The sequence below is a fragment of the Anastrepha obliqua genome, chromosome 6, assembly GCF_027943255.1.
Source record: "Anastrepha obliqua isolate idAnaObli1 chromosome 6, idAnaObli1_1.0, whole genome shotgun sequence".
In the NCBI taxonomy this organism is placed as follows: Eukaryota; Metazoa; Arthropoda; class Insecta; order Diptera; family Tephritidae; genus Anastrepha; species Anastrepha obliqua.
The window spans coordinates 16,660,947-16,726,682 of NC_072897.1; the positions used below are offsets into that span (position 1 = coordinate 16,660,947).

Here is a 65,736-nt window from a genome sequence, read left to right on the forward strand (position 1 = left end):
TTTCAAAATCCTTTTAGGCTTGAATGTATCTTACCTAGAACTAATATTTCCCAAAGTTTCAAAGAAATCGAAAGACCACTTGCAAATCTCATATTTTCTGACGGAGTCTTACCCATATCTTAAGATAGAAAAAAGTCATTTTATTAGTCAATTAAAATTTCAGAAATTAACTTACTATCATTGCATTAATACTGTAATATCCTTTCCTATTATGATAAAGGTGCGAATTGTCTCCAGCAGGTTTCAAAACTTTTATGTGGGTGCCATCTACGCACATAACTATGCCGGGAATTCTTGTTTTTCCAAAAAAAATATCTTTTGGCTTCAAGCTCTTCAGTCTCGGTCATTGCCTAGCTTATCCATCTGGGGCATAGTGTTGCCTCTAAAATATTTAAAACTTCTGACAGTACTATGGACACTGTGGACTGCGCCATGCCAATATTAAAATCTTGCCCAGTACCATTTCGATAACCCCCTTCAGCAAAAAATTTTAGACAGGCTTCTAGTTTGAGCTCTGATGATATCGACCATGTTTTAATAACAGGAGGCATTTCCCTCTTTAATATAATATGTTAAGAACATATTGGAAAGCTATCTTATTAAGGCGGAATTGCTTAACAAATCTACAAGAGGAGTTCACATAAATTTTCGTCAGTTGTCCTTAAAAAATGAACTTACACATCATCAGGCAACTGGAACACGTCAACAGCATTATCCCTTACTTTTTTCGGGTTCGTCTTGCATCATTGCTTGTACTTTCATTAAAATCTATATAAAACGCTATTGAATCCATTTTACACACTTAACAAATATTTATTGGTCTTTTGAAATTTTTGCACAGCTGATTATGCTGATAAAGCAGTTCACGGATTGTAATGCAGTGCATCCGTCGGTAACAATAATGCCATTTTAGTGAAAAAGTGAATGGAGTGCGGATCGAGTTAACTCCCGCCGCATATCATCCGACGTTTATCATAATAGGCATGAATACTAGGATGCGGCGGGAGATTTGCAGTGGAAAAATGTTTATCAGTCCTTATTCATTGCTTATGGTATTTACTAATACTTATCTATTGTTAAGAATGTTTATCAGTCCTTATGCATTGCTTATGTTATTTACTAATACTTATCTATTGCTTGTGGAAAATTCCGTTTCGGTTGCTGCCTGATAAGGTTTGTATCAATAATGCATTCGCTGCATGTTAAAACCAGTTATGCGGCGACGTCAGCAGTGGCGTAGTAAACATTCCTTAACTGCCTCCCTTGTTAAGATAAAGTGTCCTCACTTGTTACTGTTACTGTTGTTGTGTTCTAAGGCGGATCAATTCCGCTTCGTATATTTCGTTAGTGAGTTTTCTCCTTTTTTCTTCCTGCTTTATTTTGTAGCATTGGCATATTTTGACCGACGAGTACACAAGGAGTACTAGTACTAAAAATGCTATACAATGTGAACTTTACCGGATGTTCTGCTATAGGTATAGTGTATTTGTACATTTTTTGTATATTTGTAAATTTGTAATCTGACTCGGAAGTTAGAATTTTTAGGATCTCTAATTGTTCGTTAGTGTGAGAATGGGTTGCGTTTTTTGTTTCTTTTTGATGGTTGAGGAATTTTTTTTCGTCGATGTTTGTGGATATGTTGAATTGGATAAGTTTCGGTCCTTTAATTGTATATCCATTCCACGTATGTTCTCCATCTGTGATGATATTACCGTGATCTAATACTAATATAGGTTTATTGTTTTCTTGAATGATGTTACATTTAGCTTCCTTATTTTCCAAAAGTGGTATAATACAATTACATTTGCCAATTGTTGACGTATATTCATTCCTACATAGTTTCTACATTTAGCTACTCTAGTGTATTTGTTGTTACATTCAGCAATATGTTTGTCAATAATTATTTTTCCATATCTATACATTAGTGGTGTTACACTATACAATTTACATTTGTTTGTTATAAGTGGATATTTATAAATAGTTATTACGGAGTTTTGGTATAGGCAAATATGTACATATATATTATATATTTGCATATTCTAGTATATTTATTATGGGTGTATCAAATTGTTCATTTGTAATTATTTCTTCAATATCATTTAAATTTAAAGTGTTTGAATAAAAATTTCCATTTTTTTCCAAAATTGATTGTATTTGTGATGGCTACAAGTTCTTGATAGACTTCGGTTATTACTATTTTTTCTGTTACTGATTTAAGATCTAAGGTTTCTAAAAATTTTTGAAATTGAGAATTTATCTTTTGTTGTTAGTTGTTGCTTTTAATAAGTTCATTGAGTCCTGTCTTAATTTCTATTAGATCGTCGTTGTCTGGTGTTCCTGTTATAAATTTTAAGATTGAACATAAGAAATTTAACTTCTTAGCTCTATGTGAAGTTGATATACCTAAGTTGCGATTTCAAGGTTTCTATCCTGTTTATTAATAAAGTTCCTTCCTGATTTTCATCTGTTGTGTACCTGTTTCTTATTATTTTTTCGTATGGTGCTAGAATTGTACTCAGGTTAACTATGTGATACAAATATTTTGAATTCTCAAATAAAAAGGATGGATCTGTCTCTGTTAGCACATATTTTTTGTTATTCAAATCAGTTATTTTGTCACTGTCAGCAATTTTTGAAAGTAAGAAAAATATTATTGCGATTCTGCACATTTTGCTTGTTTTCTAATATTGTCTTGGCGCATAACTTTCCCTCTTGCTGTTAAAATTGAGCCCCCAGGATCTTCTTCTACTTTGTATTTATTATATTTCGTTGCTAATTTATTTCTTCAATCGGTTTTTACGTATATAAAACCACCTTTTTTATGTAATTGTGTGTCTGTTTTTGTTATGATATTGCAGGAGTTTATCCTGTTTGCCGACTAAGATGTCCTTTATCTCGGGGTATTTCTCTCTGTTAAAAAACACTTCTTCAGGTGGAATGAATCGTCCTGTCGTAGTTCTTCACGGCGTTAAATAGTTCTTTTCCCGGTGCCGTCTGATTTTCCTGTGCTAGAGCTGTTGATAGTTCAATTAGTGTACTGTGTATGCGTTCAACTTCAGGGTTCGTCGTTGAGTGGTGTACTGGTGTGACTGAGTGTTGTATATGTAGTCTGTCGTATACTGATTTAGTTGTATGTCCATTAAACACATTCTCATTATCTGTCATGGGATAAGGGTTCTGTTTAGTCTAAATAGGATAATATAATATAATATGATATAATATAGGTTGTCAAAAAAGTCTTGCGGTATTTCCGCAAGCTTGTCTTTGCAAGCGCGTAGTTCTAGTTGTATTCGTCGCATCGGTTCACGCTAGAGCTTTTTCGAAAGCTCTTTTCACGTGCTAACACGTGTTTGATTAATTGTTGTTTGCTTTTAGTCATTCGTGAGTTATAGCGTCGCAACCATAGAGCAAAATGAAGAGCAAATACGGCATATTTTACAGTACTACCAGAGAATGTTAATGCAATGAGAAGGAGCAAATGTTAAAAGAGCTTTTTTCGAGTTCTAATTTGTAGATTCATAATAAGGTCATTTCAAATTCAACTTTCCTCACGAGTGGCGAATTGCAGATATTTACCACGCGAGTGACGCGAGTGGAGGGTTTCTATATTTACTTACCACGCTAGGACAGCAATTCAGATTTTTTCTGCGTTTACCAAACTACTGAGGAAGTTCATAAGATTTTTCGGCACACTACTAAGGAAATCGAAGCGAATAAATTTGCGATTAAGAAGGCCGTGCGGCAGTTAGTTTGTAGTGCAGAAGCTAAAGTCGTCGGAGTTATTCGTTTTGTTTTTTGGCACGTATTTAATTCAGGTTCAAGTCCTGAAGTCATATTTTTTTTTCTTGCACATTTTTTTTTACAATTCAAACCAGGAAAGTTTGGTAAAATTTTTGAGTTTATTTTAATTAAAATTTCTTTAAAATACTGTTTTTTTTTTGTATTTCATAAATGGAAATTTCTTTTCGGTATAAAATAGTTCATACTGGATATGATCTGATTTTTATATATAATAAATCAATCAAAACAGAAAGTATGTACATATGTTAATCTCTTTCATCAAATCCAAATTATATTGATGAGAAAATATCATTCTAATATCCGTCCAGAAAGCCAAACGCGCATACACAGATACATATGCATATAATTACGCATACAAACTTTCAACTAACGCAGAATATGTGCATATAAAACTGCGAATCGAATAAATGAGTGATTTAGAAAAGTTCATTAGTAATTATACATTAGCGCAAACGTGAAAGACGTGTCGTATATACAGTATATCGTCCCATATTTGACTCAGGTTCAAGTCCTGTACACAGTTTTTTGTTCGATATTTCTATTTCATTTTTTATATTTGGTTTAATTAGAATTGATTTAAAATAGTGTATTCAGATTTTTCTAATACCTGTTATTTTGAAATTTATTTTCTATATAACATTATTCATACTTCTTAGAATTAATTTATATGTAAAACAGCCATAAAGGCAATCATATGAATATGCATTCCTATATTTAATCTCTTCAGTCAAATCTGAACTACTTACATACACATATTGATGAGAAAATATTCTAATATCCATGGATGCATCCAGAAAGCCAAACGCGCATACACGCATATGTATACAAATATATACAAACCTTCAACGAACGCAAAATGTATGCATATAAAAAACAACAACTGCGACCGTCTTCTTGTCCGGCAGTGAAAAGATGGGATATGTATACCCTATGAGCAAAAAGAACCGGGAAGGTGATGTTGACTGTTTCCTTCGATTGCCAAGGCATAGTCCACCATGAGTACCTTCCATCGGGCCAGACAGTCAATAGAGAATATTATTTATCCGTTTTGAAACCTTAGAGAGATGCTATGTGTTGCAAACCGCCGAAAATGTGAGCAAACAATTCTCAGATTTTGCATGATGATAACGCGCCATCGCACTGATCAAAGAGAATACAAATCGGCCTTCCGGGGGTGTTTGGAGGACTGGGTTAAACGTTGGCACATGTGTGTTGCCATAGACGGGTCTTTTTTGAAGGAGATAATATAAATTTGCCTTAAATTTAACTCTGTTTTGTTTAATTTAAACATTCCCGGTACTTCCTGATCATAAGGTACATATATGCGGCTTTGCGGACAGCAATGTGTGATTCGCTGGAAGTCGCATTAACTCGCGACTGTCGAACAGTTAGAAGACATATTTACATACATATAAGGGTGCATACATACATACGGAGCCGCGGCCACCCGACATGACAAAAATTCAAGATTTATCAAATATTGGCAAATAATTCCACGCGAAATATTCCAATATTGACTATTTTCGAATGGTCGCGAAAATTGGCATATGGGCGGCTCGTTTTATGAATGAAATTGAAATATGAACTCTAACTTATGAATGAACTTTTTGTTTTGTTCTAAATTGTTCAGCGCCGTCGCTGATAGAATCATGGCCGCTGCGACTGCGTCTACGAATGTATTTTGTTTTTGTAGTCGCTAGGCTTAGATTTTAGCTTCGGGTGACATGCGCATGTGAGGTATGTGTTTTTGTTGTGTTCTAGAACATTTTAGAATGTTTGGTGGCAAAGCGGCCATCGCGTTGCGCTTGCTGTTGCTTTTGCGTCTATCAAAGTATTGTGTTTTTGTAAGTATAATATTAGGAATATCGACTGGTGAAGGACAAAAGTACACGGAAGCAAGAAGGGAGCGCATTGCTCGCGCATATACATATGCATGAATGTATGAACGTGAATGGATGTAGTAACATATGAATGCAATTATTTTGTAGGAAGTTTAGAAGGCAAGTAGGTATACTCGTATATGTATGTATATATGCTAGGACATAAAGTGGGTATATATACATACAAAGAGCAGAATTGTTTTTGCACTTGTTAGGAAGAAACTCGTTCACTAGTGCGTATGTGTATTTGATTTCTTGTAAGAATGTGATGTGCTGTGACGTGTGTACATACATAAGTCAAGGTTATTTGGGCATACTTGCATTTGTGATATGATGTTCTTGCGCTTGTGCATTATGGTTTTTCATATACAAATGTACATACATCCATATGTATGTAAATGCTGTCGAATACATAAACTATAAACTGACATACAATATAAAATAAGTGTTGATTTATCTTAAACCATTCTTTTTTCCTGAATGCAAATACCTCCTACTGACATGTACATACATATTATGTACTTATGTATATTATCATATACCATCATTTATTTACATATAAAGTATACGTTCATTTTTGAATGTATGTAATGAAAAACTTCATGAATTACTTTCAGAACTTTATTAAAATTTATTCGCGTCGCGCGCATGCACAAAACCTTTTGTTCACAACGCAGGCGCAGAAATAAACGCTCTGCGTATTTATCCTCCCCACGTGACTCGCCATCAATTCTCGGTGCAAATTTTTTTTTTCGTTTTTAAATTTTTTTTTTAATGTAATCGTAAAAAAATTTGTAATAAATTTTATGTATCCGCTTATCATTTCAAAAGTAACAAAATGGTAAAATAATAAGCAGTCGAAGAAATAAACGCACCGCCTATTTTTCCTCGCCACATGTTAGACTCGAGTTCAATTCCCGGCTCAAACTTTTTTTATAAATTTGTTTTTTTAAATCGTTTTTTTTTTAATGTAATCGTAAAAAAATTTGTAATAAATTTTATGTATCCGCTTATCATTTCAAAAGTAACAAAATGGTAAAAAAAATAAGCAGTCGAAGAAATAAATGCACCGCCTATTTTTCCTCGCCACATGTTAGACTCGAGTTCAATTCCCGGCGCAAACTTTTTTTTATAAATTTTTTTTTTTTTAAATCGTTTTTTTTAATGTAATTGAAAAAAAAAAACAATTATGTTATAAATTTTACGTATTCGCTTATTATTTCAAAAATACGAAAATAGTAAAAATTTAATTGGTTTAATGTCGAGGTGAGAAATGTGTTGTGTGTTGAGGTGAAAGATGTGTGGTGTTTCTAATTTTTGTGTGGGCAAAAGTCAGTGAGGTGTCTATAAACTCGGTGTGCTAAATGACCTTATTACGAATCTTTCAAATCTCAATTGTACTAAAAAAAGCTCACAGTAACATTTGCACCTTCTCATTACATTAACATTCTCTGGTACTACTACGATAAAGGCAAAAATGCATCTTATGCTGCCAATAAAATTTGTGCAGTTTATGGACCCGATACAGTTTCCATTTCCCCCGCACAACGATGGTTTCAACGTTTTCGTTCTGATGCAGAGGTGATCGAAGATGCGCCACGGTCCGGAAGGCCTGTCGTCAAAAATTGCGATAAAATTGCTGAATTGATAGAAAGAGACCGGCATAGTAGCAACCGTAGCATCGGCCAAGAGCTGGGCATGAGTCATCAAACCGTTATAAACCATTTGAAGAAGCTTGGATTCAAAAAGAAGCTCGATGTATGGGTGCCACACGACTTGACGGAAGAAAACATTTTTGCCCGTATGGATGCATGCGAATCGCATTATTATAACCAATTTTATGGACAATTGAAAATTCAATAAAAATACCGCAAGACTTTTTTGACAACCTATAATATAATATAATATAATATAATATAATATAATATAATATAATATAATATAATATAATATAATATAATATAATATAATATAATATAATATAATATAATATAATATAATATAATATAATATAATATAATATAATATAATATAATATAATACAATATAACCTATATAATATAATATAATCTATACTTATATTATAAAGAGGAAAACTTTGTTTGTTTGTTTGTTTGTAACGAATAGGCTCAAAAACTACTGGACCGCTTTTAAAAATTCTTTCACCATTCGAAAACTACATTATCCAAGAGTAACATGGAATACATTTTATTTTGGAAAAAAATAGGGTTCCGTAAGATATTTGGATTTTTCGGACACAAACGGAAAAAAATCTTATATGTATATAAAATAAAGTGAACTTTTTGTGTATGTTCGCCAACCGGCCGTGTCTGCACCGAATTAAACCAAACTTACACACATTGCTAAGAGGGCATTGAAGATGGTTTCCGTATAGTTTGGATACCTATTGGTGGATAGGGTCTCGAGATATAGGTCAAAACGTGGACCCGGGTAACCTTCGGATGTGTATGTACAATATGGGTATCAAATGGAAGCTGTTGGTGAATGCTTTAGTTCAGAGTATTTTTCATGCCGCTCCGTGACTAGGGTCTCGAGATAGAGACCAAACCGTGGACCCTAGAATGTGTATGCACAATATGGGTATCAAATGAAAGCTGTTGATAAGTCCTTTAATACGGGGTAATTTTCATACCTATTGATGACTAGGGTCTCGAAATATAAGCCAAAACGTGGACCCGCCGTGTCTTTGAACCGAATTAAACCAAACTTACACACATTGTTAAGGAGGTATTGAAGATGGTTTCCGTATAGTTTGGATACCTATTGGTAGATAGGGTCTCGAGATATAGGTGAAAACGTGGACCCGGGTAACCTTCGGATGTGTATGTACAATATGGGTATCAAATGGAAGCTGTTGGTGAATGCTTTAGTTCAGACTATTTCCATCCGCTCCGTGACTAGGGTCTCGTGATAGAGACCAAAACGTGGACCCTAGAATGTGTTTTATACAATATGGATAACAAATTGAAGCTGTTGGTGAATGTTTTAGTACAGAGTATTTTTCATGCCGCTCCGTGACTGGGGTCTCGAGATATAGGTCAAAACGTGGACCCGGGTAACCTTTGGTTGTGTATGTACAATATGGGTATCAAATGAAAGCTGTTGATAAGCGCCTTAATACGGGGTAATTTTCATACATATTGATGACTAGGGTCTGGAAATATATGCCAAAACGTGGGCCCGCCGTGTCTTTGCACCGAATTAAACCAAACTTACACACATTGTTAAGGAGGTATTGAAGATGATTTCCGTATAGTTTGGATACCTATTGGTAGATAGGGTGTCGAGATATAGGTCAAAACGTGGACCCGGGTAACCTTCGGATGTGTATGTACAATATGGGTATCAAATGGAAGCTGTTGGTGAATGCTTTAGTTCAGAGTATTTCCATCCGCTCCGTGACTAGGGTCTCGAGATAGAGACCAAAACGTGGACCCTAGAATGTGTTTGTACAATATGGATATCAAATGAAAGCTGTTGATAAGTGCTTTAATACGGGGTAATTTTCATACCTATTGATGACTAGGGTCTCGAAATATATGCCAAAACGTGGACCCGCCGTGTCTTTGAACCGAATTAAACCAAACTTACACACATTGTTAAGGAGGTATTGAAGATGGTTTCCGTATAGTTTGGATACCTATTGGTAGATAGGGTCTCGAGATATAGGTCAAAACGTGGACCCGGCTAACCTTTGGTTGTGTATGTACAATATGGGTATCAAATGAAAGCTGTTGATAAGTCCTTTAATACGGGGTAATTTTCATACCTATTGATGACTAGGGTCTCCAAATATAAGCCAAAACGTGGACCCGCCGTGTCCTTGAACCGAATTAAACCAAACTTACACACGTTGTTAAGGAGGTATTGAAGATGGTTTCCGTATAGTTTGGATACCTATTGGTGGATAGGGTCTCGAGATATAGGTCAAAACGTGGACCCGGGTAACCTTCCGATGTGTATGTACAATATGGGTATCAAATGGAAGCTATTGGTGAATGCTTTAGTTCAGAGTATTTCCATCCGCTCCGTGACTAGGGTCTCGAGATAGAGACCAAAACGTGGACCCTAGAATGTGTTTGTACAATATGGGTATCAAATGAAAGCTGTTGATAAGTGCTTTAATACGGGGTAATTTTCATACCTATTGATGACTAGGGTCTGGAAATATATGCCAAAACGTGGACCCGCCGTGTCTTTGCACCGAATTAAACCAAACTTACACACATTGTTAAGTAGGTATTGAAGATGATTTCCGTATAGTTTGAATACCTATTGGTAGATAGGGTCTCGAGATATAGGTCAAAACGTGGACCCGGGTAACCTTCGGACGTGTATGTACAATATGGGTATCAAATGGAAGCTGTTGGTGAATGCTTTAGTTCAGAGTATTTTTCATGCCGCTCCGTGACTAGGGTCTCGAAATAGAGACCAAAACGTGGAGCCTAGAATGTGTTTGTACAATATGGATATCAAATTGAAGCTGTTGGTGAATGCCTTAGTACAGAGTATTTTTCATGCCGCTCCGTGACTGGGGTCTCGGGATAGAGACCAAAATGTGGACCCGAGTAAACTTTGGTTGTGTATGTACAATATGGGTATCAAATGAAAGCTGTTGATAAGTGCTTTAATACGGGGTAATTTTCATACCTAGTGATGACTAGGGTCTCGAAATATATGCCAAAACGTGGACCCGCCGTGTCTTTGAACCGAATTAAACCAAACTTACACACATTGTTAAGGAGGTATTAAAGATGATTTCCGTATAGTTTGAATACGTATTGGTAGATAGGGTCTCGAGATATAGGTCAAAACGTGGACCCGGGTAACCTTCGGACGTGTATGTACAATATGGGTATCAAATGGAAGCTGTTGGTGAATGCCTTAGTACAGAGTATTTTTCATGCCGCTACGTGACTGGGGTCTCGGGATAGAGACCAAAACGTGGACCCGGGTAAACTTTGGTTGTGTATGTACAATATGGGTATCAAATGAAAGCTGTTGATAAGTGCTTTAATACGGGGTAATTTTCATACCTATTGATGACTAGGGTCTCGAAATATATGCCAAAACGTGGACCCGCCGTGTCTTTGCACCAAATTAAACCAAACTTATGCACATTGTTAAGTAAGTATTGAAAATGGGTTTCGTAAAGTTTGGTTGTAATTCGGAGCAGTGGCAACGGGTACAGCGTTCTTTTGAGCCAGCCATAATGTCGCTTACTTTTTTAACGCTTGGGGCGGAACTGAACTGTCAAATTGACAGTGTGAGTTACAATGTGTCAATATTTCTTTCTGATTTGGATGCCATAAGGAAAAAACGTAAGTGCAACATGTAAAAATTGTTTGTGAATTTTTTTCGAGTGGATTTTGGAACATCGAATAATTTCTTACGAAATTTGAGAATTTAATGTGAAATCCGAATGAAATTATGTGTTCGTGGAAAAAAAAATTTTTTTGTTTTTTTTTTTTTTTGAAAAATATAAATGGATAATGGTTAAAAAAGCTCCAATGCTTAATAAAACATATAAATTGAAACGAAAAATTCATGGATGATCAGGAAAAAAGACGATTGTTTATTCATATGCGTTGATTTGAAATTTAAAAACAATCTTCTTTTTTCCTGATTTTCAATTTATCTACTGTATACTAATATTATAAAGAGGAAAACTTTGTTTGTTTGTTTGTTTGTTTGTTTGTTTGTTTGTAACGAATAGGCTCAAAAACTACTGGACCGATTTTAAAAATTCTTTGACCATTCGAAAACTACATTATCCAAGAGTAACATGGATTACATTTTATTTTGGAAAAAAATAGGGTTGCGTAAGATATTTGGATTTTTCGGACACAAACTGAAAAAAATCTTATATGTATATAAAATAAAGTCAACTTTTTGTGTGTGTTCGCTAACCGGCCGTGTCTGCACCGAATTAAACCAAACTTACACACATTGCTAAGAAGGTATTGAAGATGGTTTCCGTATAGTTTGGATACCTATTGGTGGATAGGGCTCGAGATATAGGTCAAAACGTGGACCCGGGTAATTTTCGGATGTGTATGTACAATATGGGTATCAAATGGAAGCTGTTGGTGAATGCTTTAGGTTAGGTTAGGTTAGCCTGGTTGGCAATAAGCCGCGCATAGACCTTTCGGTCCCTAGCGATACCAGATGGAGACCCACCTCTATGAATACCTGAAGTAGACATCATGTAGGATGTCAGCGCTTTTAGCGAATCTAAGTAGGGCTGGGAACTCCGCTTTAGAGACGTCTTCCAGACCCTCAAACAGTGGGGCTCCCAGGCATTTTAGTCGCGTTTTTAGTAATGCCGGACAAGCGCACAGAAGGTGTTCTAAAGTCTCCTCAATATCCTCTCTGCATTTCCTGCATTTGTCCGTGTTAGCAATCCCTATCTTGTACGCATATGCAGCCAGTAGATTGTGGCCTGTTAGCATACCTATGATAGTTCTGCATTCCTTACGCGAGAGCGTAAGTACGAATGGAGTCAGTTTTTTGTCGTTAGTTCTACACATGACTTTTGCTGTTTTGCATGTGGTCAAGTTAGTCCACCTAGCTTCCACTTGCCTTTTCATGTGGTCGTCCATTTCGTTGTATATTTTGTTTAGCGGTTTTGGTATGTCGTTCTCTTGATCAAATGGTAGCCTCACAGCACTTTTTGCTAGCTCATCTACTATTTCGTTCCCCATAATGCCTTTGTGACCAGGTACCCAGTAGATATGCAGCCTATTGTTTCCGGCTAGCCTTTCTATGGCCTCCCTGCTCCGTCGAACATTTTTGGACTTAATACAATATGAGCTTATTGCTCTTATTGCTGCTTGACTATCCACGTATATATTAATTGTTGAGTTCTTTCTTGTTCTAGAGTAGGCTAGCTCCGCGGCCTTCCCCACAGTAAAAACTTCCGCTTGGAAAATACTGCTGTGGTCTGGCAGCTTGATAGGCTGCCTTATTGCTAGTTTTGAGCAGTAAATACCTGCTCCCACTCCGTCTGGAGTTTTCGAGCCGTCTGTATAGATGTGAAAAGTTCTATGGCCAGGCTTCATGCCTTTGTGCCATCCCTCCTCTTCAATTGTAGTGCGAAACCTTCTCTCCCAATTAAAGTACGGAGTCATGTAGTCCGTGGCACCTGAGCTCCACTTTCCTATTGAGCTGTGACCGAAGGTTCTGCAGGTGAATACCCCCGCAGCCATTAGCCTCCTCGCGGATTTCGCTGCCAGGTTTTCCGCCATGAGGTCAATAGGTGGCATGCTGAGTATCTTCTCCAGTGCCGCCGTTGGAGTGGTCTTCATCGCTCCTGTTATGCACAGAGCAGCGAGGCGTTGAATCCTTTCTAGCGGCATTAAGTATGTCAGTTTTTTTGTCGCAGTCCACCATACTAAGGTTCCATACAGCAATATCGGTCTGACTACTGCTGTATAGCACCAATGCATCAGAGAGGGTGATAGACCCCAAGTAACGCCCAGCATTATTTTACATGCGTACAATGCATTACTGGCCTTCTTCACCCTCTCCTCAACGTTGTGCTTCCACAGCAATTTGCTGTCCAGTGTTACTCCGAGGTACCTCGCATAGTCTTTGAGAAGTAGTTCGTTATTGCCCAGCTTCGGTAGGTTCCACGCCGGAACTTTGTACTTCCTGGTAAAAAGTACCATGTCCGTTTTTCCGGCGTTTATCCCTAGCCCTGCGCGAGATGTCCATTGGTGTATCGTTTTGAGAGTGTTGTTCATCACATTACTGATGGTGTCCAGGTACTTTCCCGTAACTACTATAGCTATGTCATCGGCATAAGCCACTAGTTTAGGTGCCCCTCCGTCAAGTTTCTTAAGAATTTCATTTGCTACAAGTAACCATAATAGCGGTGATAGTACCCCACCTTGCGGAGTACCTCTACATGCATATTTGGTGACGCTCGCATCGTTCCACTCCGCTTTTATCTTTCTGCTAGCTAATAGCTGGCTTATCCATAGATAAACCGCGGGTTGCACATTAAGAGACTCAATGCTGTTTAAAATAGCATCTTTTGTCACGTTGTTAAAGGCTCCTGATATATCTAGAAATACTCCTAGAGCATACTCCTTATATTCTAACGCCTTTTCTATGTTTAGTATAAGTGAGTGAAGTGCAGTTTCAGTGGATCTGCCTTTAGTGTAGGCATGCTGCGCCTTTGATAATTCGTCCGGCGCAATTGTATCTCTAATGTATGTATCTAAAATCTTCTCTAACGTTTTCAGGAGAAATGAGGTCAGACTAATGGGCCTGTACTCCTTTGAGTAAAGAGGGTTGCTTTTTCCCGCTTTTGGAATAAACACAACCCTCGCCTCTCTCCACAATACAGGAACGTAGCTGAACCTCAGGCATCCCCTGAATATCGTTCTTAACCATGGTACCACAAGATGGCTTACCTTTTGGAGCATGGCCGGGAAGATTCCATCCAGTCCTAGCGATTTGTATGGGTCGAAACTTTGTATAGCCCATTCTATTTTGTTGTTTGTAATTGCGTTCGTCGGGATTTCATGCACAATATCTCCTCTAGGTTCGAGATCTGCAGTGTCCGCACACCCTGGAAAGTGTGTACTGACTAGGTCTTCTAGAGAGTCCTCACAGCTGTCAGCCCACTCCCCGTTAGTTTTTCGTATTGTTCTTGGCATAGACGGATTCTTGGATAACAGTTTCCTAAGTCTAGCCACATCGTTAGTGCCTTCCATACTGCTACAGAAGTCCTTCCAAGATTCTCTCTTGGCTTTACGTATCTCTTTCTTGTATACTTTTAGCAGATCCTTATTCTCTTTCCAACAGAACTCATCGTCAGCCACTTTTGCTAACCTATAAAATTCATGTACCCTACGCCTTTGTGCTCCTAATTCCCTGTTCCACCAGGGAGGCTTCACCTTGCGTCTATTATGTGTTGGAGGGCAGGATCTTTTAAAGGCTTTAACAAGCGTAGTTGTAAACAATTCAACCCCTTTCTCAAGCGCGATGTTTGTCTTGTATTTCCGGGGTATTATTGGTGTTTTTGATAGTATATCCCTATACAAGTCCCAGTTCGTATTCTTAGGATTTCTAAAGGATGTAAGCTTGTTTTTTGAGCGAAATATCACCTGAAAGCTTATGTATCTGTGATCAGAGAATGAGGGCCTACTCAATACTTCCCATTCCTGAACCATAACATGCCTGCTTGTGTAGAGTGTTAAATCGAGTACATTCTTCGAGGTTGGTCCCACATATGTTGGTTCCTCACCTCTATTAGCTATTTCTAGACTACTTTGAAGAATGGGGAATGCTTTAGTTCAGAGTATTTTTCATGCCGCTCCGTGACTAGGGTCTCGAGATAGAGACCAAACCGTGGACCCTAGAATGTGCATGTACAATATGGGTATCAAATGAAAGCTGTTGATAAGTCCTTTAATATGGGGTAATTTTCATACCTATTGTTGACTGGGGTCTCGAAATATATGCCAAAACGTGGACCCGCCGTGTCTTTGCAGCGAATTAAGCCAAACTTACACACATTGTTAAGGAGGTATTAAAGATGGTTTCCGTATAGTTTGGATACCTATTGGTAGATAGGGTCTCGAGATATAGGTCAAAACGTGGACCCGGGTAACCTTCGGATGTGTATGTACAATATGGGTATCAAATGGAAGCTGTTGGTGAATGCTTTAGTTCAGAGTATTTCCATCCGCTCCGTGACTAGGGTCTCGAGATAGAGACCAAAACGTGGACCCTAGAATGTGTTTGTACAATATGGATATAAAATGAAAGCTGTTGATAAGTGCTTTAATACGGGGTAATTTTCATACCTATTGATGACTAGGGTCTCGAAATATATGCCAAAACGTGGACCCGCCGTGTCTTTGAACCGAATTAAACCAAACTTACACACATTGTTAAGTAGGTATTGAAGATGATTTCCGTATAGTTTAAATACCTATTGGTAGATAGGGTCTCGAGATATAGGTCAAAACGTGGACCCGGGTAACCTTCGGACGTGTATGTACAATATGGGTATCAAATGGAAGCTGTTGGTGAATGCCTTAGTACAGAGTATTTTTCATGCCGCTACGTGACTGGGGTCTCGGGATAGAGACCAAAACGTGGACCCGAGTAAACTTTGGTTGTGTATGTACAATATGGGTATCAAATGAAAGCTGTTGATAAGTGCTTTAATACGGGGTAATTTTCATACCTAGTGATGACTAGGGTCTCGAAATATATGCCAAAACGTGGACCCGCCGTGTCTTTGCACCAAATTAAACCAAACTTATGCACATTGTTAAGTAAGTATTGAAAATGGGTTTCGTAAAGTTTGGTTGTAATTCGGAGCAGTGGCAACGGGTACAGCGTTATTTTGAGCCAGCCATAATGTCGCTTACTTTTTTAACGCTTGGGGCGGAACTGAACTGTCAAATTGACAGTGTGAGTTACAATGTGTCAATATTTCTTTCTGATGTGGATGCCATAAGGAAAAAACGTAAGTGCAACATGTAAAAATTGTTTGTGAATTTTTTTCGAGTGGATTTTGGAACATCGAATAATTTCTTACGAAATTTGAGAATTTAATGTGAAATCCGAATGAAATTATGTGTTCGTGGAAAAAACAATTTTTTTCGTTTTTTTTTTTTGAAAAATATAAATGGATAATGGTTAAAAAAGCTCCAATGCTTAATAAAACATATAAATTGAAACGAAAAATTCCTGGATGATCAGGAAAAAAGACGATTGTTTATTCATATGCGTTGATTTGAAATTTAAAAACAATCTTCTTTTTTCCTGATTTTCAATTTATATTTTATATTTACTCAAAAACAAATAGAAAAACAAAAAATATTGTTTATGCCAAAGCGCTTGAATAAAGAATAAAGAAATAAATAATATGAAAACCATATATTTTCTGTTCTAAACCATATCTATTCTATTTTAGTGTGCCCAGCGAAGGGGGCCGGGTTTGCTAGTATAATAATAATATAATATAATATAATATAATATGATATAATATAATATAATATAATATAATATAATATAATATAATATAATATAATATAATATAATATAATATAATATAATATAATATAATATAATATAATATAATATAATATAATATAATATAATATAATATAATATAATATAATATAATATAATATAATATAATATAATATAATATAATATAATATAATATAATATAATATAATATAATATAATATAATATAATATAATATAATATAATATAATATAATATAATATAATATAATATAATATAATATAATATAATATAATATAATATAATATAATATAATATAATATAATATAATATAATATAATATAATATAATATAATATAATATAATATAAAAATTCAGCCGTTTTTTCGCGTTGTGATGAACTTTACGGATAATGGCTCAACCGATTTTAACCAAACTTTGCCACATTGAAGAGACACATGTGGAGAAGGTTTGTGTTTTAAAATTTTAAGAATCGGATACCAGGGTCTCGAGAAATAGGCCAAAACGTGGACCCGGGTAACCCTAGGATGTGTTTGTACAATATGGGTAGCAAATGGAAGCTGTTGATGATTCCTATAATATAGAGTATTTTTCATACCGTTCCGTGACTAGGGTCTCGAGATATAGGCCAAAACGTGGACCAGGGTAACCCTAGGATGTGTTGGTACAATATGGGTAGCAAATGGAAGCTGCTGATGATTACTATAGTATAGAGTATTTTTCATACCGTTCGGTGACTAGGGTCTCGAGATATAGGCCAAAACGTGGGCCAGGGTAACCCTAGGATGTGTTTGTACAATATGGGTAGCAAATGGGAGCTGCTGATGATTGCTATAGTATAGAGTATTTTTGATGCCGCTCCATGACTACGGTCACGAGATATCGGCCAAAATGTGGACCCCGAAAACTTAAGGATGTGTTTGTACAATATGGGTAGCAAATGGGAGCTGTTGATGATTGCTATAGTATAGAGTTTTTTAATGCCCCTCCGTAGCTAGGGTCTCGAGATATAGACCAAAACGTGGACCTGGATAACCCTAGGATGTGTTTGAACCACATGAGTATCCATTGTAAGTTGTTGATAAATGCTAATGAAAAAAGGACTTTTCTTTTCGCTGGGTAACTAAGGACTCCAGATATAGACCAATTGGGAACTCGCCTTCAGGTTAAGAGACTGCATGCTTATGTACTACAACCAATTAAAATTGTCCACGAACAGGTAAATAATATTTTCAGTGTGTTGACATTTCATCACATTGTAGAAATTTCTTAAGTCACATTTTCCACTTATTTTCAGGTCTACATGTACAGAAAAAAGTTAGTGCCATGAATTTTTATTCTTATCGATTAATGGTTCGTCCACAAGAACAAAATTATATCTTGAGATGTCGTAAACTATATCATCAGTACATCGTTGATATGTATGCCAAAATAGAAACAGAACGTCTTAATTTTATTCGTTTCAACCAAGCAAAATTAAGATCTGAACAATATATTCATTTGCAATCTATATATATAAAAATTCAGCCGTTTTTCGCGTTGTGATGAACTTTACGGAGATTGGCTCAACCGATTTTAACCAAACTTTGCCACATTGAAGAGACACATGTGGAGAAGGTTTGTAGCTATGTTTGGTTAAAATCTCCTTTACTTCTTCGTGTACAAGTTAGCGCAGCAGTATTTATGTCTCAATTTTCATTCCATTACATACATTTCAATGGAATGCAAACATACATACATATACATCTATTCATACAGCAGTGGCTGCACACCTGCATTCGCATAGAATAGAAACATACAAATTAGCAGGCACAGCTGTAGCTGACCGCCTGCAATAATTAATCGTAACACAATGCTGCTGTGACTAACTTAACACTTTGCTTAAATACTTGTTCTTTACACCCACACTTCAGGATAACCAAAGCAAAACCATTAGCTCAACGAACCTGAACAGGTCGTCGCTAAAAAAGTACTTAAGCAAGGCCGTTTTCTTAGAAGATTACCAAAGGTTATCAGTAATAGTGCATAGTGAAAGTAAGTGTTAAAACTAACAAGAAAGTCTTTTATTTGGTAAAGTGTTCAAGTGAAGCAGTTTCCAGGCATCAACCAAAGAGATAAAAAAAGTGTGTCAGAAATATTTAAGAAAAGAGATTGTTTTCACATTTTTCAACGATATTTTCACGAAAAATTTACAAAATATATATTAATTTTGCAAATGATTGATAACAAGTGAAACAGTGAATAAATGGTGTGAAAAATACACACAACAGAAATCGGCAAAAATAATTAATATTTTAGAAGTTTTTACTTAAGATATTTAAGAAAAGAAATTGTTTTCACACTTTCCGTAGATATTTTCAAGAAAAATTTAAAAAATATATATTATTTTTGCTGATCATTTCCCATTTCTATTCTGTGTAATTTTCATTTCAACGCGTGCTCACAGTTCAATTATATTTTTAAAAGATGGCGCTAACAGTATGTTAATTTGAATTCCAGTTTAAAAACAAGAAAAGTAGCAATCAAGAGCTCAGAGTGACATAAAGAAGACCACTTTGATTCGGTAAAAGAAATGCCAAGAGGTAGAAGACATGCTAACATCGGGCGTAATACACGTCACAATAGAAATGTGCAAAATCACAGACAAAATGAAAGTGAGGAAAATCATGCTGATAGATTAAGTCAACAAAGAGATCATACTAGGTCACGTTCTCAAAATCGGCCAATAAATATCAATTCTGTAAATTTGAATGGTGCAGCATTTCAATATAATCCACAACTTGATTATTCATCTCACAAATACGTTGTCACTGGAAGTATGGATAAAATGTGCGGATTTTGTCAAGCATTGAAATTCAAAACTGAAACACCAGGCATGTGTTGCGCTGCAGGAAAAGTTCGTTTACCAGACACACAATATCCGCCCGAACCATTAGCTACATTATTATCGGGAACATCACCCGATTCCAAACATTTTCTTGAAAAAATTTGCACATATAATTCATGTTTTCAAATGACATCTTTTGGTGCTGGAAAAATTATAACCGATAACTTCATACCAACGTTCAAGGTAATACATAAACTTCAACGTTCAACAACATTCGCTGACACATCTAATGAATCATTAGATTTTATGGACACAAATTATGGCTTATTTCAGATTCAGGGGCAAGCATATTACTTAATAGGTTCATTACTACCACTACCCAATCAAGAGTCAAAATTTTTGCAAATTTATTTCATTAATGACAACGATGATGAACTTGAAGCACGGTGCGCATTTTCCTGAAATATAAACAGAGTCATTATGAGAGAGTTACAAGATTTATTACACGCACACAATGTTTTGGTGCAAAGTTTTAAAACAACAATCGAAAGAATGTCGTCTGATAATCATAAAATTAAAATTGATGCAAATAAAACGCCTGCCGGCGAACATTGTGGACGATACAATCAACCAACTTCAAGCAACTAGGTTGCAATTGTTATATCTGGAGATGAATTTCAACCAAGAGATATTGTTTTGCAAAGAAGAAATGATACACTGCAACGTGTTAATGAAACGCATCGAAAATATGATGCATTACAATATCCTCTTATGTTCTGTCGTGGTGAAGATGGTTATTCGATTGATATAAAACAAATAAATCCAGCAAATGGTCAAGAAACAAATAAAACTGTAAGCGCAATGAATTATTATGCATACAGAATCATGATAAGAGGAAATCAAGAGAATCACATTTTAAAATGTCGTAAATTATTTCATCAGTATATTGTTGACATGTATGCGAAAATAGAAACAGAACGATTGAATTACATTAGATTCAACCAAAGAAAATTACGCTGTGACGAATAAATACATTTACGAGATGCAATAAACAACGATACCAACGTTAATAACATTGGTCAAATGGTAATATTACCTTCATCGTATACAGGCAGGCCAAGGCATGTGCATGAATACGCCCAAGATGCAATGTGTTATGTCAGAAATTATGGTCGACCCGACTTATTCATAACTTTCACATGCAATCCGAAATGGGTTAGGTTAGGTTGTAATGGTTGCCCAGAGGGTAGGGCCCACTTGGACGAAATAGTTTAGTTCGTCCTTTGTGATACCATTGAAGGACAAAGAGGGGGGAGGAAGGGAAGGGATGGGGAGTGGTGAGTGTTTGTAGACTACGAACGGTGACTAGTCCGCGGTTGTGTTAACCTCATTATGCTGCTGATGTAGTTCATCAGATTTTTGTTATCAACACCTGCTATATCAGCAGGCGCAGAAAAGAAGTGAGAACCAAGATATTTGAATCTTAGTCCCGCGAAGGCTGGGCAGCTTAGGAGCAGGTGCTGAGATGATTCCACCTCATCCTCCATACAGCTGACGCAAAAAGGACTCGAAGTAATTCCGAGTCTCACGGCATGTGTACCTCGCGGACAGTGCCCCGTGATGATGCCCACGAAATTTGAGAGATGACATTTTGTCATCCCCAGGATATCCCTCGAGCGCCTCCTATCCAAACGTGGCCAGAAGGACTTCGCGACCCTACACGTTCGTGTACTTGCCCAGCGTTCGCTGAGTTGGTGCATAGCCCATCCTTCCAGGAGTAGAGCGCAGATTGTCAAGGGAATCCCGATCCTCTCCTTTCGCGGACACATTACCTCACAGGTCCCCTGTCTGGCCAGCTCGTCGGCTTCGCAGTTTCCTGCAATGTCACTGTGACCAGGTACCCAAATTATCTTAATATCGAAGAATTCTGATGCAATCGAGAGTGAGACCAGGAATTCCCTGACTGAATCCGAAATGGGATGATATTAAGAATCATTTATATACTGGGCAATGAGTGTTTAGACGAAAGCTACAGTCTCTAATGGATTTCATTGTAAAACATAAAGTTTACGGAGATGTACAATGTTTCATGTATTCTGTGGAATGGAAAAAAAGAGGCTTGCCTCATGCGCATATTTTGATTTGGTTAAAACAAAAACTAACCACAGATAAAATTGATCATATTATATGTGCTGAAATTCCAGATATAAATGAAGATCCAGAATTACATACTACCGTAACCAAAAACATGATTCATGGACCATGTGGTACGTTAAATCAAAATTCTCCATGTATGGTTGATGGAAAATGTGCAAAAAACTACCCTAGGCAATTAATTGGTGAAACAATGACTGGAAATGATGGATATCCATTGTACCGTAGAGGATCACCAGAAGATAATGGAAAAACAGTCACTGTGAAAATAAATAATCAAGATGTGGAGATCGATAACCAATGGATAGTTCCGTATTCCAAATTATTATCGAAAACATTTAACGCACATATAAATGTTGAATATTGTAACTCCCTAAAATCCATCAAATACATATGCAAATATTATATATCAATAAAGGAAGTGACATGGCAGTATTTGGAGTTGTAAATCGAAATGATGAAATTACTAATTACCAAATAGGAAGATACTATACATTAGTAGCAACGAAGCAGTTTGGAGAATATTATCATTTCCGATTCATGATCGCCATCCAGCTGTTAGTCCAGTTGTCAGTCCATTTAGAAAATGAACAAAGTGTTTATTTCACTGAAAATACTACTGGCCGAACGACCACCAGCAACAACACTAACTGCATTTTTCAACTTATGTGAAACAGATTCATTTGCAAGAACATTGCTTTATTCAATTCAATGAAACGGATTCTTCATCAGTGCGGACGTGTTTTTTTCTTACGCTCCAATATCTACGAAATATCTGTGTTTAAAGAAATAATCAAAATACAAAACCAGCGAAATAGACGCTTCAACCAAAATATTGCAGATCGCAATACAGTTTGTGTCAACAAAAACAATCAAACTAAAAGAATAAATAAAACAAAAAACAAATAATAATAAAAACAAAAAATAAGTAAAGCCTATCCTGTTATGCCAGTAGAGCGAACACCACCTACACCGAGTTATGCTCGTGGTGACAACAAACTCCCACCGGATAAAAATAATCTCAGTGCGCTCTCTCAAACGTGTTTGCTCAGTGCGCGCAGTGAAAAAATACCAAATGAGAGGAAAAATGACTCCTCTCTTACCGCCTTAATAGGCAGTCAACAATCAAAAAACGCCGCATCACCTGTGAATCCGGCAGATGCACTCCCTTGGACTGCTCAATGCACTACCCCAATCACTCCACTATGACCAACTGCTTCTCTCTCCAACAAAAATAAGCAAAAGAGTCTTTACACTATAAAAAAATGATAGAACTACTTAAGCAAAAACAAACAAAATACTACACGTTTAGACCAAAAGATGAACGAGGATTTAAAGTAATACTACGTAATATGCACTATTCAACTGACACCGAAGAAATTAAACAAGAACTAGCTGAATTAGGTCACGAAATAACAAACATTCATAACATACAAATAATTAACTCAGAACGCAAAAAACAACCACTTTCACTATTTTCACTTGAATTAAAAACAAAGGATAATAACAAAGAAATATATAGTATAACTAATCTTCTACATTGCAAAATTAGTTTTGAACCACCCCGCCAAAAAAGAATAGTACCACAATGTACAAACTGCCAAAGATACGGCCATACGAAAAATTATTGTCAAGTAGACCCAGCGTGCGTAAAATGTGCAGGCAAACACAAAACAATTATGTGTCCAATTAAAGACAACAATAAAAATAGCATAAAATGCATACATTGCGGCGAAAATCACACAGCAAACTACCGCGGATGTGCGATATATAAAGCACTACAAGTCCAGAGATATCCGGCACTACGCAAAAAAAGTATTCAAAATGAAAAAGAACAAATGAATAATGAGACAATCGAAACAAACACAAATACAACACGAGTGGTGCCAGGCATAACATACGCCCAGGCAACAACAATCAACACAATACCAAAAGAACAGAATCAAACAAAAAATAACATCGAACATGTTCCAAAAAATAACGACGATATGATCGAGCTAAAAGAAATGATGAGACAATTAATAACCCAAATGACAAGTATGATGAACATATTAACACTGCTCGTTACCAAACTCGATGAACGAAAGGAATAAAATTAATTTAGCTATATGGAATGCGAATGGACTTGCTCGCCACGTTCTGGAACTTAAATCATTCTTAATAAATAAATCAATCGATATAATGATGATCTCTGAAACTCATGCCACTGACAAAACTTTTGTTAACATACCGAACTATAATATACATTACACAAATGAACCCGACAACAAAGCGCACGGTGGGACAGCAATTATTATCAAAAGAAATATTAAATACAATGAACTGGAGGTATACAGAGAAAAAAAACATCCAAGCCACCACAATAGCCATAGAAGACACAAAAGGGCAAATAGCAATATCTGCAGTCTACTGTCCCCCCAAATATAACAACACAAAAGAACAATACCTGCATTATCTAAAATCGCTAGGGAATCGATACTTAGCCGGAGGAGACTACAATGCTAAAAATATACTTTGGGGGTCAAGGTTAACAAATAAAAAAGGGAGGCAATTAATTGAAGCCATTAGAAAAAATAATAGTCGGTTTATTAGCACAGGTGAGCCAACCTACTGGCCAACAGATACGAAAAAACAACCGGACTTAATTGACTTTTGCATAATTAAAAATATGCCATATGAAAATCTGACAATAAAATCATGTTTAGAGCTATCTTCAGACCATTCACCACTAATTATGACCTTACTTGGACCTATTGAAATAAAACAATCCCTGGGCCTATATAATTCTAGAACGAATTGGACTAATGCTTGCCAAATATTAGAGCAAAAACTCAAAATAAATATATCACTGAAAACTCGAGATGAAATTGACTCCGCTATTGTATATTTCAATGATAGCGTAATACAAGCAGTTGCTTCCTCTACACCAACACCGAAAATGACAAATAAAGAAAATATCCCAACTTACATTAAAGAGAAAATCGGCGAAAAAAGAAAACTCCGCAAAACATGGCAAACGACTAGACATCCTGCAGATAAAACCAAACTTAATAAAGCGACAAATGAGCTAAAAGCATTACTTACAAAACACAAGGAGAGTAAATTTCGAAATTATATGGCAAACCTGGGAACATCAGCATCTACAAATTACTCCCTATGGAAAGCAACAAAACACATTAATGGCGCTGTAATACATAAACCTCCCATCAAAACACAAGCCGGCACATGGGCAAAAACAAGCAAAGAAAAAGCCGACTCCCTAGCCAGACACTTCTTAGACACATTTACAAGCGAAATGGATAATCAAAACATTAACATCAAATCTGATAACATAATAAACGTTCCGCAAATTAAAACAAGAAAGACCATCATAAGCGAAATTAAAAATCAAATAAGACAACTAAGCGATAAAAAAGCTCCAGGATATGATTTAATAAATGGAAAAATTTTAAAAGAGTTACCTGAAATAGCATTGCAATTCATAAGAAATATATTCAATTGCATTTTAGAGACTAAATACTTCTCACGACTATGGAAAATTGCTCAAATTACCGCCATACCCAAACCAGGAAAAGATGCCACCAAAACTGCTTCATATCGACCCATCAGCCTATTGCCAATTCTTTCAAAAGTGTTTGAAAAAATATTGTTCGACCGACTAGAACCAATTTTGACAGCAAAAAAAGTGATACCAAGCCATCAATTCGGATTTAGACGGCAACACTCAACAGTCCAACAAATCCACAGGGTTACTAACAAAATACTTAACGATATGAATGACAAAAAATATTGTGTAGCTGTATACCTAGACATTGCAAAAGCCTTTGATAAAGTTTGGCATAAAGGACTTTTGCATAAGCTCAAACGAATCTTTCCACAAAACTACTTTGAACTTTTGAAGAGCTACATAACTGATCGAAAATTTTATATAAGATATGAAGACGAATATTCCGATATTCTACCAATGACAGCAGGAGTACCGCAAGGCAGTGTATTAGGTCCTCTCTTATATCTAATATACACCGCAGATGTGCCAACTCCGACAACAGATAATACAATGATAGCAACGTTCGCGGATGATACTGTATTAATGGCATCAAACAATGACGAACAACTGGCGACCTTTACACTTCAAAAATTAATAAACAATACAGTAAATTGGTTTGACGAATGGGGTATAGAAGTTAATAAAGACAAAACTATACAAGTTATATATACAAACAAAAAGACATCAAAATACAATCTTACCTTAAAAAACAACAAAATAAAAATCTGCCCAGCAGCAAAATATCTTGGAATAACTATTGACGAAAAACTAACATGGAAGCAGCATATCATTAACAAAAGAAATCAAATCAAGAATAAGTACCGGCAATTAAGTTGGCTAATCGGACGAGCATCAAAACTATCACTGTATAATAAAGTGACTATATACAAAACAATTATTACTCCTATCTGGAAATACGGAATAGAAATATGGGGATCGGCTAAAAACACAAATATCCAGCTCATACAGCGAACACAATCAAAATATTACGAAATATAACAAATGCTGGTTGGTTTATTTCCAATGAAGCCATACATCGTGACTTAAACGTAGACACTATCCAAGAAACAATAACCAAATGTAGCACTAAGCATATACAGCGACTGTTAGTCCACCAAAACGAAGAAATGGGTAAAATAGCACCGGCAGAAAATATCAAACGAAGATTAAAGCGACTCACACCGACTGATCTAATAGATTTACAGTGTAATCACAAAAAACAATAATATAATAATAATAACAGATTCTTCTTACATTGGTAAAAGAACATAATAGACCCTAATTGTACAAAAATTACATATTGTTAATATATAACAGACTGTAATAAATAAAGGGGAGATATAAAAAAAAAAAAAAAAAAAAAAATGTTCCTAAATATTATACTTGGAATGCATCATCAAGGTCCTGGGTACGAAGGCAACGAGGAATACCTGTAGATGGATATCCAGGTGTTCATTTGGGTGATGCAATCGGACGACTTTACACTGTGCATCCAAGTAAAGTGGAATGTTTCTATTTACGTTTACTCTTAGTTGATATTCCCGGCCCGAGTTAATGGTCATCTTTGTTGTACTTATCAGCAAGCATGCAAAGAATTGAATTAATTAAAAAATCACTGGAAGCCTTAAATAGAACACTGAAAGATTTTCGAAATAACACAAACATATTTGTAGGTGCACTAATTCTATTGGCCGGTGATTTTCGACAAACTTTGCCTGTTATTCCCAAATCAACAGCAGCTGATGAATTGAGAGCGTGCCTTAAATCTCCTAATCTGTGGAGATATGTTCAAAAACTCACATTAACTACTAATGTTCGTGTGCAGTTACAGAATGATCCAACAGCTGCTGAATTTTCCGAACATTTGTTGCAAATTGGAAATGGACGAAAGCCAATTGATAAGAATACAGGCATGGTCACACTTCCAACCAACTACCGTAACAGAATCAAAAATACAAGTAGTGCAAAATGTATTCCCAAATATTGCACAAAACTATAGAAATCAAGATTGGCTAAGCGAGAGAGCTATATTAGCTGCCAAAAATGTCGATGTCAATGAAATCAATGCCAGTATTTTTACTCAAATTCCAGGGGAAGTTGTCACCCATGAATGAATTGATTCTATCAATAATCCCGACGATGTAGTGAATTATCCAATTGAATTTTTGAATTCACTTAATTTGCCTGGCTTGCCACCGCATCGTTTGCAATTGAAAGTCGGCGCAGTGATCATTATGTTGCGAAATATCAATCAGCCGAAACTATGCAATGGGACAAGATTAGCAGTGAAGCGGACAATGAACAATGTAATTGAAGCAACAATTTTGAAAGGCAAATTTAAAGGTGAAGATGTTTTGATTCCGCGCATTCCAATGATTTCAACAGATTTGCCTTTTGATTTTAAGCGACTTCAATTTCCCATTCGCCTTGCTTTTGCGGTTACAATCAATAAGTCTCAAGGTCAAACACTTCAATTATTATATATGGAATTGACCTAACTTATCCATGCTTTGGACATGGGCAACTGTATGTAGGATGTTCTCGAGTAGGGAAACCATCGTTACTTTATATTTATACACCGCATGAAAATAAAACCAAAAATTTTGTGTATCAGAAGGCTTTAGAATAAGTTGTTAGTTTACAATCATTAGAGTAAGTCACTAAAATAAATAAAACATTGTTATTAGAATACGTCACAAAATAATGGCCGAGCATGAATTAAATGATGAAACAAGAAAAAAACAAAGAGCACTTTTCACTTATATTTGTCTTTCACCCATCGAAGCGGGTGAGAGTCCGCTAGTATAATATAATATAATTTAATATAATATAATGTAATATGCAGGGTGAACATAATGAAGTGTTACCAACTTCACACTGCTTCTATCTGTAAAACAGCTCATGACATCAACGTCAAAATCGTTCTAATGACAGTTCAATATATTGTTTATAAGCCATCAAAAGCATTTGCGTCTCAGTTCTGTTGTACGAGGGCTGTCAATAAGTCCATGACTTTTTGTATTTCTGACCTCTTTACTGAAAAAGAAATACTGCTCCTGTCAACAGGCATCCGTCAGTTCACTCCTGTCAAAATTTTAACGTGCTGCGTCAGTTAGTTTTATGTTTTACAGCTACCTTTATCAGACTACCCAGTAATTCACAGTCGACCACAAACGCAATCGTGTAACAACTTCACAGGAAGGTCTGGCGTTGTTTAATCGCAGTATGGAGAAGTTTTTGCGCCGTTTTGTAGCCGTGGACGAAACATGGACCCATCAGCTTACACCAGAGACTAAACAACAGTCGAAACAGTGGCCTTCTAAGGGTGAATCGGCTTAATAAGCACACGAAATTCAGATTTTTACATTTTCTCCTCAAATTACTGGGTAGTCTGATAAAGGTAGCTGTAAAACACAAACTAACTGACGCAGCACGTTCAAATTTTGACAGGAGTCAACTGACAGATACCTGTTGACAGGAGCAGTATTTCTTTTTCAGTAAAGAGGTCAGAAATACAAAAAGTCACGGACTTATGAGTCCGCCCTCGTATATTTTTTTTAATCTAATATAATATAATATAATATAATATAACATAATATAATATAATATTAATATATATAATATAATATAATATAATATAATATAATATAATATAATATAATATAATATAATATAATATAATATAATATAATATAATATAATATAATATAATATAATATAATATAATATAATATAATATAATATAATATAATATAATATAATATAATATAATATAATATAATATAATATAATATAATATAATCTATACTAATATTATAAAGAGGAAAACTTTGTTTGTTTGGTTGTAATGAATAGGCTCAAAAACTACTGGACCGATTTTAAAAATTCTTTCACCATTCGAAAGCTACATCATCCACGATTAAATAAATAAATAAATAAATAAATAAATAAACATGGGTATCAAATGAAAGCTGTTGGTGAATGCTTTAGTTAAGAGTATTTTTCATGCCGCTCCGTGACTGGGGTCTCGAGATATTGGTCAAAACGTGGACCCGGGTAACCTTTGGTTGTGTATGTACAATATGGGTATCAAATGAAAGCTGTTGATAAGTTCTTTAATATGGGGTAATTCTCATACCTATTGATAACTAGGGTCTGGAAATATATGCCAAAAAGTGGGCCCGCCGTGTCTTTGCACCGAATTAAACCAAACTTACACACATTGTTAAGGAGGTATTGAAGATGGTTTCCGTATAGTTTGGATACCTATTGGTAGATAGGGTCTCGAGATATAGGTCAAAACGTGGACCCGGGTAACCTTCGGATGTGTATGTACAATATGGGTATCAGATGGAAGCTGTTGGTGAATGCTTTAGTTCAGAGTATTTCCATCCGCTCCGTGACTAGGGTCTCGAGATAGAGACCAAAACGTGGACCCTAGAATGTGTTTGTACAATATGGATATCAAATGACAGCTGTTGATAAGTGCTTTAATACGGGGTAATTTTCATACCTATTGATGCCTAGGGTCTCGAAATATATGCCAAAACGTGGACCCGCCGTGTCTTTGAACCAAATTAAACCAAACTTACACACATTGTTAAGTAGGTATTGAAGATGATTTCCGTATAGTTTGAATACCTATTGGTAGATAGGGTCTGAAGATATAGGTCAAAACGTGGACCCGGGTAACCTTCGGACGTGTATGTACAATATGGGTATCAAATGAAAGCTGTTGGTGTATGCTTTAGTACAGAGTATTTTTCATGCCGCTCCGTGACTGGGATCTCGAAATATAGGTCAAAACGTGGACCCGGGTAACCTTTGGTTGTGTATGTACAATATCGTTATCAAATGAAAGCTGTTGATAAGTGCTTTAATACGGGGTAATTTTCATACCTATTGATGACTAGGATCTCGAAATATATGCCAAAACGTGGACCCGCCGTGTCTTTGCACCGAATTAAACCAAACTTACGCACATTGTTAAGTAAGTATTGAAAATGGGTTTCGTAAAGTTTGGTTGTAATTCGGAGCACTGGCAACGGGTACAGCGTTCTTTTGAACCAGCCATAATGTCGCTTACTTTTTTAACGCTTGAGGGGGAACTGAACTGTCAAATTGACAGTGTGAGTTACAATGTGTCAATATTTCTTTCTGATTTGGATGCCATAAGGAAAAAACGTAAGTGCAACATGTAAAAATTGTTTGTGAATTTTTTTCGAGTGGATTTTGGAACAGTGAATAATTTCTTACGAAATTTGAGAATTTAATGTGAAATCCGAATGAAATTATGTGTTCGTGGAAAAAAAATTTTTTTTCGTTTTTTTTTTTTTGAAAAAAAATAAATGGATAATGGTTAAAAAAGCTCCAATGCTTAATAGAACATATAAATTGAAACGAAAAATTCATGGATGATCAGGAAAAAAGACGATTGTTATTCATTTGCGTTGATTTGAAATTTAAAAACAATCTTCTTTTTTGATGATTTTCAATTTATATTTTATATTTACCCAAAAACAAATAGAAAAACAAAAAATATTGTTTATGCCAAAGCGCTTGAATAAAGAATAAAGAAATAAATAATATGAAAATGATATATTTTCTGTTCTAACCCATATCTATTCTATTTTAGTGTGCCCAGCGAAGGGGGCCGGGTTTGCTAGTATAATATAAAATAAATAAATAATTGGCGCGTACACTTCTGTTAGGTGTTTGGCCGAGCTCCTCCTCCTATTTGTGGTGTGCGTCTTGATGTTGTTCCACAAATGGAGGGACCTACAGTTTCAAGCCGACTCCGAACGGCAGATATTTTTATGAGGAGCTTTTTCATGGCAGAAATACACTCGGAGGTTTGCCATTGCCTGCCGAGGGGAGACCGCTATTAGAAAAATGTTTTTATTAATTTTGCTTTCACCGAGATTCGAACCAACGACCTCTCTGTGAATTCCGAATGGTAATCACGCACCAACCCATTCGGCTACGGCGGCCGAATATATAATATAATATAATATAATATAATATAATATAATATAATATAATTAATATAATATAATATAATATAATATAATATAATATAATATAATATAATATAATATAATATAATATAATATAATATAATATAATATAATATAATATAATATAATATAATATAATATAATATAATATAATATAATATAATATAATATAATATAATATAATATAATATAATATAATATAATATAATGTAATATAATATAATATAATACTAGCATTTCCCAGTGGGCTTCGCACCACCATACATAAAATGTTTTCTTTATATCGCAAGAAATTTTTCATATTAAGTTTTCTTTATAGAACTCGTAAAATGTTTCAACAGTTAATTAGTTGATTTTTTTCATTCAACATACTTTCTAAGGATGTCACAATAGCCTTTTCTGTACTTTTTTAAAATTTGATTGTGGTGGTCACCTATATACAGGTAAGGTGAAAGAGCCGATAAAAACTTGTAATTAAACTTTGATTCTTAAAAATGTTTTTCCAGTTCTTTGAATGCTCCAGTTTTTATTATATTTCCGTCCAAAATTAATATTAACATAATACAACACACAACACTTACAACCACAACAGTACAACAGAAACGCTCATAAGCCGCTGTGTATTTGTTGTTGTTTTTCCCATACAGGCATTTTTTCGTATGAGAGGAAACCATTACTCACATAAAATGTCATAACTCAGGAACGGCTGGACCGATTTCATTTGTGGCAATCGGTTCGGCGGTTCTTGAGTTATAAGATTACCAAGGAAATGTAACTTCTTTATATATATATAGATTATTTCAAGAAACAGTATATTACAGGCATTTCGTATGAGAGGAAACCATTACTCACATAAAATGTCAGGAACGGCTGCACCGATTTCAATCAAACTTCACACAAACTACCTCCTCAAAGATAGAAAAGAGCTCTGAAATTTTTGTGTTAATCGGTTCGGCGGTTCTTGAGTTATAAGATTACCAAGGAAATGTAGCTTCTTTTTATATATATAGATAATATAATATAATATAATATAATATAATATAATATATTATAATATAATATAATATAATATAATATAACATAATATAATATAATATAATATAATATAATATAATATAATATAATATAATATAATATAATATAATATAATATAATATAATATAATATAATATAATATAATATATATAATATAATATAATATAATATAATATAATATAATATAATATAATATAATATAATATAATATAATATAATATAATATAATATAATATAATATAATATAATATAATATAATATAATATAATATAATATAATATAATATAATATAATATAATATAATATAATATATATTAATATCTTTTTGAAACTTCTTCTGTGTTGTAAAACAGGACTCGCTGGCTTAAACGCGGGAGAGAATGTTCTGGGTTGGGTACAATATGATTTTGGTTCAAAATTCTGTATTTAAAATTCTGTATTCAATATTCTGTATTCAAAAATCTGTAATGCAAAATTCTGTAATGTTAAAATTCTGTATTGCGGAACACTGTAATTTTAAATTTTGTAAATCAAAATTATGTATTGTGCGCACTTTTTTTATTTTTCCATATGCTCTTCCGATTTTTCAATATAGAGTTTTGCAAAACAAAATACTGCCAATACATGACTTGTCTTGACCCATATGGTTTCCTATATTATCAAAACAGATTTACATAAAGCAAATGTACATATGTTTGTATGTATTTATAGCTTCAGAAACAATGTGAAGGAAATTTGAGCAACCGTATTCTGCATTATGAGCAGAAAATCACTTACCAGCTATGAGACGTTTTTCATTGAGCTCATTCAATTTGCTCGAGGATATGGCATACAATTAAATCCAAAACGAATCCTTAGTGACTTTGAGATAGGTATTATATCGGCTACCAAAAAATATTTTCCCGATACGAGATTGCAAGGATGTTCTTTCATTTTAGTCAAATAATTTGGCGTAAAATACAAAAAGGAAGGTATATTGTGTAATATATTGAAATACTGAACAATTTCATCCCAACTACCATAAAGTACTAAATATTTAATTTTTTTTTTGTTTGCAGATTGGTTCAGAACTATGGAAATGATTCATATTTTTCCTTACATATTAGAATGTTAAAAGCTCTGGCTTTTTTGCCTCACGACAAAGTCTCTGAGTACTATAATCAATTTTATATATTAGTACTCTTGAAGACGAAGATACAAAATAGTTTTGCTCGTGGTTTGAAAGAAATTACATAGCTCGAGACAACTCCCAGCCAAAATACCCACCAAAATTTTGGTCAGTGCACGATGAGTCCAATATCGCTTTCCCCAGAACGCAAAACAGTATTGAGGCTTGGCATCGTCGGCTAAAAGTTATTGTTGGGAAACGAAACTCAGGGTTGTACAAACTAATTAATGATCTAAAAGGCGAGCTGGTTTGTGCGAAAGCACAACTAACTAAAATTCAAAATGGTCACAAAATTAGTCAAACGAAGAGGGCTGTAAAATCAAACAACAGAATTGAAAGAATAGCAAAAAGAGGCTTATATTAAGGCATGCTTCTTTTCTAAAGCGAATTGCTAAAAATTTAATAACATAATAATTGTTTCGCCATTATGATGTAATAACTTTTGTTTTGAATGAATTTTTGAAATTTTCTTTAATTGACGTATGTATGTATATATACTATGGTTTCTATAAAATCAGAATTCCATTATTCATAAAATAAATGTGCTATTCAGGTAAGCGTGCTTATCAGGTTATCTGCTTATTTGGTTATATTTTTACAGCATTTTGATCAAAAATAATTTTGATTCCAGAATTTTAATATACAGAATTTCAGTTCTCCATCATTTTGATCATACAGAATTTTAAATACAGAATATTGAACCAAAAGAATTTAGGCTGAACAGAATTTTTTTTTTTGATTTTTACAGAATTTTCATCCAAAAGAATTTTGAAAAGCAGAATTTAGTACCTCTCCCAATGTTCTTCCAGTTTGCAGAATTAAACGAATCTTTTACGTCTACCGTAATCACTGCGCATTTCCCCCCCCCCTTATTGACAGCATCCTTTGCAATATCAACCACCTGTCTTATAGCCACGATTGTAGATTTATCTTTTCGGAGTCCGCACTGGTTGTCAGAGAGTCCGCCAGACGCTTGTAAATGTTCCTGTAATCGATCACTTGCTATGCGCTCACAAACCTGTCCAATAGTGTCGAGCATGCACGCTGTCGGCTAGTCAGGTTGCTTACTGGGCTCCAATAGTAGAACTAAGCGCTGCTTTTTCCAACTCGTGGGAAGCTTGCTTTCGGCCAGGCACCTGCTATAAAAGTTAGCAAACACAATTGGATGTGCATGAACCGCGGTCTTAAAAGCAATGTTGAGTACACCGTCAGGGCCCGATGGCTTGTTATCGCAAGTACATCCAAATGCGTGCTCACGTGATTATTACCTTGTTGTTGGGGAAAGAGGAGATTTAAAACCTTTAACCTTTGTCATCACCACTTTGTGCGCAAGACCCCACGGATTGCCATCAGCACCATCAATCATTTTTTTAATGCACTTGTTTTCATTCGCTTCAATGACTTTTCTTAGTTTTTGGAGTTGCTCTCGGAATTCTTCGTGAAGTTATTCGAAAAACGTCTGCCCCTTGCTCTCTGGTATCTCCTTCTCGACTTTTTGCATATTTCACGAATATCTGCTATTTCATCTGACCACCAGTAGAGCGGTTGTCTCCTGTGATGAGATTTGCATCTTCTCCACCACTCTTCCTGCGATACTGCATCAACGTTTTACTTCGCAGGGCTGGTTAGCTACATAGCTTGTCAATATCTATCCATTATGTCCTCTCGGCTACTCAAGGTATCTTAGCTCTCTTTGAGTTTTTGTAATGGATGTAGCTACTTCATCCCACCTTTCTTCCGATTCCATCATATAGCCAACTATGTCGGTTACATTTGGAAGTCTTCTTTCTGCCGTAAACCGTGAACAGTGGCAACTGACATGTTCCGCGACTTCTTCAATGTTGGTGTACACAGAGCAGTAAGGGCTATCGTCGTGCCCCAACCTGTATAGGTATTTTCTAAAGACTACGTGTCCAGAAAGGAACTATGTCACATGATAGGTGGTATCACCAAAACTACGGTTGAGTCATGGTCGTATCTCAAGAACCAGTTTACATCGGAACATCTCTCTAATACTTGTTTCATCTCGCTCGCGATATCATACCAGCTATGACGAACGCCGCATCATCGGATGTGGTACTCGTCTAGTTGACTTTGAGCCACCATGTTAGGTAGGATCCTTGATAGTGCCCTTGAATACTCGCCGTTTTCTCTATCGCGTATTCAATACTGGCCCTAAAATTTAGTCGACAGTCGATCATGACGTCTAGGTATTTCAGTGCTGATTGAGAACATATAGTTTGCTCTCCCACTCTGATGTTCATGCCTTCAATTTTTTTGCGGCTTGTTATCAGAACCGCCTCCGTTTTGTGCTCTGCCTATTTCAGCCCCGCTTGCTCCAACCATTCTTTCACCTGTTTTATCGTTGAAATTTGAAGAGGTCGAGCCAAGAAGCACCAGGAGATTTGGTGGCTCCTAAAACACTAAGGCTAAAAAGCCCATTGTATGTATTTAAAGCTCTGGAAAGAGGGTACATAGTCACGGAGGGAAGAAGAAAAGTATCAGAGAACGAGATAGGAAAGAATAGAGACAGAGACAGTGGTAGTTAGTCCTGTGAGAATTTTCCAAATTCTTTGGCAAATCTGTAAATATCCTCCAGTTTTAGAGAAGGAATATTACTCATTCTCAAGACATCGGAACACAAAGCACGTAGAATGTCTTTCCTTTCAAGTTTTAGTAGGAAGTTTGAGAGTTTTCTGTTCGGACTTGTCACAAAACACTTTGTAGTTCTAGAGCGTTCTAGACCGGACCATCGCTCTTTATGTATATTGCATACATAATAGCTGATCCAATTCATGATTCTTGCGATTATTGGATCTGGCCCTTATGGGGAACCGCTGATCTACGGTTGGCCAATTAATCGGGAATTTCGTTTCCTTGAACACCGGAGTGCCCTAGAACGCATATAAGTACACGCCTGTTCCGTATTGCGACAGAATTAAGTTTCTTCTTACATTATTGAACAATCTTCTATGTTTGCTTTGCGCTCTCCAGGGCCTTCAGTGCAGCCTCACTGTCACTAAAGATTAAAATTTTTTCCCCACTCCAGCTCCTTATGATTGTCCGTTCGGCTACTTTCAGGATGGCAAATACTTCCGTTTTGAAACATTTGCCACTTTTCCCACAGCATAGTGATACTTATTACTATAGTTTAGGTACCATCCGTCTCCAAACCCTATTTCTTTCTTGGACCCATCGGCAAAGAAAATATCCGTCCAACCTCTTTGAATGCATTCTGAATTGCTCCATTGCTCATGCAATCTGACATCAAATTTCCTTCCAAATGAAAATGTGGGTATCAGGGGTTCTTTAGATGCCAAAAGCAGATCCACAGCAACTTAAAGATCTCTCTGTGTCCCAAAGTGCCGTCTTCGTGCCAGAAACCATATTAATGGAGTCTACACATTACTTTTATTGCTTCCTGTTGTATCTTAATATCCAAGGGGAGCAAATCAGAGGCACCTTTGCAGCCTTTATAGTTCCCGGATTGTGGACTTAACCATGCTTTGTCGCCACCACACCACAGAGGCGTAAGTGATGATTAGTGCCGTGCTGTGTATATCTATAGGACCACAGCAGGTTTCAGACCCCAGGTTTTACCATAGGCTCTGCGGCTGACAAATCTTCAACGCACGATTCACCTTCAGTGAAACGTGTGTCTCCCAAGTCAGCTTTTTATCCAATATTACTCTTATATATTTAACTTAATCGGAAAGGCCAAGTGTCACACCTTTCAGTCCATCCAACTTCCGTTACCTCGTAAACAAGACTATGGAGGTTTTGTTCGGATTAACGGAAAGACATTGTCTCATGCATTAGTCATCGATTTTAAGCAGAATCCTCTGCGCACAGACATCGTCCGCATATGCTTGGACATGAAAACAGAGTTCTTGTATTTCCGCTAGTAGAGAGTCTACGACCAAGCACCACAGCAGCGGAGAAAGAACCCCCCGTTGAGGACATCCTTGCTTGGCCCTGACGGTGATTAGTTCGTCACTCTTCTCACCAGCCCTTAACAGCTTCTCAGAGAGCATGGAATATATCCATTTTACAATGGTTTGATTGTGGCATTATCAAAAGCTCCCTCAATGACCACGAACACGCCTATTGTGTATTCGTCAGCTATCAGTCCGGCTTCGATCTTGCTAACAAGATCGTGTAAGGTTGATTCACACGATTTTCCACTCTGGTAATCATGTCGATTTCTACTAAGTGGACTTCCCGGCAATACCCCCACTCGGATATGTTTCTCCACAACTCGTTCTAAACTTTTCAACACGAACGATGCCAAACTGGTTGGTCTACAACTTTTTGCTAGGGCATAGTTGCCTTTTCCTGGTTTCGGAATAAATATTACTCTTACGAGTGGCCTTTGGGATGGTATTTAACCAAGTGCAAGGCAGGATGTGAAGATCCTTTTCAGGGTCTCAATCAGCCTGTCTCCTCCTTTTTTAAGCATTGCTGGATATATTCCGTCAGGTGCAGGAGACTTAAAGTCTGAAAGGAAAACAAGGAAAACCGTATCGATTCTTTTGTCACTATCCGACTAGCAATATACCAACTATACCTAGAGGTTCCACCATCACTGCCGTTATTGTTCATGCCACTCTCTACTTCAGAGAGAGTTCTACTACCCGGAAAATGGGTTTCGAGTAGAGCATTAAACGTTTCCGATTTGGAAATGGTGTATGAACCATCAGGTTTTCGAATAGAAACCAGCTTTACTGAGCGGTCTAGATGAAGGACCATACAAAGTCTCGCTGTTTTCCTCATTTCTTCGACTTCGAATTCGAAATTTCTATAGGATTCAAGCTTGGCTTTCCGTAATTTTTTTTTTCTTTTCTCGAGCCTTATTAAGAAGTTTTCTGGACCGTACACGATGCTTCGACAATTCAGTAGTAATTTCTCAGTAGCATCTTCAATAATTTCTATTGATTTGAGTTTTTTCAGGTTTGGTAATCCTCATTTACAAGCTCACCATACCTGTCGCAGTCCATATTTCGAGGATTGCTACCGGAAGGCATTGATATTGTATTAGTTCCCAGTCGGAATTCGATAAGACGATGATCAGAAAGAGAGTCCTTTTCCAAAACTCGCCATCGGTTGATTTGATTTCCAACTGACCTATTGGTAAGTGTTAAATCAATCACCTCTTGTCTCCTTCTGGTCACAAAAGTTGGTTTGTTACCAGTGTTTTGAATGACCCAATCGGATGACAGGATAAAATCCAGTAACTTGAGACCTCTGGGGTTGCATTTGCTGCTTCCCCACACAATGTTCTGTGAGTTTGCATCACAGCCCACTATTAGCCCCAGATTATTGGATTCTGCATACTTGACCACTTCTCTTAGCTCTCTCGAAGGAGGTGGCTGTAAAGAGTCGTAGTGTAGGTAGGCTCTTTTAACATCGTGTGTTCGATCAACCTCGGCATGATAATACATGCTCGCGGTCTCACATTCCATTCACAGTGAAGTATTTGTCTCCACGACATATCACCTAGACAACAGATACGTTTTTGACATACCCATGGTTCTTGCATTAGTATTATGTGTGGGTTTGTTTGCAGTTTTACATGCCTACGGCACAGGAGACACTTTGCTATGCTGGACGGAAATGGATTCGCCGCAGATGTAGGTGGGAACGGCGTCCGTACTTCGACTTCAGCACCTTGAGAGACCCCAGATCGATACCCAATACTAGGTGGTAGCGGATTTCTGACTAGTGCACGAGTATACTCTCCAGAGAATCCTGTCAAGGTCTTTGCTTTGAATGCGGATGCGTGTGAGGAGTTCGGCTGAACTACAGGAAGGACCCGGAATCCAAACACTCGTTCATACCAGCCTTTCTTTGCTACTCTTAACAAGAATGAACTTGCTGTTTTCGAAGGCTGGAATTTTTGCTATCTCTTTTTCCAGCCATTCTCGGGAAAAATCATTGGAACAGTGCACCTTTACGATGAAGTCCACCACGCTTTTACCCTCAAAAGTCGGCGCGTCTTTCGACTCTCAGATAACTCTCCAAAGATAGCTGTCCTTTGGAGAGTAGACCATCTTGTTTGTCGGTATGTATCTTTCCGTCATTACCTTTGCTGCCATTCTCGCGAATGATTCGCCAGACGTTGACGGAAGAGTGTCATTCGATATTTGGGGTCCCTGAGCCTTTGCCTAGTCAGGTACAGATTTGTCTGCCCCGGTCGTTGGCACAGACCCCGTTTTGTTTCGGGAAGAGTGCAACGTTTCAGAGGAATCCTCTGTTCTGCCATTACAGGTGTCGAAGTTGACAGAGCTTGAGTACCTGCCTTAGCTAATGCTTCGGCTTTCTTCGCTCTATGTTTTCTTCGTTTGATATGCCTTGCGGATAGAACTGCACCTGCGTTCGAATCTCCAATAACTTCAGTCTTTTTACCGGTACTTACCTGATTCGCACCAGGTTTGACAGTTGTCAAAGACTTACTCGGTACCAGAAATCCATCTGAGTCTACTGAGAGATTGTCCGCCATCTCCACATCCTCCATAACTTATTCAGTTGGTTCGGATCGTTTCGACGACGGTATATCGCTCACACTCACAAGGCTTTCCATTGGCATAGCCAATGTGCCATGTTTCACCACTAGTAGTGCGCTTCCTCCGGAACCCTGGGTGTCAGTTCCGGTCATAAGGGGGTGTGGGGTTCAGGTCTGCAAATCCGACGCAGAAGTCGTCGATTTCTTTACAGGAGGATTTCCCGAAAGTGAGTTACCTCGTACAGAGAGATGCTTGTTTAACCTCCACTTTGTAAGAAATGCATTTTATACCTCCTGCCAGGTTATCGGTACGGTACTCTCCACATAGTACTTAGGCGGCCACCAATTCCGCCGTTCCGCGGATGGGTGGATATCCAATTCCTATATGGAGCTACCCTCTTAGTTCGTGGTAAGTTAATCTCCATAACATGGGGTTAAATCCCCATTTAAGCCTCACCCCTGCGGCAAGGAGACCGACATGATACTTACTTTGTTATATTATCTACTTCCTCTATGTGCTTAGCCACCGTTACTATTGATATGTCATCCGCAAAGCCTATTATTTTTACTTCCATGACGTTCCATAAAACAGGACTTAGGATCGATCCTCGCGGTACGCCAACAATAACTTTGTAAACTATTGTTTCAGCACTGCTTTCATATCTAAGTTCTCTATCAGAGAAATAACTTCTTAGGGACGTCAATTTCATAAAGGCGTTTTTGGCGTCCAGTGTGGTTACCCTACCTCTTTCGTTCTATTGCCTTAATAGCCGTACTGACAACCGTATTAATTGCGTCATTTGTCGATCGGTTTTTTCGGAAGCCAAACTTCATGGTACTCCCTTTTCCTCTGTTCTAGGGACAAGTCTATTACTAATATCTCGTTCGAGTATTTCGCTTATCGTATCCAGTGTCCAAATCGGCCGGATCTTGACATTACTTTTTTTATTCCTTCTTGTAGTGTTTTCCTTGCCTCTCGGAAGTGCGCTAGAATCATTTCATAACATATTTTACCCCTAATACTTTGCATTCTACGCCGAACATGTAGGAACTTCCGCCTAAATTGCGCGATCTCCTCAGTCCACCACGCTCCCTGTCGATTTTGTACTCTTCTTGTCATTGCCGCGTCGCATGCTTTAGATAAAATGCCACCCAGCTGTCGGGCTTGCTGACTTACTGGTCCTCGTTCTAAAACAAGCTCTCTCAGTGTGTACTCAAAGGCCTCGATATCCATTCTTCTGCCATTCCACCTGGATCCTACTTGCTTAGTTGGGCATGCCATTCTGACAGTTCAAATAAAGCTGCCTGGTGATCACTATGAGTGAATTCCTCACTTACTCTCCACTTAATTTTTTGCAGCAGTGAATCGCTTACAAGGGTTAGGTTGATAATCTATCCCGGTTTTATAGCATGTAAGCACACGTTTGCAATGCTAATGTCCATCCTTACGATGGATTCCAGTAAGCTACGTTACTACTGGTAATATACCTTCAATATCCCACGTCAGGTCGTCTAGTAACGTCCCGAAGCGCTCTTGCGTCCATCTTAGCTCTTACGAAGTCAACCACTTGATCATTAATTTCTTGGAGGTGTCTACGCTATCTATGTATTTGCCGCAATACCTTTCTTAACCTCTTCCATAACCCATCTTAAAACCACCTCTGCTTTCTGTTCTATTGCCATCTGCCTTACAGTGGTTTAAGTTAATCTGGATCACTCATACAGCTCCTGAAGACCGGGCATTTACCACTTCCCGCAACGTGCTGAAAGTTGAATTCCCCTTGGCTTTGCAAAGCATACCTTCTGGGTCCTCGACGCACTTTCTGCAGTGCTTTGCGCGATCCTCGATTTATTCTTTGGTAGTAATCTCATCAATATCTTTACACTCGAGAACCTTCTCTTGTGCCAGACTACGTACCGCCACCCACCCTCTAGTGTACTGCCTACTATTATATATATATATATAATTGGCGCGTTCACCCTTTTTGGGTGTTTGGCCGAGCTCCTCCTCCTATTTATGGCGTGCGTCTTGATGTTGTTCCACAAATGGAGGGACGTACAGTTTCAAGCCGACTCCGAACGGCAGATATTTTTATGAGGAGCTTTTTCATGGCAGAAATACACTCGGAGGTTTGCCATTGCCTGCCGATTGCCGACCGCTATTAGAAAAATGTTTTTTTTTTTAATTTTGGTGTTTCACCGAGATTCGAACCAACGTTCGCCTTATTTTTGAGACCACTTTGACCAGTTCTCCGAGTTTGGGGTCGGATTTGACCGACTTCAATATTTCCGCGTATATGGTCCTGCGGCGCACAGTTCTGAAGCTGCTCCAGGCAAAGTAACATTCAACTTATGCAAAGGTTCCCGAATAAAATTACTTAATGTGCAGTCGATGTTCCTTGGTTTATCCGTAGCTCCGATCTCGAGCGCGACCTAAATATTGACGCAGAAGCAAATACAATAAAAAAGTTAGCGAAAGACCACGATGAAAGATTAAAAAACCACGCCAATACGTAAGTCTCAATTCATGTTAATCCAACTAATTGGAGAAGAAAATTGAAACGAAAGAACCCAAAGACTTAATGGACTAAACAGAGCCACACATTAAGTGGTGTATGTACCTCATAAAGAATTTTTTATTATAAATTCTAAACAAATTGCCCGATCTTTTTTTTAGTCCATTGCTTCATTCACAACCTTGTGCCCTCTGTCTCTATCTAAGGCTACCTCTTTTTTTCGCTTTCTAGGGCGTCCTCTTCTTCGGGCTCCATAGCTTAGCACGAAAGGTTTATTATGGGCTTATTCTACTATTTAAATTTGCTTCGCTCATAAATTTTTGAACAGTTTTTGGATGGCAAGTCTTACCTAAAACCTTTTGGGCCATTTCAATTGACCTTAGAGTGATTGTTTCTGGATTTTTCTCCATTTGGCACACTAACCACTGACACTCTTTCTCTCTGAAAGTTTTATTAAATATTGTGCTGAACTGTTAACGAACTTAAATGTAGAATTTCAGCTATGGCATTCCTTTTTCGAAATGCTCCAAAACTAACTCGCGCTTTTTTGTCAAAGAACACGGTCCCTGGTTAAAAAAACAAACAAGCGTACATAAAATTTAATATTGCTTTATGTTAAACTCACTCTACAAACTCTTGCATACTAAACATACAAATTCGTTTGTTGAAACTAGCGCCGGGAATAGCGGTACTTTTAACTATATCATTTAAGGGCACAGATACCTGTAAAATTTCGAAACAAAAAAAAAATTTCTTAAAATGTTAATATAATCATTAAAGAATATGTCAAAAAACTTTTAGAACGTAAATTTAAGTATTTCTTATATCACAGCGCGTTACACACATTCTGTCCTATGAACTAAATATACTTTTTCGGAAAGGGGATAAAAAATAAAAACAAACGTGTATCGGCGATTTTCATGTACACGTCACAATTTTTTTTTTTTTTTTTGTATTTTATAACTTTAAACGAGCAATTCTTGTATGCATATCTGTATACCCACACGATCTCAGGATTAGCTTTACGGATTTGAATGAAATTGGGCACACAGATATCAGAGAACGTTAAATATAGAGAATTCTCACGAGCTACGAATAGTGTGAATTGTCAAAAATGAAGTCTAACCGCCGCCGGGGTGTGGTGAAACTTTTAACAGAGATGTTTTACAGCGATTTCTTCTTTAGCATATTGGCCCTGCACAGTTTTTGGCCTCTGTAGGAAATCAAATTGACGAATAGCCGACGGCATTTTGCAAAGTATTTGCTTGTGCATTTTTATGTTCCCTTGATAAACGAAAATGTATTCAATTTGTATTTTCAGACAAAGTTGATGAAGAAAAAATGATTGAATATTTATTATATGCGCCAACATTTCAAATCAAAGTAACTTTAATATTTTTATTTAAAAAAATTCATTATAAAACGACGTCTCACATTTTGGTATGTGCGTTTTAGTAAATTTAAAACTAAACAAATTTGATGAAAATTTTTACTAATTTTTTGAGTCGAAATTAATTCATAGCATACAAGTGTTTTGGTATATTGACATATGTATTAACATTTGAATATGCATTTATTTGCTCCTTTGGCAAACCAAATCTTTTTCAATTTACATTTTATTACAGGGAATAATAATATATGTACATACATTTGTATGCATGCATTTTCTAGATAGTATAAAACTTTAAAATAAATAAAGGGAAACTTCAAAGAAACGTATTTGCATATATGGGACAACTAAGTTCAATTGCATCTTTATTAAATATGTATATGTTGCACGCATATGTGTGCACTGAAGCAACATGACCTACCTCACGAGCATCGCCTTATATTTCATGTAAATAACCTAATGATCAAATTCCTCCCTCACAAATGCTAAAACAAATTTCTTTTGAATACTCATGTACATATTTGTATGTGCGTATGTACACTTGGTGCCCATATCCCTTCAAACAAATCAAAAAATTCTGTATACAAAACGCTTCATTACCAGGCACACAGGAAGATGGCATATACAAATATAAATATGTGAATTGAATTCAAGCAAAACAATGCTTATTAATATACCATATGCATGTACATACAACCGCACACACAGGGAACTCACTTTATTTCTCAAAATGCGTATGTCGTTCAATGCTAAAATTCTATGCCTAGCGACTACAAGAACAAAATGCAGTCATAGACGCAGGCGTAGCGGCCATCATTCTAGTTGCCATAGCGCTGAACAGTCGCGGCGGCGCCGAACATGTATGTGTTACTATTGTACTGTGCAACAAAAACTCATCATCAAAAAATTCATTGATAAATTCGAGCTCATAGCTCTAAGAGCAAGAGCTTTCATTCATAAAACGAGCCGCCCATATGCCAATTTTCTCGACAATTCGAAAATAGTCAATATTGGAATATTTCGCGTAGAATTATTCGCCAATATTTGATAAATCTTGAATTTTTGTCAAGTCGAGTGCCCGCGGCTTCGTACATATGTATGCATCAATATATGTACGTAAATATGTGTATATGTACAATGCTGTGCCTATGAATGTGCGCAGCGCCTATGAGTGCGCGCTGGATTTCTTGATAAGTCTACCGTTTTATTTTGAGCTGTCGCTAGTGAGCATACATACACACAGCATATACATATGCGCAAATGTATATAAATTCACAAATTTACATTTGCATATGCCATCTTCCTGTGCGCCTGGTAATGAAGCGTTTTCTATAGAGGATTTGTATTCAGTTGAAGGGATTCAACAAAGTTTTACAGACACTAACCAGACAGACAGACAGACAGACATAATATATGTATATAATTTTGGATGATTTGGAAAAATTCAAATATATAGGTCATATCAAAATGCTACCTAACATTCTTTGCTTCTAATCACCAACAAATTCTTATCGACTGCTGCTAAATTTACATAATTCAGCCCCTTACTGTTAACTTTTGGTGAAAAATGTGGCTGTGGTGTACCTCGCGCGCAAAACGAGTACCCCTGAAAGCTGCTGCCTTTTCAGTCATTGAGACTTCTCTATACATTAACGTTCTCTGCAGATAGTGTATCACATTTCTAGACTTTTCACCTAGCTGTTGCCACTGACAATGTTTCACGGGGTTGCCACCTGTTCGAAATTTAAACAAAAATTGCATGAGATATGCCGATGTGGATATCAAAAGAAAGGTATTTCACTCCGCATTACAACAGAGATACAAAACCCCTAATTTTTTATTAATTTCATTACATTAAAATTAAAAATTGTAATGTTTTAATGCTTTTAAAGAAACTTAGGCCTTTTATTTTTGCGTTTGTAAGCATTTGTGTCAGTATCGCGCCAAATAGACCAACAGTATTCGCCAAGCATATGCGTAATGTCTTGTCCTTTAAAGCGCTTTTCAATAGCCGCAATGCAGCTCCTAAATCACCAGGGAAACAATTTAAATGATTGTGAAGGAAATGGATCTTTAGCGACATTAATATGCCCATTTCGCCATATGCCGAAATCATTTCTCCAACAATATTTTTATAATTGTCAGCTCGGTTGCTGCCAAGAAACTGCTCAATAACGGCAACTGTGACTTTCCATGCACGTTGTTCGATAGCGATGAAAATTCATAACTTGCAACTATTTTTTTTATCTGCGGACCACTGAAAACACCTTAAATTATACACATCATTAAAAAAATTAAGTTACTAAAAGCTTTCGTAAAAAAATACCTGCATGAATCTTTGCGCCGCTCAGTTTCGGAGAAATATTGCGCAAACTTGCAATCGCCTCGCCCTCACGATCCAGTTTTTTAACAAAATTTGATACGACACCGAGCTTAATGTGTAGTGATAGCAAAATGATTTGAGATGGCTGCACTAATGGTAGATTTTCTATACTTTCTACGCCTACTTTGTAGCATGTTCGCGGCTTCCACTTAAATTCAGTGTAATGCCGATCTCTTTTGCGACCTTCCCATGTACACAAAAAGCACTGGTGGGTTGGAAATCCACGCTTAACAACCATGAGTAATCCGACAGCTTTTAGATCGCAGCATATTTTCCAATTATGCTCTTGGTAGTTTATCAGCTGTAATATTAATTCCATGCCTTCGTATGTTTCTTTGAGGTTGGTGGCATATGCGATCGGGATAGCTGGATGTTTGTTACCGATATGAAGCAGCACTACTTTAAGGCTGTTGACCGATGCATCGATGAAAAGTCGCCACTCCTCTGAAATATGAGGGTAACCAATTTTTTCAAACATCGAATCAATATCACAACAATAAGCCAGGTTTTTCCCCGATCTTCGTGCAATTTAAAAAATTCGTCATATGGAATACTGCTACGTCGATCACGAGCGGCTGTTATTTTAAAATCAGCCGCCAATATATTTCAATGCTTAAAGCGTGATACAAAGAGTTCGGTTGTTCTCTTTGACAAATTTCCTTCTCGTACAAGGTTATTGAAGTCGGCTTGCGTTACTAAATGCGGCACTGCAGTCTCAAGTTCACTGTGTGTTGGTACAAATTCCAATGCTTCTGGTTCCACGCATCTCGCATTCGATGCAAGAAATGTTGATAGCATTGTTGGTGATACTGTTACGAGTCTGCCCGCAGAAATTCAGCGCGATTGGATCACGGAAAAAGGGTTAAAAATGTATCTAAAGTTTTTCACTATATTTTATACATAAAAAAAAAGTTCTGACGTGTACATGAAAATCGCCGATACACGTGTATTTTATTTTTCTCCCCTTTCCGAAAAAGTATATTTGGTTCATAGAACAGAAAAAAAGTTCGTTTTTGTAACGCAGTGTTATAGATTGTCAACCGTGACGACTATATTTTTTGCGTTCGAACGCTGGGAGAGGTATTATTACGATGTATTCAAACTTTAGACGCGTTTTTCTCAAAACTATATTTTTCGAATTGGCGTACACGATAACTCGAACAGTTATTGACCGATCTCACTAAAATTTTGTACACATCTTTTTAATGATATTACTTTCTATGTGAACTCACATGTTTTCGAAAAAAGCCAAAATTGTAGGAAAATTCGCCCCAAAACTCATTTTTTAAGCATTTTATTCCGCGAATTTTTTCTCCATTTTTTTTTACTTCATATAGAAATTATGACATTAGTAAACAAAAAAATGTTTGGTTTTTTGTAATCAGGTCACCGACGCCGATGCCAATTGAGGCGGGGCTTCTGGAAGAATTGAGTGTACATCCGCCATTTTAAATGATTAAAATAAAAACAAATTTATATTATTTTATGGTTTAAACTGTATGCCAATTTTGAAAAAAATATATTGACTTCTTCATTTTAAATAATTTCAATGAAAATCAGGGAAAATATGGCCGTTTATAGGTATCTGTCCCTTTAAGCTGCGGTGTGAGTTCTCCTTATGTTTTTGGTTTTTTTTTCCATTACAATGAAATGAGTGTACACTTTTTTGTATTTTAAGTTGATAAATGAAATAAAGCAAAATAAATAAAATATCTGCATAATCTCTTTTCCCCATTTTCGAAAAATAGTGTGAAATAAAAAACACTTTACAAAAAAACCGTAGCAAATAAGGCGTGAAAGACTGTATATATGAAACTAAAACTTACAAAAAAATCAAAATCAATGAACTTCAACAATATTTAAAAAAAATATTTTCACACAAATTTTTCTAATGATACATTTCTTTTCTAGAAATTTCTTTCTTAAAATTTTATTTAAGTCCAAATCTGTTAGGAACAATGTCGACAAAATTCGTTCTATACAAATTGAACCAACCTCATTCCTTTAACACAAATGATAACAGGTTCCACGTCCGATGAATCATATTGATTCATATCACCAAGCTTTTACCGTGTCTGATACGTACATGTATCATAGACATATGTATGTATGAGCAATGTTGGACATACAGATCGTGAAGAATGACTGTTGACATAGGAAATAAATTGAATTTCTCCACTTCATTAGCAAAAATAGCACTCTCTGTTTATCTTGTTGTTTGTGACTTGTTGTTTGTACTGATTCATATTTATTCACAGCATTTAAAGAGAATTAATAAAAACAAGCTTAAAATTCTTTGGAAAAACCACAACTTGAGCAACAAAAGCAAATAACACACTATTTCGACATTGCCAATAAACTGTTTTTACAAACTTTAATACAGGCTTGTTTTATTAAATACATAATGTGACTACGTAATTTTTTCATTAAATTTTTATTGGGTATGACAACCGACAGGTTCAATATCATTTTGCAGGCGCTTTCTCATGGAATAGACCAATTTGTTTGTGTGGTATAATCTGGCATTCCTCCATTATTGAAGTTTTTAATGCTGCTGCAGTCTTTGGATGTTTTATGGACTCTTTCCTTCAAAAATGGCCACAAATTTTCACTTTATGTCGGGACTCAGAGCTGGTGTATTTATAATTTTACCACCAAATTTTTTAGCACTGCCGACGAATATTTTTCAATATATTTAAATGCAGTTTGGCGTCCATTGTGCCGTCAATAAGCACCAAGCCTCCTATTCCTTTACTTGAAAGGCATCCCCAAACATTAACGGAAATTAATCCATAATTAAATTTGAGTACTTTATTTCAATTTTGTAAAGCTGTCAAGGGCTTGCGCCATACTCTAGTCGGTGCATCGTTGCAATAAAGCATTATCTTTGTCTCGTCGCAAAACATAACGTCGTCCAAATAATCTTTTGGTTCAGAAATGTGGTTCAAAGCAAAAGACAGGGGTTTTTCAACATTTTGTGCAGAGAGCAATGGTGTCTTGTGTGCTGATATTGATGAATATGATATTATACTGCACCACATATAGCGTGACGCGCTGCAATAGAACAATACCACACTTCTCGCCAAGCTCCTTTGCAAGTTTTTAAAGGAAATTCTCGGCTTTTGATCCAATTTTCGGATCATCAAATGTTCTGCACGTCCAGTAATCTTATTTTTAGACCCACCTGTATTCAATCGCCACCGGTAAGCATCTTGGAGTGATACTTGACTCTAAGCCGCATTAGAAATTGAAAATCGGGTAAAGAAAGCCAGTATAGCCTTATACTCCTGCAAATCTATGTTCGGTGAAAAATGGGGACTCAAGCCACAGGTCATGTTGTGGATGTACAACGCAGTGCTTTTGCCAATTTTAACGTGCCTGGTTTGGTGGGAGGCTCTTCGGAAGGGCTATATATCACTAAACTGGGAAGGGTGCAAAAGACTGCATGCATTGGCATCACCAGAGCATGTAAAACTTGCCCCAGTGCTGCCCTGAATGTCCTTATTTACTTCCTTCCTATCGACTTTTACGTTATTTCCACCGCAGCTCAAAGTGCAATCAGGTTAAAGAAGGTTGGCCTCTGGAGACAATCTCTCAAGAGACATGTTAGCATATTCGCGCAGTTAGCACCATATTTCTCCGAACTTCGAACAGATCTCTCTATCCGCAAACCAGAGTTTGAGGGTCGTGCTAGGGCAATCTTTCCAAATAAGCAGGATTGGATCGAGGAGAAAATCTACACTGACGGTTCCAAGATGGAATCGGGAGTCGAAGCAGGGGTTTTTTCTAAATCAGCCAATTTATCTATCTCCTTTAAACTGCCGAAATGCCAGTGTTTTTCAACCAGAAGTCTTTGCGATCCTGCAGACATGCAAAATGCTTAGGGAACGAGGGAGATATTAACATTTTCTCCGATACTTAAGCAGCGATCAAGGCTCTGACGACGCTATGGTGCAGAACGAAATTAGTAAACTCCTGTAAGGAGGAGATCAAATCTCGTGGGTGTGCAGGTTACATTTCTCTGATCTGGGTTCCACGACATATGAACGCAGAGGGAAATAAAATTGCTGAGGAGCTTGCCAGGAAGGGGACTGAATTGGCCTCAGAAACCTCCTACCCCGTCACCGGCATCCCCCTGACAGTTGTTAAAGGGGAACAGCACAAATTATTTCTCAGGAAAGCGCAGAAAAGATGGAGCTCCATTTTTTCATGTACTATTTCGAAAACCCTTTGGTTTCAGTACAATGTACGAAGAACTCAGAAAGTTCTTTGGACTCCTTGCCATTCAATTTCCAAACTCATAGCTGTTATTATTTACCGGTTACTGGATGATCGGCACACACGCGGAAGAGCTAGGGTTACCATTTAATCCCCATTGCAAAAGCTGTAGGTATCTTTCAGAGAAGGAGCCTGTTGAGCACTGAGTGCTCCTTTCTTCCACAGCCTGGGACAGTGCTCCAACCTAAATCCCATTAATCTTCTCCAGGCTTTAAGGTTAATCTTTATGTCAGTTAAATTCAGATACCATTCCGCCCTCGTGAAAGGTAGAAATCGTAAACACATAACGCTTATCGTGGGCCACGGTAGGTATAATTATACAACAGTTAAGCCTGGCTTGTCAAGGGCGGAAGTTGTTTCAGCATATATACTGTAAGACCAAGTGTAACTATTTACGGAACATATTTTATATATTTTGATCCTATTTTTGTTAAATTTAGAAGGGAACATCCTTGAAGATTGATTGGAGATTCATCGACAACGATCGTATCACCTGGAATATACAGAGAGCGTGGTGTTAATAAGTGGTTTAATTTTGCAAAAAAAGTTTAATTATAAGGCTGAATATCGTTCAAATGCAAACAGCATTAAATTTATGAGAATCTGTTATATGACATACTAGCTTTAACCCGCGGCCCCGCTCGCGCAGGAGTAGTTTTGAAGGATTTAGGATATGTATATAAAAGAATTACAAACAATAATTTCATAGAAAATATATTTTTTTTATAACCATAATATTATAATACCCGGCATCCGTTGCTATGCGTCGTTGAATAAAATCAAAACAACCAATCAGAAAAATATCAAGCAAAATTATTTTAATTAATTTTCTACCTCAAACCGTTTTTGAACTTTACATTTGGGTCATAGTTGAACAGCTTATGCGGATTATGAACTCTAGAGTGTGCTGTAAATAGTGGGAAATAGAAAAACTAAGATTTTTTAAATTAAATTTAAGCGAATATTCGATTATTAGTGACGAATGAGAGTGGTGGTGCGGCCTGGGGGCTGTGGCATAAAACATGCCTATAACCTTCATTGGGTGAAAATATGAATGTATAAAACTTGTTACGTCATTTGGTTTGTCGTTTCGTAGTGATGCGCGGACAACGTACAGACATTCACCTTTATAGTATAGATTATACAGGGTGAACGATATGAAGTGTTGCCTATTCAAAATACCAAAATTTTTTTGTGTGAAATTAGTTTTTATTGATTTCAAAGACAAAATTGTTCAAAAATTATTACAATTTTAACATACCTTCTACTCAAATATGAACGAGACGGTATCAATAAAACGGTCCGCGGATGACATATGGCAAAAATAAATTTTTTGTTGTTTGGTAGGACTGTTATAAGCTTACATGGCAAATTTCAGCGTGATATGTCACATAGTTTGTTTTCTGTGCTACTGTAAACAAGTCAAGCTCGAGTGTGTTCTTCGAATTTAACGATGGAAATTCAAGTTGAACAAAGAATTTGTTTGAAATTTTGTTATTCCAACAAAATTTCGGCTTCAGACGCCTTAAAAATGTTGCAGACGACCTATGGAGATTCTGCTCTATAGCGTGCACGTGTTTTCCAGTGGTACAAATCGTTCAAAGAGCGCCGTACATTGGTAGAAAACTTGCCTCATGAACGTCGTCAAGCAACATCAGTAAACGACGAAAACATCGGAAAAGTAAAGGAAATTGTGCTTGAAAATCGCACAAATCGCAAAATCGGTTAACGCTGAATATTATTTAGACGTTTTAAAGCGTTTGCGCGAGAACATTCGTCTTAAAAGGAAGGAATTGTGGGACAACAAGTCATGGCTCTTGCATCACGATAATGCACCAGCTCACACATCACGTCTTGTTCGCGATTATTTGAACAAAAATAATGTTAATGTCGTTCCGCAAGCACCGTATTCGCTTGATATGGCTCCATGTGACTTTTTCCTGTTTCCCAAGCTCAAGTTGCCGCTCCGTGGAAAACATTTTGAGACAATTGAAGTCATAAAAGAGAATTCGAAGAACACACTCGAGCTTGACTTGTTTACAGTAGAACAGAAAACAAACTATGTGACATATCACGTCGAAATTTGCCATGTAAGCTTATAACAGTCCTACCAAAAAACGAAAAATTTATTTTTGCCATATGTCATCCGCGGACCGTTTTATTGATACCGTCTCGTTCATATTTGAGTAGAAGATATATTCACTTCAGTTCGATATGACCACTTTTTGCCTTGATTATAGCCTTCAAACGGTCAAAAAATGAGTTGCATCCTTCGCTATGGCCATATTCGCAGTGCCAAACATCTAATATTGATGAAATGACTCGAGCTTGTAAAGGGTGATCACTTTAGAGGTATAGGATTTTCAATTCAAATAAAACAACGAAAGTTCAAATTCATTCGGCAATATTTAATATTTTTGTGTAGAGCCATTCATAACATTTACTTTTTATAGAAAATTCCTTTCATATGTCGGCCGCAATTGCACCGTAATTCGGCTATCCGTAAACACCAATTTTGAATGACTCGCTGGAGGACTTCGGCCGGTATATCGTGAAGAAGAAGAAGTAATGTTGGTTTCCAATGCCTCGATCAAAGCTGGTTTATCTACAACGCATTTAGACTTTGCATACCCCTACAAATAAAAGTCCAAAGTTGTGATATCACATGATCTAGGTGGCCAATCTACTGGTCCGAGACGAGAGGTAAATTGCTCACCGAAACAACCTCGCAGTAAATTCATTGTTTCACGGGCTGCGTGGCAAGTAACGCCGCCTTGTTGGAACCAAATATTGTGGAGATCACGGGCTTCACTTTCCGGCATCAAAAAGTCGTTTATCATTGCGCGATAGCGTTCGCCATTCACTGTTACATTAGCGCCAGACTCATCTCTGAAGAAGGTTGTTCTCAATGGATGTAATGGCTGTAATGGTTGTTCTTGAATGGCTTTGGGTTGCTCCCCAGCCCAAATGCGGCAATTTCGCTTACTGACGTAGCCATTAAGCCCGATAGTCGATTTTCGTAATACTTTTAATTCTTGAGGAGTAAGTCGCTTAAGGGTGCCGTTGCTGAAGCACTGCTGGTGGTTCCAGAAGCCGGTCGATGTAACTATGAAAGTCGGATAGCAACTATAAAGAGACGTTACGGGAGTGACCACAGGCAAGAAATGTTCCAGATGGAACTGACGAATTGCTGCCAAACGATATATGAGACTTTGCGGTAATACGCAACTGATATTGAACGTTCAGCGCATTTGGCGTATGCAAAGAAAACAGAAGATTTCGTAGAAAAGATGAAGGGCTAAGGTTTTATGAAGGGTACGCGAGAAGAAGAAACAATAAAGAGAATAATACGCGAGTCCTCTACTCAAATGCCATGACCCAGCAGTTCGAGAATAAAGTGTGGCAACTGCGGTAAGACCGGGCATATGGCACGCGATTTCAGTACACCACGCAGCCAACTGAAGACGAACCCAGGTAGAAGGAAGCGAAGCGCTAAGACTGACTCTGGCCACAGGTGCAACGAACTCGGTTATCCGGTCAGATTTAGTAAACGGTAATGTGGATGTAAACGGAACCAGTGGATGACTACAAGTTTCAAACAGGTACAGGAGAGAGAACTACGCTTTCTGGAAAGGTAGTTTGTGAAGTCATTATTGGAGTAATTTAATTTAATCTAAATAATTTCAAGTTACCATTTATTTCAGATGTAGGAGCTATAATTGGGAAATGTTGGACTTTAGAAGAAAGAGAAATGTCGGTCAGTCATAGTAAACCACAATAGACCACAACGGGAAAGAGAAGAATTCTAGGAAGCAAGAAGAAAAATCTCCGATTTCATAAGAATTTAGTTGCAGGAAGTTAGAGGGCTAGATAGGACAAAAACTAAGAGATTCCTGGAGAAATACGGCTCGCTATTCAACGGTGATTGTGGAAAGTCTGGAAGGACTGTGATGGTGAAACACTGAATAGATATAGGAGATGAAAAGCCAATTCGTCAAGTTCCACGTCGAGACCACTAGCAAAGCACGAAGAAGCAAATAAGATAATCCAAGAAATGCAGCAAAGTTGAGTTAGTGAGCCATCAATAAGCCAGTGGAGCTCAGGGGGTGTGCTGGTTAGAAAGAAAGATGGAAGCACCCGATTTATGGTGATTATAGAAAGCTGAATGAAGTCACGAAAAAGGTCAGCGAATCATAATCACGAATAGATGACACTCTCGACATTTTATCTGGCGCGAAATGGTTTTCCACGCTTGATTTAAAAAATAGTTACTGGCAGGTAGACAGCCTGCGACATAGAAGGTGGGTTGGGGCAGTTTTCTGTGATGCCTTTCGGATTACGTAATGTGCCAGCAACCTTTGAGCGTCTGATGAAGCTTGCGCTGAGGGGCTACACTGGAAAACGTGTTTGGTGTATCAGTATTACATCATCGTCATGGGTAAAAATTTGAACTTTGAAGAAGTCCTTCAACGCATTGTCTCTACGCGATTGCGAGTGAATCTGAAGCAGTGCGGCTGAATAAGGACGTACCTAGCTCAATATACAAAGTATGGTGTTCGCTACACGTTACAATAGTACAGTATCATTCGGAGTATCTTTAGTATGATCGGGGGTAGAACAAATCCCCAATCCGAAGCGGAACTGCATATATCGATGGATAAGTGGCTATGGGGTATCTAGTCGCTAATAAAAGATAAAATCACAGTGCTCTCAAGGAACTATATCAATACCCCTCTAACAACTGAGCAAATAGACTCCATCTAGAATCTCATCCTTGAAACAGAAGTGGCGGGGAAAGACCAGAATATAACACTCGCATTTTTGGGCGCGATCTACAAATCAGCATACATGGTTCTGCACTACGAGGATAGCGCTTCAACGGACTGGCTAAAAGCGGCTCTTACTGACGCGACACCTTGGGAGGGTGCTTCACTGTGGGTCGCAGAGGAATCCAAAATACCTCCCTCACAGATAGCAGTGGGGTACTTTCCTGACCCCAGTCCTTAGAAACCAAAAATATACTGGACTTCTTACAGGGGCAGAAAAAAGGCTTCAATGTTGACACATGGCGTACTCTTTTTAGAGTCGGAAGAGGCTCAAATGTAACACTGGTTCTAGCACCAGACCTGAAATCAGCAGCCAGCTTGGGTAAGCTACCAATTCTGTTAAGTGACATTCAAGCTCATGACTGCGCCCCTCAATTCAGATCGATTAATGGATAAAATGGAAGCTGTGGAGTTGAATGAAGAGGACGAATGTATCCAATCCAACCCTAACCCAGCAATCAGTGAATGAAGTGCATCCAGGAAAATCTTCATCACGCTAAGACCGCATCGGCCGAACTTAGTACGAGGCTTGTCCGTTGAAACATCAACATAGAGCTTATTCAGGAGCCCTTGTTAAACAGAGACCACATTAATGGCCTCACAGTTCAAGCACAAAGGTAATTTATGACGTGGACGCAGTCAACCCAAGGGCTGAGCTTATTATAGACACCAATATTAAATATTTTGCCTTTACAGAATTTCTTAATGGCGTCACGGCAACAGTACTAGTCGAAGCGGAAAGAAATATCACAGTTGGGGTAATAATAGGAAAGCCCTTACACTATATAACAAGGAACTGAGGAAGTCAAAAACGAACTTATGGCAAAAGTTCTATAAGGGACTAAACGATGGTATTATCACCACTGCTTTGGTCTCTCCTGGCTGAAAACCTAGTACAAACCCTTAATAATAAAGAGGACAAAACAATTGGATATGCAGATGACATTTCTGCAATAATTAAAGGCAACCACGGAAGGACCGCAAAGGACTGGCTGCAAGACGCCTTAAATACCACCTGAGAATGGTGTAAGAAAGAGGGACGATCAATAAACCCTTCCAACACCACTATTGTCCCCTTTACCAGGAAAAGGGTTGTAAATATACCCACTCTGGAAATAAATGGAACGGAGGTAACTCTAAAAAGAGAGGTTAAATATCTAGGAATTATGCTGGATAAGAAAGCTCACCTGGGAGGCCCTCCTCAACTCAGTACAAAAAAGGGTAACAAAAACAGCATCGTCAACAAAACAGCTTTTGGAAAAATCCTGAGCCTTAGCCATATATAGCCTTTTGGATCTGCACCCAAATGGGTAAAGAAAGCCAGTATAGCCTTATACTCCTGCAAATCTATGTTCGGTGAAAAATGGGGACTCAAGCCACAGGTCATGTTGTGGATGTACAACGCAGTGCTTTTGCCAATTTTAACGTGCCTGGTTTGGTGGGAGGCTCTTCGGAAGGGCTATATATCACTAAACTGGGAAGGGTGCAAAAGACTGCATGCATTGGCATCACCAGAGCATGTAAAACTTGCCCCAGTGCTGCCCTGAATGTCCTTATTTACTTCCTTCCTATCGACTTTTACGTTATTTCCACCGCAGCTCAAAGTGCAATCAGGTTAAAGAAGGTTGGCCTCTGGAGACAATCTCTCAAGAGACATGTTAGCATACTCGCGCAGTTAGCACCATATTTCTCCGAACTTCGAACAGATCTCTCTATCCGCAAACCAGAGTTTGAGGGTCGTGCTAGGGCAATCTTTCCAAATAAGCAGGATTGGATCGAGGAGAAAATCTACACTGACGGTTCCAAGATGGAATCGGGAGTCGAAGCAGGGGTTTTTTCTAAATCAGCCAATTTATCTATCTCCTTTAAACTGCCGAAATGCCAGTGTTTTTCAACCAGAAGTCTTTGCGATCCTGCAGACATGCAAAATGCTTAGGGAACGAGGGAGATATTAACATTTTCTCCGATACTTAAGCAGCGATCAAGGCTCTGACGACGCTATGGTGCAGAACGAAATTAGTAAACTCCTGTAAGGAGGAGATCAAATCTCGTGGGTGTGCAGGTTACATTTCTCTGATCTGGGTTCCACGACATATGAACGCAGAGGGAAATAAAATTGCTGAGGAGCTTGCCAGGAAGGGGACTGAATTGGCCTCAGAAACCTCCTACCCCGTCACCGGCATCCCCCTGACAGTTGTTAAAGGGGAACAGCACAAATTATTTCTCAGGAAAGCGCAGAAAAGATGGAGCTCCATTTTTTCATGTACTATTTCGAAAACCCTTTGGTTTCAGTACAATGTACGAAGAACTCAGAAAGTTCTTTGGACTCCTTGCCATTCAATTTCCAAACTCATAGCTGTTATTATTTACCGGTTACTGGATGATCGGCACACACGCGGAAGAGCTAGGGTTACCATTTAATCCCCATTGCAAAAGCTGTAGGTATCTTTCAGAGAAGGAGCCTGTTGAGCACTGAGTGCTCCTTTCTTCCACAGCCTGGGACAGTGCTCCAACCTAAATCCCATTAATCTTCTCCAGGCTTTAAGGTTAATCTTTATGTCAGTTAAATTCAGATACCATTCCGCTCTCGTGAAAGGTAGAAATCGTAAACACATTACTCTTATCGTGGGCCACGGTAGGTATAATTATACAACAGTTAAGCCTGGCTTGTCAAGGGCGGAAGTTGTTTCAGCATATATACCGTAAGACTAAGTGTAACTATTTACGGAACATATTTTATATATTTTGATCCTATTTTTGTTAAATTTAGAAGGGAACATCCTTGAAGATTGATTGGAGATTCATCGACAACGATCGTATCACCTGGAATATACAGAGAGCGTGGTGTTAATAAGTGGTTTAATTTTGCAAAAAAAGTTTAATTATAAGGCTGAATATCGTTGAAATGCAAACAGTATTAAATTTATGAGAATCTGTTATATGACATACTAGCTTTAACCCGCGGCCCCGCTCGCGCAGGAGTAGTTTTGAAGGATTTAGGATATGTATATAAAAGAATTACAAACAATAATTTCATAGAAAATATATTTTTTTTATAACCATAATATTATAATACCCGGCATCCGTTGCTATGCGTCGTTGAATAAAATCAAAACAACCAATCAGAAAAATATCAAGCAAAATTATTTTAATTAATTTTCTACCTCAAACCGTTTTTGAACTTTACATTTGGGTCATAGTTGAACAGCTTATGCGGATTATGAACTCTAGAGTGTGCTGTAAATAGTGGGAAATAGGAAAAACTAAGATTTTTTAAATTAAATTTAAGCGAATATTCGATTATTAGTGACGAATGATAGTGGTGGTGCGGCCTGGGGGCTGTGGCATAAAACATGCCTATAACCTTCATTGGGTGAAAATATGAATGTATAAAACTTGTTACGTCATTTGGTTTGTCGTTTCGTAGTGATGCGCGGACAACGTACAGACATTCACTTTTATAGTATAGATTATACAGGGTGAACGATATGAAGTGTTACCTATTCAAAATACCAAAATTTTTTTGTGTGAAATTAGTTTTTATTGATTTCAAAGACAAAATTGTTCAAAAATTATTACAATTTTAACATACCTTCTACTCAAATATGAACGAGACGGTATCAATAAAACGGTCCGCGGATGACATATGGCAAAAATAAATTTTTTGTTGTTTGGTAGGACTGTTATAAGCTTACATGGCAAATTTCAGCGTGATATGTCACATAGTTTGTTTTCTGTGCTACTGTAAACAAGTCAAGCTCGAGTGTGTTCTTCGAATTTAACGATGGAAATTCAAGTTGAACAAAGAATTTGTTTGAAATTTTGTTATTCCAACAAAATTTCGGCTTCAGATGCCTTAAAAATGTTGCAGACGACCTATGGAGATTCTGCTCTATAGCGTGCACGTGTTTTCCAGTGGTACAAATCGTTCAAAGAGCGCCGTACATTGGTAGAAAACTTGCCTCATGAACGTCGTCCAGCAACATCAGTAAACGACGAAAACATCGGAAAAGTAAAGGAAATTGTGCTTGAAAATCGCACAAATCGCAAAATCGGTTAACGCTGAATATTATTTAGACATTTTAAAGCGTTTGCGCGAGAACATTCGTCTTAAAAGGAAGGAATTGTGGGACAACAAGTCATGGCTCTTGCATCACGATAATGCACCAGCTCACACATCACGTCTTGTTCGCGATTATTTGAACAAAAATAATGTTAATGTCGTTCCGCAAGCACCGTATTCGCTTGATATGGCTCCATGTGACTTTTTCCTGTTTCCCAAGCTCAAGTTGCCGCTCCGTGGAAAACATTTTGAGACAATTGAAGTCATAAAAGAGAATTCGAAGAACACACTCGAGCTTGACTTGTTTACAGTAGAACAGAAAACAAACTATGTGACATATCACGTCGAAATTTGCCATGTAAGCTTATAACAGTCCTACCAAAAAACGAAAAATTTATTTTTGCCATATGTCATCCGCGGACCGTTTTATTGATACCGTCTCGTTCATATTTGAGTAGAAGATATATTCACTTCAGTTCGATATGACCACTTTTTGCCTTGATTATAGCCTTCAAACGGTCAAAAAATGAGTTGCATCCTTCGCTATGGCCATATTCGCAGTGCCAAACATCTAATATTGATGAAATGACTCGAGCTTGTAAAGGGTGATCACTTTAGAGGTATAGGATTTTCAATTCAAATAAAACAACGAAAGTTCAAATTCATTCGGCAATATTTAATATTTTTGTGTAGAGCCATTCATAACATTTACTTTTTATATAATAGATAATTCCTTTCATATGTTGGCCGCAATTGCACCGTAATTCGGCTATCCGTAAACACCAATTTTGAATGACTCGCTGGAGGACTTCGGCCGGTATATCGTGAAGAAGAAGAAGTAATGTTGGTTTCCAATGCCTCGATCAAAGCTGGTTTATCTACAACGCATTTAGACTTTGCATACCCCTACAAATAAAAGTCCAAAGTTGTGATATCACATGATCTAGGTGGCCAATCTACTGGTCCGAGACGAGAGGTAAATTGCTCACCGAAACAACCTCGCAATATATTCATTGTTTCACGGGCTGCGTGGCAAGTAACGCCGCCTTGTTGGAACCAAATATTGTGGAGATCACGGGCTTCACTTTCCGGCATCAAAAAGTCCTTTATCATTGCGCGATAGCGTTCGCCATTCACTGTTACATTAGCGCCAGACTCATCTCTGAAGAAGGTTGTTCTCAATGGATGTAATGGCTGTAATGGTTGTTCTTGAATGGCTTTGGGTTGCTCCCCAGCCCAAATGCGGCAATTTCGCTTACTGACGTAGCCATTAAGCCCGATAGTCGATTTTCGTAATACTTTTAATTCTTGAGGAGTAAGTCGCTTAAGGGTGCCGTTACTGAAGCACTGCTGGTGGTTCCAGAAGCCGGTCGATGTAACTATGAAAGTCGGATAGCAGCTATAGAGAGACGTTACGGGAGTGACCACAGGCAAGAAATGTTCCAGATGGAACTGACGAATTGCTGCCAAACGATATATGAGACTTTGCGGTAATACGCAACTGATATTGAACGTTCAGCGCATTTGGCGTATGCAAAGAAAACAGAAGATTTCGTAGAAAAGATGAAGGGCTAAGGTTTTATGAGGGGTACGCGAGAAGAAGAAACAATAAAGAGAATAATACTACTAGCAGTTCGAGAATAAAGTGTGGCAACTGCGGTAAGACCGGGCATATGGCACGCGATTTCAGTACACCACGCAGCCAACTGAAGACGAACCCAGGTAGAAGGAAGCGAAGCGCTAAGACTGACTCTGGCCACAGGTGCAACGAACTCGGTTATCCGGTCAGATTTAGTAAACGGTAATGTGGATGTAAACGGAACCAGTGGATGACTACAAGTTTCAAACAGGTACAGGAGAGAGAACTACGCTTTCTGGAAAGGTAGTTTGTGAAGTCATTATTGGAGTAATTTAATTTAATCTAAATAATTTCAAGTTACCATTTATTTCAGATATAGGAGCTATAATTGGGAAATGTTGGACTTTAGAAGAAAGAGAAATGTCGGTCAGTCATAGTAAACCACAATGGACCACAACGGGAAAGAGAAGAATTCTAGGAAGCAGGAAGAAAAATCTCCGATTTCATAAGAATTTAGTTGCAGGAAGTTAGAGGGCTAGATAGGACAAAAACTAAGAGATTCCTGGAGAAATACGGCTCGCTATTCAACGGTGATTGTGGAATGTCTGGAAGGACTGTGATGGTGAAACACTGAATAGATATAGGAGATGAAAAGCCAATTCGTCAAGTTCCACGTCGAGACCACTAGCAAAGCACGAAGAAGCAAATAAGATAATCCAAGAAATGCAGCAAAGTTGAGTTAGTGAGCCATCAATAAGCCAGTGGAGCTCAGGGAGTGTGCTGGTTAGAAAGAAAGATGGAAGCACCCGATTTATGGGGATTATAGAAAGCTGAATGAAGTCACGAAAAAGGTCAGCGAATCATAATCACGAATAGATGACACTCTCGACATTTTATCTGGCGCGAAATGGTTTTCCACGCTTGATTTAAAAAGTAGTTACTGGCAGGTAGACAGCCTGCGGCATAGAAGGTGGGTTGGGGCAGTTTTCTGTGATGCCTTTCGGATTATGTAATGTGCCAGCAACCTTTGAGCGTCTGATGAAGCTTGCGCTGAGGGGCTACACTGGAAAACGTGTTTGGTGTATCAGTATTACATCATCGTCATGGGTAAAAATTTGAACTTTGAAGAAGTCCTTCAACGCATTGTCTCTACGCGATTGCGAGTGAATCTGAAGCAGTGCGGCTGAATAAGGACGTACCTAGCTCAATATACAAAGTATGGTGTTCGCTACACGTTACAATAGTACAGTATCATTCGGAGTATCTTTAGTATGATCGGGGGTAGAACAAATCCCCAATCCGAAGCGGAACTGCATATGTCGATGGATAAGTGGCTATGGGGTATCTAGTCGCTAATAAAAGATAAAATCACAGTGCTCTCAAGGAACTATATCAATACTCCTCTAACAACTGAGCAAATAGACTCCATCTAGAATCTCATCCTTGAAACAGAAGTGGCGGGGAAAGACCAGAATATAACACTCGCATTTTTGGGCGCGATCTACAAATCAGCATACATGGTTCTGCACTACGAGGATAGCGCTTCAAAGGACTGGCTAAAAGCGGCTCTTACTGACGCGACACCTTGGGAGGGTGCTTCACTGTGGGTCGCAGAGGAATCCAAAATACCTCCCTCACAGATAGCAGTGGGGTACTTTCCTGACCCCAGTCCTTAGAAACCAAAAAGATACTGGACTTCTTACAGGGGCAGAAAAAAGGCTTCAATGTTGACACATGGCGTACTCTTTTTAGAGTCGGAAGAGGCTCAAATGTAACACTGGTTCTAGCACCAGACCTGAAATCAGCAGCCAGCTTGGGTAAGCTACCAATTCTGTTAAGTGACATTCAAGCTCATGACTGCGCCCCTCAATTCAGATCGATTAATGGATAAAATGGAAGCTGTGGAGTTGAATGAAGAGGACGAATGTATCCAATCCAACCCTAACCCAGCAGTCAGTGAATGAAGTGCATCCAGGAAAATCTTCATCACGCTAAGACCGCATCGGCCGAACTTAGTACGAGGCTTGTCAGTTGAAACATCAACATAGAGCTTATTCAGGAGCCCTTGTTAAACAGAGACCACATTAATGGCCTCACAGTTCAAGCACAAAGGTAATTTATGACGTGGACGCAGTCAACCCAAGGGCTGAGCTTATTATAGACACCAATATTAAATATTTTGCCTTTACAGAATTTCTTAATGGCGTCACGGCAACAGTACTAGTCGAAGCGGAAAGAAATATCACAGTTGGGGTAATAATAGGAAAGCCCTTACACTATATAACAAGGAACTGAGGAAGTCAAAAACGAACTTATGGCAAAAGTTCTATAAGGGACTAAACGATGGTATTATCACCACTGCTTTGGTCTCTCCTGGCTGAAAACCTAGTACAAACCCTTAATAATAAAGAGGACAAAACAATTGGATATGCAGATGACATTTCTGCAATAATTAAAGGCAACCACGGAAGGACCGCAAAGGACTGGCTGCAAGACGCCTTAAATACCACCTGAGAATGGTGTAAGAAAGAGGGACGATCAATAAACCCTTCCAACACCACTATTGTCCCCTTTACCAGGAAAAGGGTTGTAAATATACCCACTCTGGAAATAAATGGAACGGAGGTAACTCTAAAAAGAGAGGTTAAATATCTAGGAATTATGCTGGATAAGAAAGCTCACCTGGGAGGCCCTCCTCAACTCAGTACAAAAAAGGGTAACAAAAACAGCATCGTCAACAAAACAGCTTTTGGAAAAATCCTGAGCCTTAGCCATATATAACCTTTTGGATCTGCACCCAAATGGGTAAAGAAAGCCAGTATAGCCTTATACTCCTGCAAATCTATGTTCGGTGAAAAATGGGGACTCAAGCCACAGGTCATGTTGTGGATGTACAACGCAGTGCTTTTGCCAATTTTAACGTGCCTGGTTTGGTGGGAGGCTCTTCGGAAGGGCTATATATCACTAAACTGGGAAGGGTGCAAAAGACTGCATGCATTGGCATCACCAGAGCATGTAAAACTTGCCCCAGTGCTGCCCTGAATGTCCTTATTTACTTCCTTCCTATCGACTTTTACGTTATTTCCACCGCAGCTCAAAGTGCAATCAGGTTAAAGAAGGTTGGCCTCTGGAGACAATCTCTCAAGAGACATGTTAGCATATTCGCGCAGTTAGCACCATATTTCTCCGAACTTCGAACAGATCTCTCTATCCGCAAACCAGAGTTTGAGGGTCGTGCTAGGGCAATCTTTCCAAATAAGCAGGATTGGATCGAGGAGAAAATCTACACTGACGGTTCCAAGATGGAATCGGGAGTCGAAGCAGGGGTTTTTTCTAAATCAGCCAATTTATCTATCTCCTTTAAACTGCCGAAATGCCAGTGTTTTTCAACCAGAAGTGCGATCCTGCAGACATGCAAAATGCTTAGGGAACGAGGGAGATATTAACATTTTCTCCGATACTTAAGCAGCGATCAAGGCTCTGACGACGCTATGGTGCAGAACGAAATTAGTAAACTCCTGTAAGGAAGAAATCAAATCTCGTGGGTGTGCAGGTTACATTTCTCTGATCTGGGTTCCACGACATATGAACGCAGAGGGAAATAAAATTGCTGAGGAGCTTGCCAGGAAGGGGACTGAATTGGCCTCAGAAACCTCCTACCCCGTCACCGGCATCCCCCTGACAGTTGTTAAAGGGGAACAGCACAAATTATTTCTCAGGAAAGCGCAGAAAAGATGGAGTTCCATTTTTTCATGTACTATTTCGAAAACCCTTTGGTTTCAGTACAATGTACGAAGAACTCAGAAAGTTCTTTGGACTCCTTGCCATTCAATTTCCAAACTCATAGCTGTTATTATTTACCGGTTACTGGAATATCGGCACACACGCGGAAGAGCTAGGGTTACCATTTAATCCCCATTGCAAAAGCTGTAGGTATCTTTCAGAGAAGGAGCCTGTTGAGCACTGAGTGCTCCTTTCTTCCACAGCCTGGGACAGTGCTCCAACCTAAATCCCATTAATCTTCTCCAGGCTTTAAGGTTAATCTTTATGTCAGTTAAATTCAGATACCATTCCGCTCTCGTGAAAGGTAGAAATCGTAAACACATTACGCTTATCGTGGGCCACGGTAGGTATAATTATACAACAGTTAAGCCTGGCTTGTCAAGGGCGGAAGTTGTTTCATCATATATACTGTAAGACTAAGTGTAACTATTTACGGAACATATTTTATATATTTTGATCCTATTTTTGTTAAATTTAGAAGGGAACATCCTTGAAGATTGATTGGAGATTCATCGACAACGATCGTATCACCTGGAATATACAGAGAGCGTGGTGTTAATAAGTGGTTTAATTTTGCAAAAAAAGTTTAATTATAAGGCTGAATATCGTTCAAATGCAAACAGCATTAAATTTATGAGAATCTGTTATATGACATACTAGCTTTAACCCGCGGCCCCGCTCGCGCAGGAGTAGTTTTGAAGGATTTAGGATATGTATATAAAAGAATTACAAACAATAATTTCATAGAAAATATATTTTTTTTATAACCATAATATTATAATACCCGGCATCCGTTGCTATGCGTCGTTGAATAAAATCAAAACAACCAATCAGAAAAATATCAAGCAAAATTATTTTAATTAATTTTCTACCTCAAACCGTTTTTGAACTTTACATTTGGGTCATAGTTGAACAGCTTATGCGGATTATGAACTCTAGAGTGTGCTGT

General features: G+C 37.6%; 1 protein-coding gene across 1 annotated transcript; it reads right to left on the reverse strand.

Moving 5' to 3' along the window:
* Positions 1-53,017: 53,017 nt before the first annotated feature.
* LOC129250176 (uncharacterized) lies at positions 53,018-60,439 on the reverse strand. Its single transcript, XM_054889810.1, has 3 exons — positions 60,415-60,439; positions 53,253-53,642; positions 53,018-53,169 (listed from the first exon to the last, which is right to left on the reverse strand). Exons 1-3 carry the CDS (start codon positions 60,437-60,439, stop codon positions 53,153-53,155), a joined length of 432 nt encoding a protein of 143 aa, XP_054745785.1. The 3' UTR covers positions 53,018-53,152.
* Between the last annotated feature and the right edge of the window lie 5,297 nt (positions 60,440-65,736).

Bases quoted from the DNA above. Each gene is read 5' to 3' on its own strand.
- LOC129250176 (XM_054889810.1), bottom strand. From the start codon at position 60,439: ATGAATATATTGCGAGGTTGTTTCG. The intron at 53,643-60,414 runs GTGAGCAATTTA...CGACTTTCATAG, and splicing joins TATATTGCGAGGTTGTTTCG to TTACATCGACCGGCTTCTGG.